General features: G+C 50.0%; 6 protein-coding genes across 8 annotated transcripts; 4 read left to right on the forward strand and 2 right to left on the reverse strand.

Annotated features, from left to right (window-relative positions):
• Nucleotides 1–680: 680 nt before the first annotated feature.
• Nucleotides 681–2,055, forward strand: FITM1 (fat storage inducing transmembrane protein 1; the record flags this gene model as incomplete). The annotated part of the gene is made up of 2 exons (XM_080707271.1): nucleotides 681–1,082; nucleotides 1,443–2,055. Exons 1-2 carry the CDS (start codon nucleotides 823–825, stop codon nucleotides 2,053–2,055), a joined length of 873 nt encoding a protein of 290 aa, XP_080563397.1. The 5' UTR covers nucleotides 681–822.
• A 4,027-nt stretch (nucleotides 2,056–6,082) lies between these two features.
• On the forward strand, nucleotides 6,083–8,575 carry PSME1 (proteasome activator subunit 1; the record flags this gene model as incomplete). 2 transcript variants are annotated; one of them, XM_080707747.1, is made up of 11 exons in its annotated part: nucleotides 6,083–6,121; nucleotides 6,789–6,821; nucleotides 6,976–7,038; nucleotides 7,129–7,239; nucleotides 7,322–7,367; nucleotides 7,454–7,551; nucleotides 7,768–7,836; nucleotides 7,925–7,992; nucleotides 8,105–8,159; nucleotides 8,234–8,320; nucleotides 8,495–8,575. In XM_080707747.1, 11 exons carry the CDS (start codon nucleotides 6,083–6,085, stop codon nucleotides 8,573–8,575), a joined length of 750 nt encoding a protein of 249 aa, XP_080563873.1. The 2 variants fall into 2 exon arrangements, with proteins under 2 accessions (XP_080563873.1, XP_080563874.1); XM_080707748.1 differs by having other exon boundaries at nucleotides 7,964–7,992.
• Nucleotides 8,576–8,764: 189 nt separating this feature from the next.
• EMC9 (ER membrane protein complex subunit 9) lies at nucleotides 8,765–12,063 on the reverse strand (the record flags this gene model as incomplete). Of its 2 annotated transcripts, XM_080707878.1 has the most annotated exons (5): nucleotides 11,833–12,063; nucleotides 11,642–11,718; nucleotides 9,286–9,355; nucleotides 9,102–9,196; nucleotides 8,765–8,945 (listed from the first exon to the last, which is right to left on the reverse strand). In XM_080707878.1, exons 1-5 carry the CDS (start codon nucleotides 12,028–12,030, stop codon nucleotides 8,765–8,767), a joined length of 621 nt encoding a protein of 206 aa, XP_080564004.1. In that variant the 5' UTR covers nucleotides 12,031–12,063. The 2 variants fall into 2 exon arrangements, with proteins under 2 accessions (XP_080564004.1, XP_080564005.1); XM_080707879.1 differs by lacking the exons at nucleotides 9,102–9,196; nucleotides 9,286–9,355.
• A 4,730-nt stretch (nucleotides 12,064–16,793) lies between these two features.
• On the reverse strand, nucleotides 16,794–22,155 carry PSME2 (proteasome activator subunit 2; the record flags this gene model as incomplete). The annotated part of the gene is made up of 11 exons (XM_080708076.1): nucleotides 16,794–16,874; nucleotides 16,957–17,043; nucleotides 17,676–17,730; nucleotides 17,891–17,958; nucleotides 18,087–18,155; nucleotides 19,938–20,035; nucleotides 20,121–20,151; nucleotides 20,255–20,341; nucleotides 21,276–21,338; nucleotides 21,774–21,806; nucleotides 22,108–22,155. The coding sequence occupies 11 exons, from the start codon at nucleotides 22,153–22,155 to the stop codon at nucleotides 16,794–16,796; spliced, it is 720 nt and encodes a 239-aa protein (XP_080564202.1).
• Nucleotides 22,156–23,220: 1,065 nt separating this feature from the next.
• RNF31 (ring finger protein 31) lies at nucleotides 23,221–40,542 on the forward strand (the record flags this gene model as incomplete). The annotated part of the gene is made up of 21 exons (XM_080706840.1): nucleotides 23,221–23,409; nucleotides 23,507–23,653; nucleotides 23,805–23,960; nucleotides 24,189–24,248; nucleotides 24,349–24,424; nucleotides 26,337–26,514; nucleotides 27,677–28,031; nucleotides 28,180–28,470; nucleotides 28,748–28,996; nucleotides 29,096–29,281; nucleotides 29,398–29,604; nucleotides 34,499–34,672; nucleotides 34,754–34,852; nucleotides 34,941–35,030; nucleotides 37,040–37,154; nucleotides 37,260–37,378; nucleotides 37,628–37,741; nucleotides 37,891–37,948; nucleotides 39,810–39,906; nucleotides 40,206–40,374; nucleotides 40,489–40,542. The coding sequence occupies 21 exons, from the start codon at nucleotides 23,221–23,223 to the stop codon at nucleotides 40,540–40,542; spliced, it is 3,183 nt and encodes a 1,060-aa protein (XP_080562966.1).
• Nucleotides 40,543–42,494: 1,952 nt separating this feature from the next.
• IRF9 (interferon regulatory factor 9) lies at nucleotides 42,495–48,617 on the forward strand (the record flags this gene model as incomplete). The annotated part of the gene is made up of 7 exons (XM_080707397.1): nucleotides 42,495–42,674; nucleotides 43,231–43,414; nucleotides 43,667–43,797; nucleotides 43,886–43,975; nucleotides 45,453–45,843; nucleotides 48,284–48,399; nucleotides 48,543–48,617. The coding sequence occupies 7 exons, from the start codon at nucleotides 42,495–42,497 to the stop codon at nucleotides 48,615–48,617; spliced, it is 1,167 nt and encodes a 388-aa protein (XP_080563523.1).
• Nucleotides 48,618–53,390: the final 4,773 nt, after the last annotated feature.

Raw genomic sequence — 53,390 nt, forward strand, 5'->3', positions numbered from 1 at the left:
TAGAAACAGGGTCTCACTAAGTTGCTGAGAGCCTCACTAAGTAGCTGAGGCTGGCTTCGAACCTGTGCGATCCTCCTGTCTCAGCCTCCCAAGCGCAGGGATTACAAGGGTGCACCACCACGCCCGGCTCAAGGTTTGGTTATTTTTAACTTCATGATCTCTGATTTCCCCATGGAACAAAAACGTGGTGGAGTTGGGGAGAAGGTATAGGGACTTAGGCTGAGCAAATCAAGGCTGAGCAGGGTATGTGGCACTTGCCTATAATCCTAGTACTTGGAAAGCTGAGCTAGGAGAATCACAGGTCTGAGCCCAACCTCAGCAACTTAGTGAAGACTCTCAGCAACTTAACCAGACGCTGCTTCAAAATGAAAAATAAAAATGGCCTGAGGTCGTAGCTTGAAGCAAGAATGCCCTGAATTCAACCCCTAGCGTGAATAAATAAATAAAATAAAAATATAAACAGATTTAGGCAGGCCGATCAAGCAGGCTGTGTACAAGGACAGCCCTGAACAGTACGCCTGGTCCTGAGACATGAACTAGAACGGAGATGGAGCTGAGGACACAGGACTAAGGGGAAAGGACACAGGCTGCTGTCAGGACACAGTCCTGCACACCCAAGGCCAGGACCCTGCTGAGTCGCCAGCCCTCCACCCTGGCCCCTTACTGTCCCCTGCCCCCTCCCCCGCCCGCCAGCTGCCAGCAGGGCTCTGCCCTGTGTCTTCCACACCTGTCACTGCCTGTCCTTGCCCCGGGGAAGGGGGGCCCATCAGCCCCTCCTCAGCTGCCCAGCAGAGCAGGCAGTTAGTGGGGAGGGGAGGGAACATGGAACGGGGGCCAGTGGTGGGGGCAGGGCCGGGGGCCCGAGTCCGGGTCCTGCTGGGCTGCCTGGCCAAGGTGCTGCTCTGGGTGGCCTCCGCCTTGCTGTACTTTGGAAGTGAACAGGCCGCCCGCCTCCTGGGCAGCCCCTGCTTACGGCGCCTCTACCATGCTTGGTTGGCCGCAGTGGTCATCTTTGGGCCCCTTTTGCAGTTCCACGTCAACTCTCGGACTATCTTCGCCAGCCACGGCAACTTCTTCAACATGTGAGTCTGCTCAGGGCCGTGGGAGCCCGCTCCCTGTGCTCTGGGATCCCCCCTTCTGTTCTCCAAGCTTCTTCTTCCTGTCAGTCCGAACACTAAAAATAGGCTAGGAGGTCAAAGAGAAGGTCAGGGGGAGGGGGAGGGGAGGAGAGCCAGGGGAAGTCAGGAGTAGGGCTGTAGAGGTGTGGACCCTAGGATGCCCCACAGTCCCCAGAGGAGATGGCAGGAGTGGGGTGGGGGAGCAGGAGTAAAGACCGTGGAGAAGAGACCAGCGATGATGTGTAGGATTGGGGACGGAGCCGCCAGAAGCCATGAGAGGGCAAGCAAGAAGCCCCAATAGCCTTCCCTCTTCTCTGCCCACAGCAAGTTCGTGAACTCGGCGTGGGGCTGGACATGCACCTTCCTGGGGGGCTTTGTGTTGCTGGTGGTGTTCCTGGCTACGCGGCGCGTGGCGGTGACGGCCAGGCACCTGAGCAGACTGGTGGTGGGGGCCGCGGTGTGGCGGGGGGCCGGGCGGGCCTTCCTGCTCATCGAGGACCTGACGGGTTCCTGCTTCGAGCCTCTGCCCCAGGGCCTGCTGCTCCATGAGCTGCCCGACCGCCGCAGCTGCCTGGCGGCCGGCCACCAGTGGCGAGGCTACACCGTCTCCTCCCACACCTTCCTGCTCACCTTCTGCTGCCTGCTCATGGCCGAGGAGGCCGCAGTGTTCGCCAAGTACCTGGCCCACGGGCTGCCAGCTGGCGCCCCCCTGCGCCTCGTCTTCCTGCTCAACGTGCTGCTGCTGGGCCTCTGGAACTTCTTGCTGCTCTGCACGGTCATCTACTTCCACCAGTACACTCACAAGGTGGTGGGCGCCGCCGTAGGCACCTTTGCCTGGTACCTCACCTATGGCAGCTGGTATCATCAGCCCTGGTCACCAGGGAGTCCAGGCCATGGGCTTTTCCCACGGCCCCGCTCCAGCCGCAAGCATAACTGAAGGAAATAAAGCACGTCAGGCGTGCCTCTAGCTCTGCTCAGTCCTTGGGGTCCTGGCAAGGGTGGGAAGGGTAAGCAAGGGGGTCGTTGTCACTGGGGCTCCTCAGCCACTCCTCGCTGCCACCAGCCTCGCAAGTTCTTCCTTGTACATGACCTCCATCCTCCTGCTGTCCTTTCAGTTCCCCATCTTCAGACTTCCACCTATCTGGGGCTCTGATGCTAAGGAATGGGGCTGCTAAAGCGGATAACAGTGCCTTAGGTGTGGGCGTCCTCCTGCCTGAGCAGGGCTCCTCGCCAGTCACTGCGTTTGTTTTCTGCCGTCACCATTGACTCTCCCCTCCACCTTCCTCAAGGGCCTCCACACAGGATCCTTCCTGCCTCTGTCTCCTCATCAGGGCATCTGTGTGTGCTCATGTAACAAATGTTTATTGAGCCAAGCATAGTTCCATGTTGTGTGAATAAGACGAACAAGGTTTCTGCTATTTGGGGGCTTATGAGCTAAGTGGAGGAGGCAGGTGATTAATACATAAATAATAAGAGCAAACACTTGGACCAGGCACTCTAAGTGTCTGTAAGTTCTTTGTACACGTTAATGCATTTAGTCCTCCCAACAACAGCACTATGAGCTAGGCTTAGTAGTAGGATGGTTTATTTGTTTATTTAATTTTTTTTTTTTTTTTTTTTTTTTTTTTTTTTTGGTGGTACTGGGGGTGGAACCCAGAGGCTTTCTACCTCCGGACTATACTTCCAGATCTTTTTTATATTTTATTTGGAAACAGGGTCTCACTAAGTTGCTGAGAGCCTCACTAAGTAACTGAGGCTGGCTTTGAACCCGTGCGATCCTCCTGTCTCAGCCTCCCAAGCGCGGGGATTACAAGCGTGCGCCACCACGCCCGGCAGGCTTGGTAGTATTCTAAAGTATTCTAAGTAGTATTCAGTTGCCAAAACTGAGGCACAGAGGTTAAGAAACTTGTTCATGCTGGGCATGGGGGGTGCGTGATTGTAATACCAGTACTTGGGAGGCTGAGACAGAAGGATTGCAGCTTCTCAGCCAGCCTCAGGTACTTACTGAGGCCCTACACAAGTTAAAAAAAAAAAAAAAAAAAAAAAGAAGAAGAAGGCTCTCAGCAATTTAGTGAGACCCTGTTTCCAAAATAAAATATAAAATAGGTCTGGGAGTATAGCCTGGAGGTAGGAAGCCTCTGGCTTCTACTCCCAGTACCACCAAAAAGAATTAAAAAATAGGGCTGGGGTAGGCATAGCTCAGAGATTGAATGCCCCCTGGGTTCAATCCCCAGTTCCAACAAAAAAGGAAGGAAGGAAGGAAGGAAGGAAGGAAGGAAGGAAGGAAGGAAACTTGTTCACAGTTAACAAATAGAGGAGTCAAGATTATAAACCATAGCCGGGTGTGGTGGCGCACGCTTGTAATCCCAGCATTTGGGAGGCTAAGACAGGAGGATCATGGTTCACGGCCAGCTTCAGCTACTTAGTGAGGCCCTCTGCAATTCAGTGAGACCCGGTTTCAAAATAAATAATAAAAAACAGGGCAAGGGGTGTAGCTTGGAGGTCTAATGCCTCTGGGTTCCATCCCCAGACCCACCCAAAAAAAAAAAAAAAAGATTATAAACCAAAGATTAGTAAACAGCCCTCCTGTGGCCAGTTTTTGTATGACCTCCGAGTTATGAATAGCATTTATTTATTACACGGGATTTAACTCAGGGGCACTCTGTCACTGAGCTTCTTCCCCAACCCTTTTATTTTGAGACAGGGTCTAATTATGTTGCCCAGACTGGCCTTGAACTGAGATTAGAGGCATGTGCCAATGCACTAGCTGGTTTTTACATATTTTAGATGGTTTGAGGAGCTGGGCATGGTGGCACATGCTTGTAATCCTGGTACTTAGGAGGCTGAGATAAGAGGAATGAAAGTTCATGGCCAGCCTCAGCAACTTAGTGAGGCCCTCCACAACTTACTGAGAACTTATTTCAAAATAAAAGAATAAAATAAGCCAGGCATGGTGGCACAAGCCTGTAATCCCTGTACTTGGGAGGCTAAAACAGGAGAACCACTGGCTTAAGGACAGCCTTAGCAAGTAGTAAGACTCTCATCTACCTAGCAAGACCCTGTTTCCAAATAAGAAATGAGATCAGGCTGGAGGTGTAGCTCAAAGGTAGAATGCCTCTGGGTTTAATCCCCAGCACCACAATAAATAAATAAATAAATAAATAAATAAATTAATAACATAAATAGGCAGGCGTGGTACTCACGCTTGTAATCCTAGTGCTTGGGAGGCTGAGACAGGAGAATCAAATGTTTGCAGCCAGCCTCAGCTACTTAGTGAGGTTCTCTGCAACTTAGTGAGACCTTATTTCAAAATAATAAATAAAAATAGGGCTGGAAGAAGGCGTGGTGGCACATGCTTGTAATCCCAGCACTTGGGAGGCAGGAAGATCTTGCAGGTCCGAAGCCAGCCTTAGCTACTTGGTGAGGCTCTCAGACACTTAGTGAGACCCTGTTTCCAAATAAAGTATAAAATTGGTCTGGGAGTATAGCCCAGAGGTAGAAAAGCCCCTGGGTTCCACCCCCAGTACCACAAAAAAAGAAAAGAAAAGAAAGAAAATAGGGCTGGAGCTGGATGTGGTGGTGTGCACTTGTGATCCCAGTGTTTGGAAGGCTGAGACAGGAGGATCATGGTTCACAGACAGCCTCAGCTGAGGCCCTTTGCAATTTAGTGAGATCCTGTTTCAAAATAAAGAATAGTCGGGCATGGTGGCACAATCACCCAGCAATCAGGAAGCTGAAACAGGAGGATCGTGGTTTGCAGACAGCCTCAGATACTTAGTGAGGCCCTCCACAAGTTAGTGAGACCCTCTGCAACATAGTGAGACCCTGTTTCAAAAATAAAGAATAAAACATAGGGCTGGGGGTGAGGCTCAGAGGTAGAATGACCCTGTGTTCTATCCCCTGTACCAAAAGAAAGAAAAAGAAAGAAAGGAAGGAAGAAAGGAAAGGGCTGGGAGCCGGCCCACTCTTATAATCTCAGCATTCGGGAGGCTGAAACCAGAGGATACCTTTGGAGGACAGCCTCAGTTACTTAGTGAGGCCCTCTGCAACTTAATAAGACCCTGTTTCAAAATAAAGAATAAAAAATAGGGAAGGGGTGTAGCTTGGAGGTAGAATGCCCCTGGGTTTCATCCCCAGACCCACAAAAAAAAAAAAAAAAAAAAAAAAAAAAAGAGGGCTGAGGTGTAGCTCAGAGGTAGAATGCCCCTGGGTTCCATCCCCAGTACCGCAAATTAAATAAGTAAATAAATAAATATAAAAATAACGGGCTAATATCAAAGAGAGAAATGCTATGAAGGAATAAACAGACTATTATAATGGAGACTTGGAGGGAGGTACTTTATAAAGGATGATGGAAGATGTTCTCTCTGAAGAGATGACATCTGAGCTGAGAGCTGAATGCTGACACCCAGGAGAAGGGTGTTTCAGGCAAAGGGTTTCTCAAGGACAAAGTCCCGGGAGCAGGCATGAATCCCAAGCCCCTGAGACACAAATGGAAAGCCCAAGGATTTGCAGGCACAGTGAATGAGAGGGAAAGCCGCAGGACATGCCAGGTGCCGGGCAGGGCTCGAAGGAAGGGCCTTTGAATTTTACCTAAGGGAGGCGAGAGCCCGCTGCCTCGGGGGAGCAGGCGGCAGAGGACCGGGTCGGCGGGGGCTGAGCAAGGCTTGGAGGGGGTGGTGCTGGCTTTGGGGGTCGCAGAGCCAGGCGACCGCTCTGACAAGGCTAGGGAAGAGAGGCCGGGTCTCGGTCTATCTCAGAAAAGACGGAAGAGCCCCAGGTACGCCCGTCACGGCCGGGGCGGGCCGGCAGGCGGGGCCGGGGCGGCGCGGGGCTGCAGGGGGGCCGGCGCCCCGCCCCGCCGGCCCCCGCCCCCTGCCCGGGGAGGCCGCGGCCGCACCGCTTTCGCTTTCCCTTCCCCAGCCCACTCCCGCTCCTCGCGGGCCCAGGCCCCTCGCCCCGCCATGGCCACGCTCAGCGTCCAGCCCGACGCCCAAGCCAAGGTGAGCGCGGCGGGTTCCCCGGGGCCCGCCACGGGGGCGTGGCTCGAGGGGCTGGGGGCTCCGCGGACCCGCCCCGGGCCCCCGGCCCGAGTGGGGGTCTGGCCGCCGAGCCTCGGCGTCCCGTGCACCTGCGCCCCCGGGCGGGGCGAGGCGAGGCGAAGCGGGGCGAGGCGAGGCGAGGGGCCGGGCTGCAGCCGCGGGAGGTGAAGCGGAGAGCCGGCGTGCCGGGGAGTCCGCTGGCCCGAGCCCCGGCCACACAGACCGGTGCCGGAGCTGCCCTCGCCAGCCACTCGGGCCTTTCCCTAGGAAGGGCCCCAGAGGCCACTCCACGGGACACTCGTCCCCGCCCACTCGCAGAGGCCTCAGTTAACACCCCTCTCCCAGCCCAGAGACCCCAGAGATGTTCTCTTATGAACCACTCATGAACACCCCCAGATCAGTCCCACGGGGATCCATCCCACCCTCCCCAGATCCAGGTCTGCACATTCACTCCTTCACCACGGGAGTACACCCTTACAGGGACCCATCTCGCCTTCCTTCAGGTGTGGCCCTAGAGAGATCCACTCCACCCTTCCCTGGGTCAGGCCCTACAGAGCCCTAAGGGAACCGTCCCCAAAGGCACAGGGCCTCAAAGCCATGTTTCTGAAGGGTTGCCTGTGCCCCACAGGTGGATGTGTTTCGTAAAGACCTGTGTACCAAGGTAAGACTTGCCCCATCCGCACCCCCACCCCTACCCGACTCCTACCTGTTCAGCCCTCCCTTGCTGGGCAGCGTCAGCCCTGCCTCACTGCCCTGGGGGGGGGGGGGCATCCGATTCTGACCCCCATCCTCTTCCACCTTCACTTTACACACAGGCAGAGAACCTGCTCGGGAGCTATTTTCCCAAGAAGATTTCTGAGTTGGATGCATTTTTAAAGGTAAAGGGTAGGGAGCTAGAGTCCGGGGAGCCACGAGGCCAGATGAGAGGGGCACCCCTCATCCCCAGCCCTTTTCCCACCCTACACCAGGAGCCAGCTCTCAACGAAGCCGACTTGAGCAATCTGAAGGCCCCACTGGACATCCCAGTGCCTGATCCAGCCAAGGACAAAGAGAAGGAGGAGAGGAAGAAACAGCAAGAGGCAAGCCAGGCGACCTGGGAGGAGGGAGTGCTCGGGGAGATCAGCCTCAGTCCTGTCCCCATGAGCTCTTCTCTCCTTGCAGAAGGAAGACAAGGATGAAAAGAAAAAAGGGGAAGATGAAGACAAAGGTACTTGAAACTCAAGGTAGAAGCCGCAGGAGCTCCTTCCTAAGGATTCCTTTTCACTCATAACTGACCCATTTCCCACTCTCTAGGTCCTCCCTGCGGCCCAGTGAACTGCAATGAGAAGATCGTGGTCCTCCTGCAGCGCCTGAAGCCCGAGATCAAGGATGTCATTGAGCAGCTCAACCTGGCGAGTCCTATTTCCTCCAGGCTTCCTGTCTTACCCTTTGTCCTCTTGTCCCTGCCAGTTAGGGCAAGGGACCTTCCAGGTCTTAGCAGGAGTCCAGGCCCTGGGGCTCAAGATGGACTTGGCATCCCTCTATCTAACATGGGCAGGGGAACCAGGGAAGATAGGAATCTGGGAGTTGGTTGGGGGCTGATTGGCTTTGATGCCATTCTTTCCCAGGTTACTACCTGGTTGCAGCTACAGATACCTCGGATCGAGGATGGGAATAATTTTGGAGTGGCTGTCCAGGTAATGGCATTGACCCCCACTCTGCTAACCTCCAGTGTAGCCTATGCTCCCTTCCACCGTCCCCCGACACCCTGCTTTCTGTCCCCAGGAGAAAGTGTTTGAGCTGATGACCAGCCTACACACCAAGCTGGAAGGCTTCCACACTCAAATCTCTAAGTGAGTGACCGATCACCTGCACCCCACACACACACTCTGCCTTTGTTTTGGGATGGAGAACTGGGCACCCCGCTTCTGCTCCAGTCCATAACACTGCTTCTCCTTCTCACAGGTATTTCTCTGAGCGCGGTGATGCAGTAGCCAAAGCAGCCAAGCAGCCCCATGTGGTAGGTGATGCCCAGGTCAGGGTCCCTGGGGGAAGGACACATTTTGAGTCAGGCCTGACCCAGAGTTTCCACAGGGTGATTATCGGCAGCTGGTGCATGAGCTGGATGAGGCAGAGTACCGGGACATCCGGCTGATGGTCATGGAGATCCGCAATGCTTATGTGAGAAGAGGGCTGGGCAGGGGCGGGCAGAGGCATCTTTCCCAGGCCACCCACTCCCTGGCCCTGCAGGCTGTGGGTGAAGGATGACAAAGCTCGGCCTCTCCACAAGGCTAGAATTGGGGCACAGGATCACTGGGGCCTGTGGCTGACCTCCGCTCCTCCCCGGCCCTATAGGCTGTGTTATATGACATCATCCTGAAGAACTTTGAGAAGCTCAAGAAGCCCCGTGGAGAGACAAAGGGGATGATCTACTGAGAGCCTCTCTCGATCTGTGACGAATATAGCGGACCTTCCTGCTTTGGACCAGGGACTCCAGACTTCGCCCTACCTTCTTACTGTTGAGGTTTCTCCCTCACTTTGCCTCCCAGGCACAATAAATATAGTTCATACCGTTGTCCACTAGCCCAAGTCTCTTTATTGGCTCCTGACCCCCCTGGCCTTAGCTCAGGCATTTCCATTGGTGGGACCAACCCACTGGGCGATCTGGGTGTTGAGCTGCTGGTTGGTCCAATCCTGCCGGATGTCATCAAGGTGGCAGTCAAAATCCACAAGGTGCTGGTGGGCCCGGCCCTCCAGGAGTGCTCCCACCATCCGCCGCGATTCTTCCCAGTCTCTCCACATCACTCTGAAACGGAAAGCTCCATGGAAGTCAGTGGGCAGTGGGGCTAGACAGAGACTTTACAGTCGGGTCTGGAGAAGGAGCCCTGGTGCAGGAGCTAGGGCAGAGAAGGCCCAGGAGCCTTGGGCTGCTGAGCAGAGGTAGAGGGAGTGGGACACTCACAAGTTCTTGTCCTTTGGGACCCAGCGGAGACCTTGGTTCTCCAGGACGATGACTGGAGGCACACGAGGCTGAGGCACCAATTTCTGATTATCCAACTGGGTGGGCAAAGAATGGCAGGTGGGAGTCTTAGGGACCCCTCTCCCTACTTTCTGTCCACCTCCTCACCTTGAAGCCCAAGCCTTACCATAATAAGTACTGCGTCGGGGAAGAATTCTGCAATTCGCCCAGCAATTTTCAAGGCCAGGGGCCCAGGGCTGTGTAGAGGGAAGATCAGAGGAGTGAGGAGCCTACTGTGGGCAGACCCCATCCATCCGAGCTGGGCCTCCCAGGTCTCATAGCTGTGGGCACAGTTGTGGCCTTTCTCTGTAGCTGGCCTGGGGGAGTTGGGCCTGCTTCATGCTTGGTGCACGATTGATGATGCTTGAGTGCTGTGGGAAACAGGTGCTCAGACACTGCTGGTGAGACTGGAAATCAAAAGTGGTCTTTTTGAAGGGTAATCTGGCATAACTATCCAAACTGAAACTATACTATATTTATGCTAACAAAAATTTCCATTTCTAAAGAATTGTTTTGTGTGTGGTACTGGTAGTAGAACCCGGGGGCTTTTCTACCTCTGGGCTATACTCCCAGACCTATTTTATACTTTATTTGGAAACAGGGTTTCACCAACTTGCTGAGGCTGGCTACAAGCCTGTGGGATCCTCAGGGCGTAGTAGCACATGCTTGTAATCCCAGCGCTTGGGAGGCTGAGACAGGAGAATTGCAGGTTCTAGGACAGCCTCAGCTAGTAGTAAAATTCTCATCTACCTTGCGAGACACTATTTCCAAATAAATAAAATACAGCTGGGGGTTTAGCTTGAAAATAAAAGCCTCTGAGTTAATTCCCCAGTACCACAAAAATTAAAAAAAAATTTACTCAGCTGGGCGTGGTGTTGCACACCTGTAATCCCAGTATTTGGGAAGCTGAATCCCAAAGCCAGCCTCAGCAATTTAGCAGACCCTATTTCCATATAAAGAATAAAAGAGGGTGGAGACAGAAGGATAACAGGTTCAAGGCCAGCCTCAGCAATTTAGCAAAACCCTCAGCAACTTAGCAAGACCCTGTTTCAAAACAAAAATTAAGCCTGGTGTGATGGCACATGCTTGTAATCCCAGTACTTGGGAGGCTGAGACAAGAGGATCACAGGCTTGAGGACAGCCTCAGCAAGTAGTGAGACTCTCATCAAACTAGTGAGACCCTGTTTCAAAATAAAAATAAAATAGGCTTTGGGATACAGCTAAGAGGTAGAACGTCCCTGGGTTCAAACACCGGTGCCAAAAAAAGAAAAAAAAATTAAAAAGGCTGTGATGTAGCTCAAAGGTTGAACGTCTTGGGTTCAAGTTCCAGTGCCGCAAAAAAGGGTTAACTCTAATAATAGAACAGTCTCCATAATAAAAAACTGGAGACGGTGGGCATGATGGGCACGACTGTAATTCCACTACTTGGGAGGCAGAGACAGGAGGATCGCAGGTTTGTGGCCGGCCTCAGCTACTTAATGAGGCCCTGTTTCAAAATAAAAAAATAGGACAGGGGTATAGCTCAGGGGTAGAATGCCCCTGAGTTCCATTCCCAGTACCAGAAAAAAGATTGGTGACAACTTCATTGTTTTCAATGTTCTGTGTGTGTGTGTGTGTGTGTGTGTGTGTGTGTGTGTTACTGGGGGTGGAACCTCCAGGCTATACTCCCAGACGTTTGTTTTTTTTTGGTGGTGCTGGGGTTCCTGGAAGCCCTTCTACCTCCGGGCTACACTCCCAGACCTATTTTTACACTTTTTATTTGGAAACAGGGTCTCCTAAGCCAACACGCGTGGCTGGCTTCGAACCTGTGCGATCCTCCTGTCTCTGCTTCCCAAGCGCGGGGATTACAAGCGTGCGCCACCACGCCCGGCCTCTCCCAGACGTTTTTTATACTTTATTTGGAAGCAGGGTCTCACTAAGTTGCTGAGAGCCTCACTAAGTAGCTGAGGCTGGCTTCGAACCCGTGCGATCCTCCTGTCTCAGCCTCCCAAGCGCAGGGGATTACAAGCGTGCGCCACCACGCCCGGCTGTTTTCAATGTTTAATGAAATGCATATGTAAAGCTGTATGGTATGAATATATACTATACAATACTATAATGTAAGGTAGATCTTTGTATGGAGACAGTAAGATGTCAAATATTTATTGGGGGAAAAACAAATTCCAAAGCATTATTTCTAACTTGATCTATACACGTCTGGTTGAAGTTCCTCTGTGTTCTTGCAGCACCTCAGTTAAAACAAGACCAGCCCGTTCCTGTTGAAACAGTTGTCCTTCCCATCCCCACCGCAGCTCCTCCAGGGCAGGGCACTGCCCTGTCATCTTTATATCTCCTCACTCCACAACCAGCACAGTGCCTGGCAGACAGATACTGCTCCTAATTGTTTAGTGAAGAAAAGATGGAAGGGATGACCTTGGTTCATTTGTACCCCTCCCCGAGCCCACCGTAACGGTTTGCCTTCTGCCTCTGGCTACCCCACTCACCTCTGGTCGTCCAGGGCTGCATTGGCATGGTAGTACCCAGCCACCACCAGGCCCGCCTGTGCGCCCCACACATCCACCTGCCGTGGGAAAGGGCCGTCAGTAACTACCCGGTGCCGCTGGCTCTGTGGGTACCTGTGCTAAGGGTATTAGGGGCTTCTCGGTGGGGGAGGGCGTGTGTCCAGCGGCGGCACCTGGTTGAGGGCGACCTCCAGCATGACGGACAAGGCCAGGTGGCTGTGGAAGAGGGGCACACAGTCGGCGAGGCAGAGGCATTCCCCTGGCCGCGGCGCTGGCGCCAGCAATAGCCCGTTGACCGCAGCGTGCGGGTAACGCGCGGCGTGCAGGCACATCTTCACGTAGGCCCGGGCCGAGATCTCCACCTCTCCCATGGCGCCGAGCGGGGCTGCCGGGGCGCAGAGAGCCGGGTTGGTGCGAGTTCCCCGCCCGGCGCAAGCGAGCTTGGCTTTCCCGGCGCCCCCAGCTCAGGTTGGACGGTGACGCGGACAGGGAGGAAGGCAGCCCCCGGCTCCCGGAGACCTCAGCCCCGAGCCCGCCCCCGGCGCGGCCCAGAGTCTCCCGACCGCCTCCCCGGACTCCGAGCCCCGCCTCCCCGGACTCCGAGCCCCGCCTCCCCGGACTCCGAGCCCCGCCTCCCCGGACTCCGAGCCCCGCCTCCCCGGCGGCCGCGAGCCCCGCCCCACCCGCCCCGCCCCGGGCCTGCCCAGGCCGGGCTCCCGGAGTCCCGCCCACGCGCTGCTCTGATAGGTCTGGAGGTTCTCTTTTTGTCTAATCAGCGGCCGCGTTCAAGTCTTGCCCCGCCCTAGTTTCAATCAAACTGGAAGAACAGGAATGAAAGAAAATCACGTGGTTTACAGCAAACTACAGTACTGAGGCTCTGGGTCACAGATTGGCTTCGCGGGTTACCTGTTATGCCCGCCCTTATTCCCCACCCCTACAGAGCCAGTGGGTGGAGGGCCCACCTGCTGTCCGTAGACTATGGGGAGCGCTGGGTCTTTGTAGATGGGGCCCGAGCCCACCGCCTTGCTCTGTTGCAGAATGAGTGGCTCTACTTACACTCTAGACCAGTTTTAACTAATGAGCTGTGTTACTGTTGTACTCTAGCCAGTGAGAAACTGTCCAGAGCCAATTATGCCCACAGAGCCACACTTGATTACAGGTTCGAACCTGGACCCAAGCACCTCTGGCTCAGCAGAAATGGCATGGGCCCCGTCTCCAGTTAGCAACATCATTATATAGCTTAATGATACAAGGTCACTTTGTTTTACCACCCTTAGTTATTCGCCACTTTATACCTAAAAGCAACCATAACATGGGAATGGGGTCCTGCATCCGTGGTATGTTTTTCCAGATGATGAGGATTGAAATAGGGTGTGTGTGTGTGTGTCTGTGTGTGTGTGTCTGTGTGTGAGTGGGCTGCTGCTATCATCTCATCTCTCCCAAGGACAGCAGGGGCTTCTCGCCTGAGCTGTTATTTGTTACTTAAATAGAGGAGATGAGGGGAAGCAGGCTTGGGTGCTGTGTTTTAGACTAAGCTACAATATCCCAGACATTTTGGAATTTATAACTTCTATGTTTAACTTGTCTGACACTGCATAGATGTTTAGGGGTTTGCAGGGGCTCACAGAAGAGGGTCTCTTGTCTATGGAATGTTTGTTTAGACACAAGGCTCTGGGCTGGCACTTCCTTACTCCCATCCAGTGCTGTTCTTTTAAACTGTTGAGGAAGACAGGCTTTAGGATAGAGTCAGCATTATTCAGGACTGGGCTAAATTCTATTGACGTACAATCTCTAAAGGTAGGCTAGTTCATTGGTCCCATCTTAACACATCTATATTATTAATTCAGACTAAAACCTAAGCCTTGATTAAAGGCATATCATAACATTTCTTCACTTTAGATTAACGTATACGACAATTTTAGGATAACAAGGGTCTGGGTCAGGCGATTCCTTATCTGAGGTATGCAGCCCTGGCACAGGAGACTGATTGTTCTTTAGTGGCCACAAACTATTTTGCAACCTGTGCCTGGGTTTAAATCTCAAGGGGAGCACATGAATTTAAGACTGGAATAAAACTTATAGAATCAAACTTATTACAATGTAGTTTCTAAAAACTGCACGAAATTATTAATTTTCCTAATGATTATATTTCATAGTAGTAAAGCTTAAACTAAGTCTTAATATCTAACTTAAAACAAAGCACTTAGAGCAAGGCACAACATTACCTTCCCAACTACAGGTTTCTGGTCCTTGGTTTCCGTGTGTGTGTGTGTGTGTGTGTAGAGTAGTACTGAACACTGGTGCGTGTGTGTGTGTGTGTGTGTGTGTGTAGAGTAGTACTGAACACTGGTGTGTGTGTGTGTGTAGAGTAGTACTGAACACGTGTGTGTGTGTGTGTGTGTGTAGAGTAGTACTGAACACTGGTGTGTGTGTGTGTGTGTGTGTGTGTAGAGTAGTACTGAACACTGGTGTGTGTGTGTGTGTGTGTGTGTGTGTGTGTGTGTGTAGAGTAGTACTGAACACTGGTGGGTGGGTGTGGGTGTGGGTGTGTAGGGTACTGGAGAATAAACCCAGGGGCCTTCTACCTCTGGGCTATACCCCCAGCCTTTTTTATTTTCAAACAGTGCTTCACTAGGTTGCTAAGAAGCTCGCAAATCCTCGAACCTGCAATCTTCGTGTCTCAGCCTCAGCCTCTTAAAAACTGGGATTGCAGGGGTGCGCCAGTAGGCCTGGCTTAGATTTCTGTAATGTATTATCTGCTGCCCATGGTCCTTTAAGGATGAAAGAGATGTGCATGGGTACAGACTACCAAACTGTTAAGTATTATGGAGCACATTCTTACCCCATATTTTAAAATGGGACAAGGCCCTGGATTAAAAAACAATCCTAGCCAGGTTTAGTGGCATGCACATGTTATCCCAGTACTTGGGAAGCGGAGACAGGAGAATACCAAATTCAAGGTCAGCCTTGGATATTTAGCAACTGTTTTAAACTAAACACTAAAATAGAACTGGGGGTGTAGCTCACAGGTGAAGCCTGAGTTCAATCCCCAGTACCACAGAGAGACAGGGAGAGAGAGAGCTGCTCGCGAGTGAGCCAGGTGTGATTACACACCTGTAATCCCAGTACTTGGGAGGCTGGGACAGATGGACTGCAGGTTGGAGGTTCACTTCAGTAATTTACTAAGAACCTCTGCAACTTGGCAAAACTTTGTTTACTTATTTATTTTGGTGGTACTAGGGACTAAACCCAGGGGCATTCTTCCTCCAAACCACACCCCAGCCATATTTTTTATTTTATTTTTTGGGGGTACTGGGGATGGAACTCAGGCACATTCTACCTCTGAGCTACAACCCCAGGCCTATTTTTTATTCTTTCTGTGTGTGTGTGTGTGTGTGTGTGTGTGTGTGTGTGTGTGTGTGTGATACTGGAGGTAGAACTCAGGGATACTGTACCTTTGAACTATACCCCCAGCCCCTTTTTTTTAGTCTTTTTTATTTTTTTAAACAGGGTCTCACTGAGTTGTGAAGGGCCTTGCTAAGTAGCTGAGGCTGTCCGTGAACTACGATCCTTCTGTCTCAGCCTCCAAAATGCTGGGATTCCAAGCAAGTGCCACTGCACCCGGCTGCTATATTTTATTTTGAAACAAGGTGTCACTAGGTTGATGAGTCTCAGTCTACTTACTGAGGCTGTCCTTGAACCTACAATGCTCCTGTCTCAACCTCCCAAGTACTGGGATGACGGATGTGATGTACCCAACTAAGACTCTTGTTTCAAAAATTTAAAAAAGAGGGCAGCTGGGGATGTTGCTGTGGAGAGAGAATGCCCCTGGGCTCAATCCCCAGTACCACAGAAAGAGGGAGTAAAAAAGAACAATCCAATGGAGCTCTAGCAAATACCATTGTGGAGGAATCCTTATCTTTATCGCTTCTCTGAGCTGAATTCTAGAAAGCAGATATAAAAACTCCAATTGGCTGAATGAAGGGGCAAAAGAAAAACAACAGACTCAGAAGTGAGGTTTAAGGCCGGGCGTGGTGGCGCATGCTTGTAATCCCAGCATTCGGGAGGCTGAGACTAGATCGCGGTTCACGGACAGTTTCAGCTACTTAGTGAGGCCCTCCGCAACTCAGTGAGACCCTGTCTCAAAAATAAAGAATAAAAAATAGAAAAATAGGGGGTAGAGCTTGGAGGTCGAATGCCCTTGGGCTCCATCTCCAGACCCGCAAAAAGAAAAAAAAAAAAGAAGTGAGGTGTAGTGGCATATACCAGTGATCTCAGTACTTAGGAACCTGAGACGAGATCACAGGTTTGAGACCAGCATAGTAATTTAGCAAGACCCTTATTGAGACCTGGCTAATAAAGTGGGTTAAGGGTGTGGCTCAGACGTAGAACACTCCTAGGTTAAGTCCTAGTACCAAAAAAAAAAAAAAAAAAAAAGCTTATAAATCACCCTTCCCATAAGGTTCTGTGGGAAAGTTCCTTTTCCTGTCTGAAGGGCTTTCCCCCTGCCTTCCCTTAAGAAGAAGTCGATGAAGATTATTCCTTATTTCATTTCTTTTTTTTTTTTTTTTTTTTTGCGGGTCTGGGGATGGAACCCAGGGGCATTTGACCTCCGAGCTACAGCCCCTGCCCTATTTTTTATTCTTTATTTTGAAACCGGGTCTCACTGAGTTGCAGAGGCCTCACTAAGTAGCTGAGGCTGTCCGCGAACCACGATCCTCCAGATCCAGCCTCCCGAATGCTGGGATTACAAGCGTGCGCCACCACGCCCGGCTCTTATTTCATTTCTGAATCTCAGAAACAGAGCTTTCTCCTGTCTATCCAAAGCCTGATTATTCCTTATAAGGTAATGTCACCATTACCATGAAGAACTCATAAAACCACCGGATTATAATAACCTTGCGACATTTCCAAATGTAGGTTATCTGCATGGCTGACACAGCATGTAACAATTTCCACCCTGTTCTTTTCTTAGGAACAGGATGGCCATCTAATCAGTCTATCTTTCTGGAACCTTTTCCCATTCCCACCACCATTCACCTTTAGCCCTCAATAATGCGCTTTGAATCAATGGCACACACCAGAGGTAATCCACCCAAAGTATAGGTTATTTATTTTCCTTCTAGTCTTGGGCTCAGTACATAGATGGCTTCTCTTCACCCTTTGGGTTTACAATTTTCTCCAGGTTGCTGCTGATGATATGATAAAGCTCAGCCTAGAGGCGGGCCAGAAGAGTAGAAGTTAGGTTTTTGGCCTTCTGCCCCATCCCCACCCCCAAGACCTTATTCCACACTCACATAGAAGGCCCTCAGGTCCAGCACCATGGCCCTGAGCTCTCTATAGGCTGCCTCATCTCGCTCATGCACCAAGGCCCGGTAATCCATCTGGGATGTGGGAGGCAAAGCTGAGTCAGCCCCAAGGAGGGCTAGATTAGTAGTTTGATTTCCTCATAAAGGGAATAGGTAACTTGAAGATAAGCCCTTTCTCAGCACCAAAAAATGGGATACCACAGGACAAAGCAGAGGAAAGTGTCAAAGTTGTCGAAGTCCAAGTCAGTTTTTCTAGGCAATGCTTTTAATTCTTTTTTTTTAAATATATATTTTCTTTTTAAAAACTCTTTCTTTTTTTTTTTTTTTTTGTAGTACTGGGGATGGAACCCGGGGCATTCTACCTCTGAGGTACACCCCCAGCACTATTATTATTCCTTATTTTTTGAAACAGGGTCTCACTGAGTTGCCAAGGGCCTCACTAAGCAGCTGAGGCTGTCCGCCAACAGTGATCCTCCTGTCTCAGTGTCCCAAATGCTGGGATTACAAGCGTGCACTGCCACACCTGCCTAAACACTCATTTTTTTTGTTTTGTTGTTGTTACTTTTTTCTTATAGGCAATGATTTTAGCTTAATATTCTCCACACTGAGAAAGCCATGAAGAAGACAAGGAGGACCTATTCCCACATTCCCCTTACCCCCCCCCCCCAGCCAGCCTCAGCTAAAAGGTTGGTGGACGATGCACTCACAACATGGGTCTCCTTGGAGGCTTTGGCCACAGCATCCCCTCGTTCTGAGAAGTACCTGCCAGAAGCAAGAGGACATCACTGAAATCTGTGTTCTGTGAGATATTCAAATCCACACACCCTTTCCAAAGTCTCCCCTCACCCTGATGATACAGCCTGGCTTTAGAAGCCCAAAGAAATGCCCCCAAGGCCTCCAGGCAGGTTTCCAGCTGCCTTACTTGGAAATGGTTGTCTGGAAGGCTTCCACTTTGGTCTTGACTGCATTCACCCTCTCCAGCACCTTCTCCTATGGTGACATGCAGGCAAAGAAAACACTTCATATCCTCCCTCCTTCACCATCTCCGTCTTCTTCCTGGCTCATGTCTAGCTCTTATCTTACTTCCAAGACTCCCCCTACTTTCACCCTTTCCTTACCTGGATTGCCACCCCAAAATCATTTCCATCCTCAATCTTGGGGATCAGGTGCTGGATCCACGTGATCACCTATGTTGAAGGGAGGAATCATTTAACAAACCTACTGGGTTTTCTTTTATGCTACTCTCTAATTATAGCTATATTTATTTGAGTACCTATTGTCAGGCACTAACTATGCTATAAATCATTTATCTCACTTAATCACAGCAACCTTTCAAGGTGTATATATTCTGTGTGTGTGTGGGGCACTGGAGATTGAACCTGGGCGTGCTTTACCACTGAGATACACCCCAGCCCTTCTTTCTTTCTTTCTTTCTTTCTTTCTTTCTTTCTTTCTTTCTTTCTTTCTTTCTTTTTTGGTGGTACTCTACTTCTGAGCTATAAGTTGCAGAGGGCCTCACAAGGTTGCTGAGGCTGGTCGTGAGCCTATGATCCTCCTGTCTCAGCCTCCCAAAGTACTGGGATTTCAGCTCACACCACCATGCCCAGCTCCTTTTCAGTTTTTATTCTGAGTCAAGATCTCACGAAGTTGACCAGGCTCCCCCTGCCTCAGCTTCCCAAGTAGCTGGGATTACAGGCTTGTTCTACCACAACCAAAGTATATATTCTTATTGTACCCATTTTTTTTTTTTTTTTGGTGGTACTGGGGTTCCTGGAAACCCTACCTCTGGGCTACACCCCCAAACCTATTTTATATTATTTTTATTTGGAAACAGGGTCTCTTAAGCCAGCGAGGCTGACTTCGAACCTGCACGATCCTCCTGTCTCAGCCTCCCAAGCGCGGGGATTACACATGTTGGCCACCACGCCTGGCTTATTGTACCCATTTAACTGAGGTATATATTCTTTTTTTTTTTTGTGGTACTGGGGTTCCTGGAAGCCCTTCTACCTCCGGGCTACACTCCCAGACCCATTTTTACATTTTTTATTTGGAAACAGGGTCTCCTAAGCCAGCGCACGCGGCTGGCTTCAAACCTGCGCGATCCTCCTGTCTCTGCCTCCCAAGCGCGGGGATTACAAGTGTGCGCCACCACGCCCGGCATGAGGTATATATTCTTATGGTACCCTGAGTTATAGAAGGACTTAAGGTTATCATCTAGATTAGAGAATTAGGATTTGAACCCAGTTTCCCACCAAGGCCCATGCTTTTATTTTTATTTTACTTTTTGGTACATATGGCTAAACTCAGGGGTATTCTACCTCTGTGCTAAACCTCCAGCCCTTTTTATTTATTTATTTTATTTCAAAACAGGATCTCATCAAGTTGCTTAGGCTGGCCTCAAACCTGAAATCCTCCTGTCTCACCCTCTCAAGTACTGGGATTATAGGTATGGACCACCATACCCAGTTAAAGCCCGTAATTTTTTTTCCAGTACTGGAGATTGAACCCAGGAAATTCTACCTCCAAGCTACACCTCCAGCCCTATTTTTATTCTTTATTTGAAACAGACTCTCACTAAGTTGCGGAGGGCCTCACTAAGTAGTTGAGACTGGCTGGGAACCCGCGGTCCTCCTGTCTCAGCCTCCCAAGTACTGGGATTACAAGCGTGCACCACCACGCCCGGCAAGCCCATGCTTTTAGACCAACTCACTCTATGATATCACCTCCACAGTGGACCTGGTACAGCAATAGGTTCTGAGGTTGTATGGGTGGATATAGTATAGTCTCTGATTTTGAGATTTCCATTGTAATACCAGAGGTCTAGCAAATGATGATAAAGGGGAAAGGGGATCTAAACCCAAGGCACAGGAAGAAGTAGGACTCTGAGCTAAGAACTTGCATCTCTGAAAGAGACCGGGGCCTGGCCTTGCTTATTTTCTCTTCCCACTTCCCTCAGTTCCCAGGCTTACCAGAATGCATTTCTCTTTGAGAGTCCAGACTTCTGGCTTAACCAGAGCAAGCAGGGCCAGGACCTTCTCATTCCCGGGGAGAAAGCCGCACTTAGGGACTGTGAGAAAGAGGAGATTTGGGCCCTTTCTCATCCACAAGTCAAAGGGCCATTTCCCTTCCCTAGTCACCCTTTCCTCCATTACCTTCTTTCTTCTCCTGCTTATCTGTTTCCATCTAAGGCAAGGAAAGAGAAAGTCGCTTTAGAAAAGTCATGGAGATCAAAGGGCTACCATATCATTGGGTTTATAGTTTGAGCCCTGCACCCTCAATACCTCACCTCATCATCCTTGGGTGGGGGGTCTGGGATGGGGATGTCCAGTTGTGCCCGGAGGGAAGTCAGGTCGGCTACGTTGAAGGAATCCTCCTGCACAGAGCTCACTGTCAGCAGCTGCCCAGCCTTGTCCCCTCACCCTGAGTCATGGCTCTCCCTCCACACATTCCATCTGCCCTTTGTCTCCCAACCTTGGCTCAGGACTCAAACCATCCTATCATTCTCTTTCTTTCTTTCTTTCTTTCTTCCTTTGTGTGTGGAATTGGGGATTGAACCCTGTGGTGCTCTACTTCTGAGCTACATCCCCAGCCCTTTTTTACTCTTTTTGTTTCTGAAACAGGGTCTCACTAGGTTGCTGAGGCAAGCCTCAAACCCATAATCTTCCAGTCTCAGCCTCCTAAGTACTTGGATTACAGGTATGCATCACCATACCTGGCCTTTTTTAATGGGGCGGGGGTACTAGGGATTGAACCAAGGCGTGCTCTACCTCTGAGCTATACACCCAACCCTATTTTACTTTTTATTTATTTATGTGTGTGTGTGTGTGTGTGTGTGTGTGTGTGTGTGTGTGGTACTGGGGGTGGAACCAGGAGCTTTTTCTACCTCCAGGCTATACTCCCAGACCTGTTTTATACTTTATTTGGAAACGGTCTAAGTTGCTGAGAGCCTCACTAAGTAGCTGAGGCTGACTTTGAACCTGTGAGATCCTCCTGTCTCAGCCTCCCAAGTGCTGAGATTACAAGCATACACCACCATGCACAGCTATTTTACTTTTTATTTTGAAACAGGGCCTCCTCACTAAGTTGCTGAGACTGGCTGAAAACCTGCAATCCTCCCGTCTCAGCCTCCCAAGTACTAGTATTACAGGTGTGTGCTGCCATGCCCAACCATTCTACCATCTCAGTACACCATTCGCAACATTTTTCTCTGTGCTGAGCCCAGATGTTAGCTAGAGAGAGCAGAGGGAAAGGGGAGAAGAGAGGGAGAGAGGCTATAGGGTGGGGCAAAAAGGGCCCACACTACTCACTTGCAAGAGTTGACTCAGGTATATGATTTTCTGTGGCAAGAATCTGTAGAGGAATTCTTCAGCCTGTGGGTTACATCGCAAGGGTGGGGAATCATGGAAGACACTTAATGATATGTGTGAGAAGTGAGACTGGACAGGCCCTAGGACATCATTAAGTCCAAGACACATAAGTGAGGAAACTGAAGCCCTGGAAATGAAAAGACCTGCCCAAGCTGGTACCTGGCAAAGCCAAGTTTAGGGCTGTGATATTCTGCTTTGGTGGCTGTCTTTCCCTCCCCATCCAAGACAGGAGGGAAGTAGCAGAAGGGGAAAGAGTCTTAAGAGGGGTCAGATAAAAGATGGAAATCAGTCATTAGGAACTCATCTTGGGTGAGTGTTTGGTAGGGGAAGTAGAGACCAAGTCTAGGATGGGTTTGAGGATCACTCTAGGAGGTTATGACCCTCAAGTATATTGCTGTAAGTTTCTGGGTTACATCGCTTGAGTTCAGACAGACTTACCTCCTGGAAAAGGTTTTGTCTGAAGACATCCACCTGCACAGACAGCAATACCCGGATGTTGGTTAAGGGTGTCAGTTGTCAAGAGTATGATATCAACAGCAACGGGGTGCACTCCAACTGTCTCAGGCCTTTCCCACAAGCCAGTTTCCCCCAGAAGCCCCTGCTCAAAGCGAAGACTGGGTCAAGTGCAGAAATGTGGGAATCCCCGGCAGAAGTGAAAGGCAACAGAAAGACCGGAGGAGTTCTCTGGCACGGCCTTGGTCCCCTGGCGCACCCAGCGTGGCCTCCATTAAAGGGCTCCCCGTCCCCTTTAGGGTCTCCGGCTCCTGGTTACCTGTTTGCGAGCCTCCCCGCTCAGGCGCACCGCACAAGGCTTGGCCATGCTGCTCCACTTGCAAAATCTCTGGTCTCCGGCTAGCCGCCCGGCTTTCGCTTTCACTCCCCAGGTCCAGGCCCGCCCCCCTAAGCCCCGCCCCTTTTCTGCTTTGCCCCCTCCCCCTGGAGGGCCGCAAGCCTAGGTACTCCCCCAGCCATTCCCAGCCAGTTGCCACTAGAAGGGGCGGCGCTGGGTGGGTCGCCAGCCCAAGGGCTGTCCGAGGGAGGGACTTGAGAGTGGGACCCTGTCGACTGGAAACGGGGCTGTGCTTCGGAGAGGGGCGGGGTTATGGCAAAGACGGGGTGGGGGGGCGAGTCCAGGCTTGGAGTGAAAGGGGGATCCATAGGCTGAGCTCCTCCAACAGGCTCGAATGTGAGAAGAGCCCGAAGAGGGATCCGAGCGAGGGGGAGGGATAGTAAGAGGGAAGGCCTGGGGCGGAGAAGTGATAGCAAGATGCGCTGCAGAGCAGGCGTGCGGGCTTCCCCAGGGAGGACGCCTTGCCTGGAGGACAGACAGAGGGGCGGGACTCCCTGGAGCCGGGCTAGGGCAGGTTAGAGTCCGGCCCTGGCCAGGATGGGACCTCCGCGGTGGGGACTCGAGCGGTCGAGATAGAGGAAGGAAGGCTTTGAAAGAAATAGTTTAACCCCACGCTTCGGTCTACCCGGAAGGGGCGGAGCCGGCCTGGAGGAAGGCGGGGAAAGGCTTGTGAATTGGCGAAAGCTGCTGGAGACGCTGAGGGAGGAGCCAGGGATTGTTGGTTCCTCATTGGCTGGAACCTGGCCTTTCGTCTTGGACACGCCCCCTGCCTTCCTGTCCTCCCATTTCTTAACCTTAAGCCCCTCCCCTTCCTCTGACGCGTCGCAGTCCCGCCCTCTTTCCCACTACTTCCTGTTCCCGGCTAAGCCTGGCTCTGGGCCGGGGGCTGGAGGCTGACCGTGGCCTGAGTGGCCCCTGGCGGCTGCCAGGCCGCCAAGCCCGAGGTCAGGCGTCCCGGAGAGGTGGCTCTCGGGCCGTGCAGAGCCTTTGCCGGGTCCTGGCGGGCTGCGAGGCTGGGCTGACTCCTGTCGCGGGATGACGGGGGAGGAGGAGCGAGCCTTCCTGGCGGCCCGCGAGGAGCTGGTGAGCGCCCTGAGAAGGGATTCTGGGCAGACGTTTTCCCTGGAGCAACTTCAGCCACTGTTGGCTACCTCGCTGCCGCCGGCCGCCCGCTACCTGCAGTTGGATGCCGCACGCCTGATCCGCTGTAACGCCCACGGGGAGGTGAGGCCAGGCCCGTCCAACCCAGCTCGGAAAGGGGACTTACTTGGGTTCTGAGGTCGGGGCTGGGCTCACAGTTTTCCTCTCCGACTGCTCCTAGCCCCATAACTACCTCAACACTCTGTCCACGGCCTTGAACATCCTGGAGAAATATGGCCGCAACCTCCTCAGCCCTCAGCGACCCCGGTACTGGCGCGGAGTCAAGTTTAATAACCCGGTCTTTCGTAGCACGGTGGATGCCGTGCAGGTGAGACCTTTGGGCTTTACGAGAAAAGGGAACTAGATCTGGGTTGAGGTTTGGCTAGAAAGGGCCTAAAGCCATGATGGATGGAGGGGGGGAGTGGTCCAGTCCTATTGCCAACAGGACCTGTGAGCCTGTGGTTCCAAATGTGTGGCAGGGGGGCCGGGATGTACTGCGATTGTATGGCTATACAGAAGAGCGACTAGATGGATTGAGCTTCCCCGAAGGGCAGGAGGAGCCAGATGAGCAACAGGTTGCTACAGTCACACTGGAAGTGCTGCTGCTTCGGACGGAGCTCAGTTTGCTGCTGCAGGTGAGATATTTCTCTAGTCCTAAGTACCAGGCTGGGGAATCTCACCTAACTTAGGTAGTTTGAGGTCCTCCATGCTGCTGAACCATGGGCCTAGTCTGAGAACTCCCCACAGCAGTCTGAGAGCTCCAGGTACTGTTCCTGTATCACTCCCTGTGACCGTTAGGGAACCAGGACTGAGAGCCTTGTTCCAGGGCTCTAGGTGAGAACTCTTTTTCATCTCATTTGCAGAGTACTCACCCACAACCGAAGGCACTGAAGCAACTGCTCCAAGACAACATAGGAGATGATGTAAGGAGGGCAGGAAGGGTGCTGTTGAACAACGGGAACAGGGGTTGTAGGACTCTTGTGCCCCCAAACCTTTGCCCATTCCTATCTATTTCTTCCTCAGATGCTGCAACTTTCAGAGTTTGACCCCCTACTGAGAGAGATTGCTCCTGGCTGCCTTACCACACCCTCTGTCCCAGGTATTATTGGTCCCAAGTGTGGGGCAGTAGTAGAATAAACCAAATAAAATTTGGAATCCCTCCCCAATCCATATTCTTTGTTATCTTTGTTGTTGCTGTTTTATTTAGAGATTAAAATTATTTATAAGCCGGGCGTGGTGGCACACGCTTGTAATCCCAGCATTTGGGATGCTGAGACCAGACGATAGCAGTTCGCAGACAACCTCAGCTACTTAGGCTCTCCGCAACTTAGTGAGACCCTGTTTCAAAATAAAGAATAAAAAGTAGGGCAGGGTGTGTAGCTCAGAGGTCAAATGCCCTTGGGTTACATCCCCAGACCTGCCCCCCCCAAAAAAAAATACACACACACACACACACACACACACACATATACACATATATAATATATATATTATATAGTATATAATATATTTACTTAGTCTGGTGTGATGGCACATGCCTGTATTCCCAGTACTTGGGAGGCTAAGACAGGAGAATATCAAATTTGAGGCTAGTGGTAGCAGCTTGAGACCCTGTTTCAAAATAAAGAACCGGAGCTGGGCTTGGTGGCATATACTTGTAATCACAGTACTTGGAAGGCTGAGATAGGAGGATCACAGGTTTGTGACCAGCCTCAACTACTTAATGAGGCCCTCCCAAACTTAGTAAAACCTTATTTCAAAATAAAGGATCATGTCGGGCATGGTGGCACATGCTTGGAATCCCTGCGCTTGGGAGGCAGAGACAGGAGGATTGCGCAGGTTCAAAGCCAGCCTCTCTGGCTTAAGAGACCCTGTTTCCACATAAGAAAGTATAAAATAGGTCTGGGAGTGTAGCCTGGAGGTAGAAGGGCTTCCAGGAACCCCAGTACCACAAAATAAATAAAGGATAAAAAAAAATAGGGCTGGAGTGTAGCTTGGAGGTAGATGCCCCTAGGTTCAATCCCCAGTACTGTGAAAAGAAAGAAAGATAGGTAGGTAGGTAGGTAGGTAGATACATAGATAGATAGAACCGGTCATGGTGGTAAAAAAAAGAAAGAAAGAAAGAATCGGGCATGGTGGCACATACTTGTAATCTCAGTACTTGGAAGGCTGAGACAGGAGGATTGTGGGTTCACAGCCAGCCACAGCTACTTAGTGAGATCCTGTTTCAAAATAATGAAAAACAGGGTTGGGGGTGTAGTTTGGAGGTAGAATGCCCCTGGGTTCCATCTCCAGTACCACATTAAAACAAAACAAAACAAAAACAGCTATTCAGCTTCAGTTATTGTAGGTTCAAAGCCTTGGCAACTTAGTGAGATTTTCAGCAACCTAGTAAGAACCTGTTTCCAAATAAGGATCGGGTTCAGAATTGTAGGTTCAAAGCCAGCAATTCAGATTCAGCGATCACAGATTCAAAGCCTTGGCAATTTAGTGAAGCTCTCAGTTATGTAGACCCTGTTTCCAAAAAAAGAAATAAAATCAGGCTGTGGGTATAAACTTTTTTTTTTTTTTGTACTGGGGATTAAACCCAGGGCCTTCTAACTCTAAGTTTATGCTACCTCCTAGCTATAACCTGAACCCTTTTTAATTTTTAACTTTTTGGTACTAGTCTTTTTATTTTTGAAACAGGGTCTCACTGAATTGCGAAGGGCCTCTCTAGATAGCTGAGGCTGTCTGTGAACCACAATCCTCCGGTCTCAGCCTCCAAAATGCTGGGATTACAAGCGTGCGCCACCACGTCCAGCTCTCTCCATCCCTTTTTATATTTTATTTTGAAATGGGCTATCACTGGGTTCCTCAGAGCCTTGCTGTGTTGCTGAGGCTATCCTTAAATTGTTTTCCTTCTGCATCAGCCTCCCCAGTACTGGGATTGTAGGTGTGCCCCAACACACCCAACTACACCTGGCCTTTTTAATAAAACTGTTTTTTATTTTTTTGCTCTTGTTTTCCAGGCTCCACTCCTAGTCCTTGCTTTCTCTGTGGTTCTGCTCCAGGCACACTGCACTGTCCAGATTGTAAGCAGACGTTGTGCCCAACCTGTGACCACCTGTACCATGGACACCCATCCCGAGCTCATCACCTCCGCCAGACCCTGTCTGCGGCCCTCCAGGCTACCCACATGAGCCCCAGGTGAATGGCTTTCTGTCCTTGGTGGGATTAAAATTAAGAGAACTTAAGGTCATTTAAGTATTGAATATCATGTTCCAGGTTCTGTGTTAAAGTATGTTTAGTAAGAACCAGGAATGATGGCGCATGCTTGCAATCCCAGCATTCGGGAGGCTGAGACCTGAGGATTTTGGTTCACAGCCAGCCTCAGCTACTTAATGAGGCCCCCCTATAACTTATTTTGAGACCCTGTTTCAAAATAAAGAATAAAAAATAGGGCAGGGGGTGTAGATCGGAGGTCCAATGCCTCTGGGTTCCATCCCCAGACCTGCGGGAAAATAAAAAGACTGTTTAAATAGAGGACTAGCATCAAGTCACAGCCCTTGAGATTACAGACATACATACATCAAGCGACAGTGGGAATGAGATAGGCTATTGTGCCAGGCGTGGTGGGGCACGCCTGTAAACCCAGCATTTGGGAGGCTGAGACAGGAGGGTGGTGGTTCACAGACAGCCTCGGCTCTTAGTAAGGCCCTTTGCAACTCAGCAAGATCCTGTTTCAAATTACAGAATAAAGCCGGGCGTGGTGGCGCACGCTTGTAATCCCCGCGCTTGGGAGGCTGAGACAGGAGGATCGCACGGGTTCGAAGCCAGCCTCAGCTACTTAGTGAGGCTCTCAGCCACTTAGTGAGACCCTGTTTCCAAATAAAATATAAAATAGGTCTGGGAATATAGCCCAGAGGTAGAAAGCCTCTGGGTTCCACCCCCAGTACCACCACCAAAACAAAAACAAAATACAGAATAAAAAATAGAGCTGAGGGTGCAGCTCGGAGGTAGAATGCCTCGGTTTCAATCCCCAGTACCACAATAAAAAAAGAAAAAGGCTATTGTGATATGCAGATAGGTAGTAGGTGGACCCAATCTGATCTAAAATATCAGCTCAATCAGTTGGCATTATTTTAATCATGGGTTAGGCCCTATGTTAGGGATATCTACCTGGAAGGAATGAGCTAAAAGCTGTCATATAAATGTTGAACAAGCTATGGGTGTGGGAGTGTTCAGACAGAACAGCATGTGCAAAGGCCAGAGCCAGTTGTCATTACGTAGGAAATGGGAGATGCATAGGGGTGAGGGACTGAATCACCAGGTTCCAACTCCACAGGTCATGTCTGCTTTTCTCTTCCAGTTTATCTGCCTCAGCCCAACCACGGCCCCACTCAGCCTCTCTGCTGGCCCTAGGAGATAGCTCTCTTTCTTCCCCTGATCCTGCAAGTGCCTGTCTTCCCTGGCAGTGTGCTGCTTGTTCCATGTTAAATGAGCCTTTGGCAGTACTCTGTGTGGCCTGCGATCGGCCCAGAGGCTGTAAGGTGTTGGGGAATGAGGATCCCCAAGGAACTGGGGGCCTAGAACCTGAGCTTGCACGGGGTCAGTGGGCCTGCCAGAGCTGTACCTTTGAGAATGAGGCAGCAGCTGTACTCTGTGCCATATGCGAGCGACCGCGGCTGGCCCAGCCTCCCAGCTTGGTGGTGGAGTCCCTCCAGGTAACCTTTTCCTGGTCTTTCCAGCTCTTTATTTGCACCTGTCACCTCAGGTCGTTCTCTGTTTCCCCATTCCCTGTTTCCTTCAACTCTAGTTCTGTCATTAATCTCAGCCACTCAGTCAATGGGATAATTTTCTCTACCTTCCCAGCAGGGGGATACTTTGCTCTCCTCTGCCCAGACTCAAGTCTGGGACTGTATTCACTGTACCTTCTGCAACTCGGGCCCTGGCTGGGTATGTGCTATGTGTAACCGGACCAACAGCCCCATTCCAGTACAGCATGCCCCCCAGCCCCATGCCAGCTCTTTGGAAAAGGGACTCCCAAAGCCTGGGCCCCCACGACGTCTCAGTGCCCCCCTGCTCAGTTCCTGTGGAAGCCCTGAGAAACAGCGCCAAGACAAGATGCGAGAGGAAGGTCTCCGGCTAGTGATCATGATCCGGGTAAGGACTGTGCCTGGAATGGGGTGGGGCTGGGCTGGTGGGGGAAGGAAGATGCTGTAGCTTATTTAATAGAAGTTTTTATAAAACTTGTCATTGTTGGTAACTTCCTTTTATTGAACCCTTCTCAAGTGACAGTTAACTGTGCTATGCATTCACTAGTCGGTCACTTGATCAGTATATCAGAGCTTAGCCACTGTCAGCATCTTAGATCAGGCTGAGGGTGGGTGGAGGGTGCCCCTCCTGAGGGGCCTTTGCTCTGGATGTGACTATTTCTTAGGAAGGAGAAGCCGCAGGTGCATGTCCAGAGGAGATCTTCTCAGCTCTTCAGTACTCAGGCACCGAGGTGCCCCTGCAGTGGTTGCGCTCAGAGCTGCCCTATGTGCTAGAGATGGTGGCTGAGCTGGCTGGACAGAAGGACCCAGAGCTGGGTGCCTTTTCCTGCCAGGAAGCCCGGAAAGCCTGGCTGGATCGTCATGGCAACCTTGATGAAGCTGTGGAGGAGTGTGTGAGGACCCGGAGGAGGAAGGTATCAGCTGTGCTGAAGGTGGGATGAGGTTGGACTCTCAGAGTCTCTCACTGCTTCCTTGCTTTCCCCCTGTACCTGTTGTCTTCTCCCAATTTGTAGGTGCAGGAGCTTCGGTCCCTGGGCTTTGGGCCTGAAGAAGGGTCTCTTCAGGCATTGTTCCAGCATGGGGGTGATGTGGCACGGGCCCTGACTGAGCTACAGCGCCAGCGCCTGGAACCCTTTCACCAGCGCCTCTGGGACAGCGGCCCTGAGCCCACTCCGTCCTGGGATGGACCAGATAAGCAGGTGCTGGGCGGAGGCAAGACGCCCGAGGGCCCACCTAGAGGGGCAAGAGGAAAGACAGTAGGAGGATCCCTGGGGTTTTAACATTTTCTCCTCCCTCCACCTGAATCACATTGCAGAGCCTGGTCAGGCGACTCCTGGCGGTTCACGCACTCCCCAGCTGGGGCCGGGCAGAGTTAGCGCTGTCGCTGCTGCAGGAGACACCCAGAAACTATGAGCTGTTGGATGTGGTGGAAGCTGTGAGGCATAGCCAGGACCGGGCTTTCCTGCGCCGCTTGCTTGCCCAGGAATGTGCCGTGTGTGGTTGGGCCCTGCCCCGCAACCGGGTAAGCCACTCCCCACTATATCTGGTCTTAGAATTATTTTGTTTCCCACCTTGCCCCTGTCTGGCCCTGTCTTCTTCTCTTCTATTGCCCAGTACTCCTGAAGGCTTCTGAGAAAGGGGGTGGGCAGGGGCAGGCTACCTTCTTCCTTGTAAAAAATGTTTTATTATGCCGGGCGTGGTGGCGCACACATTCGGGAGGCAGAGACCAGAGGATCGCGGTTCGCGGACAGCCTCAGCTACATAGCGAAGCTCTTTGCAAATCAGTGAGAGCCTGTTTCAAAAAATAAAAAGACTAGCCGGGTGTGGTGGCGCACGCTTGTAATCCCCGCGCTTGGGAGGCGGAGACAGGAGGATCACACGGGTTCGAAGCCAGCCGCACTGGCTTAAGAGACCCTGTTTCCAAATTTTTTTTAAAAAGTATGAAAATAGGTCTGGGAGTGTACCCCAGAGGTAGTAGGGTTTCCAGGAACCCCAGTACCACCAAAAAATTAAAAAAAATAAAATAAAAAATAAAAAGACTAAAAGATAGGCCTGGGGATGTAGCTCAGAGGTAGAATGCCCCTGGGTTCCATCCCTACTACCACAAAAAAGAAAAAAAAATGTTTTATTATGGGAACTTTCAAATATTGTATTGTTAGCTTTCCATTCCTATAATAAGTCTGAGGTAATCAACTTATAAAAAGAAAAGTTTATAGCTGGGCGTGGTGGCGCACGCTTGTAATCCCCGCGCTTGGGAGACAGAGACAGGAGGATCGCACAAGTTCAAAGCCAGACGTGCTGGCTTAGGAGACCCTGTTTTCAAAAATAAAAAAGTATAAAATAGGTCTGGGAGTGTAGCCCGGAGGTAGAAGGGCTTCCAGGAACCCCAGTACCACAAAAAAAAAAAAAAAGAAAGAAAGAAAAAAGAAAAGTTTATTATAGCTCACAGTTTTAGAAGCTTCAGTTCATGATCAGTTGACCTATTAATTTGGGCCTATGGTGGTACATCATGGTGGTAGTGTGTGGTGGAGAAAAACCACTTACCTAGCTAGGTGTAGTGGTGCACGCTTGTAATTCTAGCATTTGGGAAGCTAAAACAAGGAGAATCGCAGTTTGCAGACAGCCTCAGCTACTTAGGCCCTTTGCAACTCAGTGAGACCCTGTTTCAAAATAAAGAATAAGCCGGGCGTGGTGGCGCACCCTTGTAATTCCCGCGCTTGGGAGGCAGAGACAGGAGGATCGTGCAGGTTCGAAGCCAGCCGCGCGCGCTGGCTTAGGAGACCCTGTTTCCAAATATAAAAAAAATATAAAAAGAGGTCTGGGAGTGTAGCCCGGAGGAAGAAGGGCTTCCAGGAACCCCAGTACCACCAAAAAAAAAAAAAAAATAATAATAATAATAATAATAATAATAATAAAGAATAAAAAATAGAGCTGGGGGTGTAGCTCGGAGGTAGAATGCCCCTGGGTTTTATCCCCAGTTCCGCAAAAAAAAAAAAAAAAAAAAGAAAAAAAAGAAAGAAAAACCACTTACCTCATGCCCAGAATGCTGAAGAGAAGTCCCACAACCCTCTTCAAGGCCACCCTTGTAATGATTTGAAGATCTCCCATTAAACCCCAATTCCTGAAGGCTCTACCATCTTCAAATAGCACCACCCTGAGGAGCAAGCCTTTATCACATGAACCTTTGCAGGGACCCTAAAGATCAAAACATAATCCCAGTATTTGGGAGGCTGAGACAGGAAGATGGCAGGTTCCAGACCAATGTTTTGTTTTGTTTTGTTTTGGTGGTACTGGGGTTCCTGGAAGCCCTTCTACCTCTTGGCTATGCTCCCAGACCTATTTTTATACTTTTTTTTTTTTTTTTGGCGGGTCTGGGGATGGAACCCAGAGGCATTTGACTTCCAAGCTACATCCCCTGCTCTATTTTTTATTCTTTATTTTGAAACGGGGTCTCACTAAGTTGCAGAGGGCCTCACTAAGTAGCAGAGGCTGTCCGCGAACCGCGATCCTCCAGTCTCAGCCTCCCGAATGCTGGGATTACAAGCGTGCGCCACCATGCCCGGCTTACTTTTTTTTTTTTGAAACAGGGTCTCTTAAGCCAGCGGGGCTGGCTTCGAACCTGTGTGATCCTTCTGTCTCCGCCTCCCAAGCGCGGGGATTATAAGCGTGCGCCACCACACCCAACTAGACCAATGTTTTTGAAATACATGTGTGTGAGCTGGGTGTTGGTGGCACACACTTGTAATCTCAGCATTTGGGAGGCTGAGACAGGAGGATCATGGTCCGTGACCAGCCTCAGCTACTTAGTGAGGCCCTTTGCAATTCAATGAGACCCTGTTTCAAAATAAAGAAAAAAATAGGACTGGGGTTGTAGCTCAGATGTAGAATGCCCTGAGGTTCCATCCCTAGTACCACAAAAAAAAAGAAGAAGAAGAAGAAGAAGTGTATATATGTGTGTGTTTGCTTGTCTAGGAATATAGTTCGTAAGTAGAATGCTAGATTTAATCTCCGGTACTATACATGTTCAAAAAAAATTCAGGCCAGGCGTGGTGGCGCATGCTTGTAATCCCCGTGCTTGGGAGGCAGAGACAGGAGGATCGCGCAGGTTCGAAGCCAGCTGCGCGCGCTGGCTTAGGAGACCCTGTTTCCAAATAAAAATATAAAAATAGGTCTGGGAGTGTAGCCCGGAGGTAGAAGGGCTTCCAGGAACCCCAGTACCACCAAAAAAAGAATAATAATAAAATAAAATAAATTCAAAGCTGGGCATGGTGGTATATGCCTGTAATCCCACTACTTGGAAGGCTGAGACAGGAGAATCCCAGTTTCGCAGCCAGCCGCGGCAACTTAGTGAGGCGCTCCACAATTTAGTGAAACCCTCTTTGAAAATAAAATAATAAAATAAGGCTAAGGGTTTATCTCAAAGGTAGATTGCCTAGTACCACCACCAAAAAAAAAAAAAAAAAAAGGCAAATAATAGCAAGCTGGGTGTGGTGGTACATGGTTTTAATCCCAGTACTTGGGAAGCTGAAATAGGATCACAGGTTTGTAGCCAGCCTCAGCTACTTAGGCCCTCCACAACTTAGTGAGACTCTGTTTCAAAATAAAGGATAAAAAGTGGGCTGGCAGTTTAGCTCCTTCTTCAATCCCCAGTACAACAAAAAAATATTTTTTACTTTGAGACAGGGTCTTGCTAAATTGCCCAGGCTTGACTCGAATTTGCAATCCTTCTATCTCAGCCTCCTGATTATCTTGGGATTATAGGCACATGGCACCTCACCTCATCTGGCTTTAATTTTTGCTGAGGGTGCTGGGCTTGTGGCGCACACTTGTAATCCCAGTATATGGGAGGCTGAGACAAGAGGCTCACAGTTCACGGACACCTTCAGCTCCTTAGTGAGGCCCTTTGCAATTCAGTGAGACCCTGTTTCAAAATAAAGAGTCTCATTAAGTTGCCGAGGTTAACTTTGAACCTGCTATCCCTGTCTCAGCTTCCCAAGTATCGGGATTATAGGTATGCGCCACTATGCCTGGCCCAGTAATTCTTTAATATCACCAAAATATCCAGTTGGTTGGAACAGTCCCTTATATCTCCTGAGTTCCTACTTAATCTAGGTAGAAGCAGCAGATCTTTGGGCAGATACAGTGCGGTTTAGTTTGTCTAGCTCTCATATATTTTGTTTTGTTTTTACAAGAAGTTCCAGTAGTATATAGAATCCTATGGATTCTTCATCTACCTTCTCCTAGTGGTGAAATTTTATATAATTATAGTGTAATACCAAGACCAAGAAAGAAGGCAGGCATGATGGCACACACTTGTAACCCCACTGACTTGGGAGGCTGAGGCAGGGGATCACAAATTCAAGGCCACTCTGGGTAAGTTCACAAGATCCTATCTCAAAATAAACCAAAAGGACTGTGGTAGAAGATAGAGTGACCCTGGGTTTAGTCCCTAGCACCACAAAAACAAAGAAGAAATATACAATATTCACTGTACTACAGATCTTGTTGTTTAAAAGGATGTGTGTGTAGTTCTACACAAGTTTATCTCATACATAAATTCATATAACCACCACTATAATCAAGATGCAGATTGTTAAGTGGCCACAAAGGAGCCAATTTATGGGACCCCTAGAGTCGTGAGCATCCTCAGTCTCCTGGTAGCCATCTCAATAGTGTTGTCATTTCAAGGATGTGATTTGTATACGTGCTTTTAATTATTCCAATATAAATGCCTTTAGAAGCCGGGCATGGTGGCACACACTTGTAATCCCAGCATTTGGGAGATATGAGGACCAGTTTGTGGACAGCCTCAGCTACTACTTGGTGAGGCCCTGTGCAACTCAGTGAGACCCGGTTTCAAAAATGAATAAAAAATAGGGCAGGGGTGTAGCTTGGAGGTCGAATGCCCCTGGGTTCCATCCCCAGACCCGGAAAAAAAAAAATGCCTTTAGAGAAATTCTTGCATTTACTTTATTTGTTTGTTTATTCATTCAGTTATTTTTGTGGTTCTGGGGATTGAGCCCAAGGGCATTCTGCCTCTGAGCTACCCCCCAGCCCTTTTTTTAAAATATTCTTTGTCTTGAAATAAGGTCTCACTTGGTTGGTTGCTAAGAGTCTCACTGAGTTACTGAGGCTGGTCTCAAACCTGCGATCCTCCTGTCTCAGCCTCCCAAGTACTGGGATTACAAGTGTATACCACCATATCCAGCACATTTACTTTAGATCTCAACATCTTTTGTTTTCCTCCACCCAGCTATCTTCAGACCTTTGGATTGTTGGGTTGCCTGCCTGCCACTTGCAGTTTGCTACCCTTGCCCATTTCATTAGACCATGCTTTCTTGGCAGACATCTGGCTCCTGCCCCTTCCCCGGGCTGGAGGCTGTGTCTTCTGACCTCTTCCCTTCCCCTCTGTCTAGATGCAGGCCCTGATTTCCTGCGAGTGCACCATCTGTCCCGAGTGCTTCCACCAACACTTCACCATTGCTTTGAAGGAAAAGCACATCACAGACATGGTGTGCCCTGCCTGTGGCCGCCCTGACCTCACGGACGACACACAGTTACTCAGCTACTTCTCCACCCTTGACATCCAGGTACTGGAGCCCTGGGGCTCAGATGTCCTAGATTTTGAACAGGAACCCTACCAACTCACTGCCTGTGCATTCTGTCCCCAGCTCCGAGACAGCCTAGAGCCAGATGCTTATGCACTGTTCCATAAGAAACTGACCGAGGCTGTGCTGATGCGGGACCCCAAGTTCTTGTGGTGTGCGCAGGTGAGTGGACTGACCAGAAAAGCTGGCCGTGGGTGGGCATGGGTGATACCAGGTCAGTCCTCTGATGGCTCTGTGCTCTTGCACTCAGTGCTCCTTCGGCTTCATATATGAGCGTGAGCAGTTGGAGGCGACATGTCCACAGTGTAACCAGACCTTCTGTGTGCGCTGCAAGCGCCAGGTGAGTCACATTCAGCCTTTTACAGATACCTTGCTGAGCTGCTGCCAGGCACTATGTTAGACTCAGGGAATGAATTGAAAGGCAGCAGAGATGTGTTCTGAGCTCAAAGAGGAAGAGAACAGGCACATGTAGAAAGGGCAAAAGGGAAGGGAAGGAGAGAGGGAGAAAGAAGAAAAGGAAGAAGGAAGGGAAGGAGGAAGGAAGAAAATTAAAAGGAGGAGGAAAAAATTATACATAGGCACATGTTTTATGGAGAAAACCAGTAGGAATCTGAGATACAGATTAGGAACATGAGCCAGGTGTGCTGGCACATGCCCCTAATTCCAGTACTTGGAAGGCTGAGACAGGATTGCAGGTTCGAGGACAGCCGTGGCAAGTAATGAGACTTTCATTACTTGAGACCTTGTTTCCAAATAAGAAATAAAATTGGGCTGGGGATGTAACACTAAGGTAGAATGCCTCTGGATTCCATCCCCAGAACCACAAAGAAAAATAAAATAGAGCTGGGGGTAGCCAGGTGTGATGGCACACGCTTGCAATCCCCGTGCTTGGGAGGCAGAGACAGGAGGATTGTGCAGGTTCGAAGCCAGCCATGCTGGCTTAAGAGACCCTCTTTCCAAAAAAAAAAAAAGTATAAAATAGGTCTGGGAGTGTAGCTCGGAAGTAGAAGGGTTTCCAGGAACCCCAGTACCACCAAATTAAATAAATAAATAAATAAATAATAAAATAGGGCCAGGTGTGGTGGCACACACTCATAATCCCAGCATTTGGGAGGCTGAGACAGGAGGATCACAGTTTGTAGACAGCCTCAGCTACTTAGACCCTTCACAACTCAGTGAGACCCTGTTTCAAAAGTAACGAATAAGAGCCGGGCATGGTGGCGCACGCTTGTAATCCCTGTGCTTGGGAGGCTGAGACAGGAGGATCATGCAGGTTTGAAGCCAGCCTCAGGTACTTAGTGAGGCTCTCAGCAACTTAGTGAGACCCTGTTTCCAAATAAAATATAAAATGGGTCTGGGAGTATAGCTTGGAGGTAGAAAGCCTCTGGGTTCCACCCCCAGTACCACAAAAAAAAAAAAAAAAAAAGTTTAAACAAAAATATTGAATAAATAGTCAGGCATGGTGGTGCACGCTTGTAATCCCAGCATTCAGGAGGCTGAGACCAGAGGATTGCGGTTTGCGGACAGCCTCAGCTACTTAGTGAGGTCCTCTACAATTCAGTGAGACCCAGTTTCAAAATAAAGAATAAAAACTAGGGCAGGGGGTGTAGCTCGGAAGTAGAATGCTTCTGGGTTCCATCCCCAGACCCACACACACACAAAAAAAAAAAGAATTAAAAAAATAGGGCCAGGGGTACAGCTTGGAGCTTGGAGATAGAATGCCCCTGGATTCCATCCTCAGTACCGCAAAAAAATAAAATAGGGCTGGGGTGTAGCTTAGAGTTAGAATGGCCCTTGGTTCAATCCAGAGTACTGCCATAACATACACATATACATTTGTATATTATATTATCATATATTATACATATAAATAAATTAAAATAAAATAGGGCTAGGGGTGTGGCTCAAAGGTAGAATGCCAGTGGCTTATAATCCCAGTACGTGGGAGGCTGAGACAAGATGATCACAGGTTGCGGCCAGCCTCAGCTACTTAGTGAGGCCCTCTGCAACTTAATGAGACCCTGTTTCAAAATAAAGAATAAAAAACAGGGCTGGGGGTGTAGCTCGGAGGTAGAATGCCCCTGGGTTCAACCATCAGTAGCACAGAAAAAGAAGATAAAAGGGACAGAGTTGAGGTAGGTTTGCATGATGAAAACAAGACTTGGGAGTGAGATGAGGTAGTACTAGGAAATGGAAACAAGAGAGCCCCTCAGTTTTAGGATGTGAGCAAATGGTGGACAGCATCAGTATCTGCTACGTTGAGGACCACTGGAATTGAGTGGAGGGGCCAGGAAGAAGGGGTAGGGATGGGATAGAGCATCCGTGCTCAGCCTGCTTTCCTTCTGGCAGTGGGAGGAGCAGCACCGAGGACGGAGCTGCGAGGATTTTCAGAACTGGAAACGCACCAATGATCCAGAATACCAGGCCCAGGGCCTGGCGATGTATCTTCAGGAAAATGGCATTGGTAAGGCCAGTGGCGTTGACACTGTGAGTCCATCATTAGCGGCACCTGTCTTGAGGGCCCGGGGCTGCCGTGGCAGCTCCAGCCCTGACCGCGTGTCCCTTACAGACTGCCCCAAGTGCAAGTTCTCGTACGCACTGGCCCGAGGAGGCTGCATGCACTTTCACTGCACCCAGTGCCGCCACCAGTTCTGCAGTGGCTGCTACAACACCTTCTACGCCAAAAATGTGAGCCCAGAGTGGGGAGGGGCTTTCATTGGGTTCAAGGGAGGAGGCCATTAAGGAGCAGGCAGGGGAGAGAAGAGGCAGTCAGTAAGATGTAAAGCACCTCTGTTTCTTCCCTCCCCTCGGCTTGTTCCGGACGCTCAAATGTCTCTATCCCCATCCCCACCCCTGTGCCCCTTACAAAGGGATCCCCGAGAGCCCAGGACCCCCAACAGTCTCCAACTTCCTCTCTCCCGTCTGGGTTTCCACCAGAAATGTCCGGACCCTAACTGCAGGGTGAAAAAGTCCCTGCATGGCCACCACCCTCGAGACTGCCTCTTTTACCTTCGGGATTGGACTGCTGTTCGGCTCCAGAAACTGCTGCAGGTCAGAGATGGCCAGCCCAGCTGGGTTTAATGTTGCCCAGGAAAAGGAGGCAAGGTCTAGGGTGGGCAAGAATGTAAAGCATCTCTGCTAGGAACTGCAACAGTGGCTGGCATCAGGGGGTATAACACCCACCTTCTCTGTTCCCTCAGGACAATAATATCATGTTCAATACAGAGCCTCCAGCTGGGGCCCGCACAGCCCCCGGAGGTGAGTACCAGGAAACGTCTCCGAGAAAGGGAGATGTGGTGCTGGGCTCCCACAGGTGGCTGGCAGAGGAGCGGTTGGGTCTGGGATCACTTGTGCACCCTTAGCAAGTTTATTTACCTTCTCAGGTCTTATTTCTTCCACTATAAAATGAAAATACTAATAACCACTGTGTGGCTAAGGTTATTTTACATAAGACATCATTAGCCGAATGTGGTGGCACACACTTGTAATCCCAGCATTGGGAGGCTAAGACAGGAGGATCATGGTTTGAGGACAGCCTCAGCTACTTAGGCCCTTTGCAACTCAGTGAGACCCTGTTTCAAAAATAAAGAATAAGCTGGGAGTGTTGGCGCACGCTTGTAATCCCAGCACTTGAGAGGTTGAGACAGGAGGATCGCACAGGTTCAAAGCCAGCCTCAGCTACTTAGGCTCTCAGCAACTTAATGAGATTCTGTTTCCAAATAAAATAGAAAATAGGTCTGGGAGTATAGTCTGGAGATAGAAAAGCCCTGGGTTCCACTCCCAGTAAAATACACACACACACACACACACACACACACACACACACCAAAAAATAAAAAAATAAAGAATAAAAATAAGGCTAGGATTGTATCTCAGAGGTAGAATACCCCTGGGTACCATCCCCAGTACCACCAAAAAAAAAAAAAAAAAAAGCCGGGCGTGGTGGCGCACGCTTGTAATCCCCGCGCTTGGGAGGCTGAGACGGGAGGATCGCACAGGTTCGAAGCCAGCCTCAGCTACTTGGTGAGGCTCTCAGTAACTTAGTGAGACCCTGTTTCCAAATAAAATAGAAAATAGGTCTGGGAGTATAGCCCAGAGGTAGAAAGCCTCTGGGTTCCACCCCCAGTACCACCAAAAAAAAAAAAAAAAAAAAAAAAAAATCATTAAAGCACCTGGTCTTTAGTGCTAAGTGTTTTCTTATATTCTCAAATGATTATTATTCATTAAGTAACTCCATCAGTGAGTGAGTGAGTGAGTGTGTGTGTGTGTGGGGGGTGGTACTGGGAATTGAACCTGGGGGTATACTACCTCCACGCCACCCTCCCAGCCCTTTTTACTTTTTTTGTGTGTGTGGGTGGGTCTAGAAATGGAACCCAGGGGCATTTGACCTCTGAGCTATACCCCTGTCCTATTTATTTTGAAACGGTTTCTCTAAGTTGGCAGAGGGCCTCACTAAGTAGCTGGTACTGTCCACGAACTGCGATCCTCCGATCTCAGCTTCCCAAATGCTGGGATTACAAGCGTGCGCCACCATGCCCAGCTCCCTTTTTACTTTTTGTTTTGAAACAGGCAGGGTCTCCCTGGGTTGCTGCTCATCTCACTACTTGCTGAGGCTATATCCTCAAACCTCTCATCTCAGCCTCCAAAGTACTAGGATTACAGGCATGTGCCACCATGTCCAGCTTATCAGTATCTAATGATACCTGCTAGTTGTAGGGTACTGCATTAGGTTCCAGGAGGGCAACAGATAGGTATTATATAAGGTTCTAACCTACCCTAGTTAAAGGAAAGACCTTCACAAGCTTACGTTAACCAGTATTTTAGAGCTAAATAATAACCAAGAAGGCTGTCTCCAAGGAGTATGTGATTATGGACCAAAGCCAGCTTGGATAAAAGTAGGGAGATTAAGGTCTTTGCCTTAGTTAGTCTGCTGCTGATGGCATACCAGTTACCCCTCCCCTGGTAGAGCGGGGAATCACCAGTTACCCCTTTCCCCCAGAAGACTTTGTGCTCAGACTCTTCTCTGGAGGCTACCTCCCGATGCTGCATAGATATTCCAATTCTCCGGGGGCTTGTGTTTGGCGGCATCTTAACAAAGGGTTCTTTTCCTTACCCTTAGGTGGCTGCCGAGTGATGGAGCAGAAAGAGGTTCCTGATGGGTTCAAGGATGAAGCCTGTGGCAAGGAAACTCCACCTGGCTATGCCGGTCTCTGCCAGTAAGTGTCAGGCAGGGCATGGGGTGGAGCATGGTGTTGGGATGGGGAGAGGAGTGGTGAGGATATGTCTGGGCAGTAAAATGGGATCTCTGGGAGCAGTGCCTCCTGCAAAAAGTGGGAGGGAGAGGGATCTCTGGGTAAGGGCACGGGAGGGTGGTGGAGGCAGCATGCATGGGTTGGTGCTGCTAACAAGTACAACAGGCAGTCTCGTCTGTCTGCGGATGCCAGTGCGTAGCAAGTGTGATGCACACTCATATTAGCCAACAGAAGGCAAACCGTCTGCTCTCTCATCTTGCCAGGGCACACTACAAAGAGTATCTTGTGAGCCTCATCAACGCCCACTCGTTAGACCCAGCAACCTTATACAAGGTGGAGGAGTTGGAAACGGCCACCGAGCGCTACCTGCACGTGCACCCCCAGCCTGTGGCTGGAGAGGATCTTCCTGCTTACCAAGCCCGCTTGTTACAGGTAAAGCCTTCACGCAGCCTTTTACCCCTGACACCACCCTCCAGAAATCACCGGTCCTGTCCTGTTTCTGAGCTCGGGGCCTCCATTATCATTATCCTTGTTCTCTCTTTACAGAAGCTGATGGAAGAGGTACCCTTGGGACAGAGTATCCCCCGCAGGAGGAAGTAGCTGAAGGCAAGGATCCTAGCCTGGGTCCCAAGGCCCAGCTCCCTCAGGAACAGCTCCAGCACCAATAAAGAGGCATCTTACCGCCCAGGCTTCTTGGTGGTCCTTCTTCCTGGCCCCATTATCTAGGGGAACCAGGGGAAAGGGGGTGGAGAGAATTTTGCTGAGGGGGCCCCCCTGCAGTCTATCATCTGACCTGCCCTGGACACAGGGCCAGGAAGAAACTGACACCATAGATAGGCAAGGGAGCCCTCCCATCCAGCCTCCTGGCCTGGTCTTCCCTCTGCCTCCCTTCTTGTTTTCATCCAATTTGGCTGGTATCTGAGGTCACCCAATGTGCATCAGGCTGGCACTGTACAGAAACACAGATGCACAGGTGTACACTGCGATCCAGGTGTACACTGCAGGCCAGACTCAAGGAAACTGGCTTCCTGGGGAAGCAGCAACATCGCAGGGAAGGCCAGATACAAGTAAGGATTCTCTGAGGGAGGGGAAGGAGCCTGGCAGGTGGTTTGGGGGCCTCCTCTGCTCTCTGGAATTCTGACAGTGAGATTCTCTGCGGGCTGCTTCCCCTGGTGGCAACCGGTTACATTGCAACTCAGATCACGTGATTTCTGGGAACAGGCCCTCCCTGAAGGAAACTGAAACTTAGGGTGGGAACTGTAGAAAGGGGTGGAGAGATCAGAAGCTGCCTAACCGGAGCTCAGCTGAGGCCCTCTGCTCCCTGGGGCAGCCTGGACAGTATCTCAGGTAAGAGCAGCCAAGAATAGGGGTCGGCCTGGGATTGAGCTGGAAGGACCAGCTGTGTGGAGGTCAAGGTTGCGTTCCTCTGCTAGGCGCAGGGATAGAAGGCCTGGGAGTCAGGAAGTAGATTTGGCCTGCTGGTGAGAGACTGATGAGGGTTAGTGCCCAGTCCCTGTAGGCAAGGGGCAGGGAGGGGCCACCAGCCGCCCATAGAGGAAGGCTCTAGGTCCAGCCTCAGTTGGCCTTGTTTGTTTTCTTGTGGCCTTGCCTACTTCTGCTGCATCACTCCCCTGCCTCCACCTCCTGGTCTTCAGCCCCTACCCACCCCTGGGGCAAAGAGGGAATCCATAGTTGTGGGAGTGACAGGTACAGAGTACTGGTGGGCTTCTCAGAAGCAGATATTGCCTCTGCAAAGTCGGGAATGCAGACAGCCTCAGACCAGGAGCAGAACACCAAAGAAATTCTTTCTTACCTCTTTGGAAAATTTTTAAGGCCAAGGCTCGGGTTCCGTCCAGGGTGTTATTACATTTTCTTTCTTTTTTTTTTGTACTGGTTGAACCTAGAGGCATTCTACCTCCAAGCTATACCCCCAGCCTGATTTTATTTCTTATTTGGAAACAGGATCTCACTAAGTTGCTGAAAGCTTACTAAATTGCCAAGCTGGCTTGAATCTGCAGTCCTCTTCTCAGCCTCCCAAGTACTAGGATTGCAAGCAAGCACCACCATGCTCAGCTTACTTTTTATTTAATTAATTTGTTTATTTACTAATGTGTGTGTGTGTGTGTGTGTGTGTGTGTGTGTGTGTGCATGTGTGTTACTGTGGATTGAACCCAGAGGCCTTCTACCTCTGAGCTACACCCCCAACCTATTTTATTTTTATGTTGAAGTGGTCTCGCTAGGTTGATGAGTTATTACTTGGCTGGCCTCAAACCTGCAATCCTCCTGTGTTAGGCTCCTGAGGCCTGGGATTACAAGCGTATGCCTCCACGCCTGGCTAGAATTTTTTTTTTTTAAGTAATTGCTAATAAAGGCAGAAACAAAGTAATTCTTACCTCAGAGAATGTTGAGATGTGCCTAGAGCCAGAAGATTTGTGTCCCAGATAGGGTGTCCGGGAGCTGTTGCCAGAAGCTGCCCCCAGTAGTCTTAGCAGATTTTCTCTCCCAGTGTGTTAGTTTAGTCCTGATGCTCTTTGCTCCTCTTATCTCTCAGGATGGCAACAGGCAGGGTACGTAGTACCCGAAAGCTCCGAAACTGGGTAATTGAGCAAGTGGAGAGCGGGCAGTTCCCCGGAGTGTGCTGGGATGATTCTGAAAAGACCATGTTCCGGATTCCCTGGAAGCATGCAGGCAAGCAAGACTTCCGGGAGGACCAGGATGCTGCCTTCTTCAAGGTGAAAGGCTTGGAAACCATCCCCTTCAAGTAAGGGATGAGCATAAAATGGCTTGCTTACCCTCGATGCTTCTGTCTGCCGAGGCCTCAGCAAAAGGGCAAATTGGAGAGTAGAACCAGCTGTGTCACTTGCAGAAGCCATCTGAAATGAAAACTCGGGGCCCACCTTCAAAAATTACTAAGGATTTCGCCGGGCGTGGTGGCGCACGCTTGTAATCCCCGCGCTTGGGAGGCGGAGACAGGAGGATCTCGCAGGTTCGAAGCCAGCCGCGGGCGCTCTGGCTTAGGAGACCCTGTTTCCAAATAAAAATGTAAAAATAGGTCTGGGAGTGTAGCCCGGAGGTAGAAGGGCTTCCAGAAACCCCAGGACCACCAAAAAAAAAAAAAAAAAATTACTAAGGATTTCAAGATGGCAACAGCAGAACATAAACCCATTCCAAGTGTATCTGAGCTGAGAGCCTGGAGAGTGCTCAAGCCACATGCCTGTGAGGCCAGCTCTGTTGGAGGGACAGCTGGGTATATTACACCTTGCCTTTTTCCCTTCCTCTCTTAACTAGGCCTGGGCAGAATTTAAGGGAAAGAATAAGGAGGGGGACATGGGGGGCCCTGCTGTCTGGAAGACTCGCCTGCGCTGTGCCCTCAACAAGAGTCCTGAATTTGAGGAGGTTCCTGAGAGAGGCCGTATGGATGTCGCTGAGCCCTATAAGGTATACCGGCTGCTGCCAGCAGGAACCCTCCCTGGTGAGTGTCCCCTTGCGCAAAGGCTCCCTGAATCAGTAAATTAGGGAGGAAGGATGGAGATGATCCTCCTGGGAGGGTGGTGGGCCTCCCTCGCGCCCCTCAGAGTGCCACCCTGTCCCTGCCCTTGAGGAGCTACTGTCCAGGTTCCTTTCCCAGTCTTGCCCCTCTCTCCTTTCGCTGTTTCAGACCCATCCTCTACCTTCTTTTCCTGAGTAAGGCCCTAACCTTTCTTTACCCTCAACATTGCCACAGCCCAGCCTGAGACCAGAAAGTCACCATCAAAGCGACACCACAGTTCTGTGTCCTTAAAGAGAGAAGAAGATGAGAATACCATGAAGAGCCGCACACTCAGTCCCCCCTGCCACCAGGACCCCCTCAGTAATGTGAGAACTGGGGGTGGGGACAGAATGGGCCTGAGGGCAGGACAGCAAGGAGAGAGAGATGGGCTGATGATAGCCGCTGTGTCTACAGGAGGCAAGCTCGGATGGGGGAACAAGCCACTCGGACAGCGGGGGCAGTAGCAGCAGTCCTGAGCCACAGGAAGGTACCACCTCCTCTGCTGTCTTCCTGCCACACCCATTGGCCCTTGGGCTCCCCAGTCCACTCTGACTGACCAGTGCCTTTGCCTCCCTTCCAGGTGCAGAAGCCACTGAGGCTGCTAGGGAAGAGGATCCAGCATCCATGGAGCGTCTACTCCCCCTGGACTTGGGTACTTGGCACTTTGACTCTTTCTGCTCCCTTCCCTCAGTCTGCTTTCTCAGACCTCAGTGCATGTCTAGACAGCCAGGGTTGACAGCAAGCTGGGCCTGCCATACTTAGACACAGGCACCGGTCTCTAGGCAGTGAGAATCCCATGTGCTTAACCCAACTCTACAAAGCATTATTTCTTAAGAACACCAGCTTGCTGTTTCAAAAGAAAAAATAAGCAGGGCGTGGTGGCGCACGCTTATAATCCCAGCATTTGGGAGGCTGAGACAAGAGGATCCCGTTTGTTGACAGCCTCTGGTACTTAGTGAGGCCCTTTGCAACTCAGTGAGACCCTGTTCCAAAATAAAGACTAAAAAATAGGGCTGGGTGATCCGGGCGTGGTGGCGCATGCTTGTAATCCCAGCATTTAGGAGGCTGAGACTGGAGGATCGCAGTTCACGGACAGCCTCAGCTACTTAGTGAGGCCCTTCACAACTTAGTGAGACCCTGTTTCAAAATATAGAATAAAAAAACAGGGCAGGAGGTATAGCTCGGAGGTCAAATGCCCCTGGGTTCCATCTCTAGACCCACAAAAAAAAAAAAAAATAGGGCTGGGGTGTAGCTCGGAGGTAGAATGTCCCTGGATCTATCCCCAGTAGAGCTGGGGGGGGGGGACCAGCCTGCATACTCTGTTCCTGGACATCCATGTTGAGATGCTGATTTTTTTTTTCTCTTTTTTTTTTATGGTCCTGGGGATGGGACCCAGGGGCCTCTACCTCCGGGCTAAACTCCCAGACCTATTTTATACTTTATTTGGAAACAGGGTCTCACTAAATTGCTGAGAGCCTCACTAAGTAGCTGAGGCTGGCTTTGAACCTGTGCAATCCTCCTGTCTCAGCCTCCCAAGCATGAGGATTCCAAGCATGTGCCACCACGCTTGGAGAGACGCTGATTTCTTTACATTTTACAGAGGCCCAATCTCTGGGAACCTCTTGTAAACTGCAGGACCCTGGGCATTAAGCCCTGATACTGGTGAATCCAGATATTAGCTATTTGAGTGACAGGAAAACCTAACAGGAAGCCCCTGGTGGGTAAGAGCAGCAAGGGGAGTGAGGATGAGGAGAGGAGGACACTTTTTCTAACCTCAGGTGCGCTGCTGCCCCAGCCCCATAGCCCCGTAGCCTGCTTTGTCTTCCCCAGCCCTTGCTTGTTTTCCCTTTCTGCACCTCAGTTTTCTCACTGGCAAACTGAGGACATTGATCGCAAGCCTTGATTTCCAAATCAATTTTGTTGATTGATTTCCAAAGCCTTGTGCTGATCAGGCGTGCCCTGGGGAGAGGGACTGCAACAGCCTGCTCTCTTCTCCAGCACCTGGTGTAGCTGGGCTCTTCTGTCCCCAGACTACTCGCTGCTACTCACCTTCATCTACAGCGGGCACGTGGTGGGCACAGCCCAGGTGCACAGCCTGGACTGCCGCCTTGTAGCCGAGCCCTCAGGCTTCAGGAGCACCATGGAGCAGGTCGTGTTTCCCAAGCCTGACCCACCGGAGCCCACCCAGCGCCTGCTGAGCCAGATTGAGAAAGGCATCCTGGTGGCCAGCAACTCCCGAGGCCTCTTCGTACAGCGCCTTTGCCCCATCCCCATATCCTGGAATGCACCCCAGGACCCGCCTGGGCCAGGCCCGCATCTGCTGCCCAGCAACGAGTGTGTAGAGCTCTTCAGAACCACCTACTTCTGCAGAGGTGAGGCTGCTCCATGGGCACCCAAGCCCCCGCTCCCTGCCTCTTAGTGACCCGTGCACACGCGCGACTTGGGTCCTGCCAGAACCCTGTCCGCCAGCAGATTCTCATAGCCTGTGTATGGCACCAGGGCATTTGTGTGTTGCATATTTTATGTGGCCATATGCTCAGTCCTGGCAGCTCTCCTTCCCTAACTAAGGTCATGGAGGATAAGATTTAGGTGGAGCCTAGCAAGAGAGTCACATTTTGGAGGGTACTGTCACATCAAAGCACACTCTACACAAGTCAGCACAGAGTTTTTGTTGTTCATTTTTTTAATATACTTCAATTGGTGCATTATAGTTTCGCATCTTAATGTAAATCACAGTGACGTGCATGCATGCACACAGCACGTGGCGAGTCCCTGGCTCCCTCCCTGCCCCCTTCCTGCCCCCCACCTCCCCATACAAGGTGCGGAGATTGACATTGATATTTCCACATGTGTACACAAAGCCAATGGTAGTCATTCCTTCCTTGATTCTCAATCTCCCCACTCCCCTCCCTCTAAACCACTTCCCTGGCTCCCCTGAAGTTTCTCCTCCATTATCCGGAGTCCCTCTGCTATCCCAATTACTCTCTAGCTTCTGCATATTAGAGGAAACATGACCCTTCACTTTCTGTGATTGGCTAATTTCACTTAACATGTTCTCCAGGTCTATCCATTTATCTTGCAAATGACGTAATGTTGTTCTTTTTTACTGCTTAGTAGAATTCCATTGTGTGTGTATCCCACAGTTTTGTAATCCTTTCATCTGTTTTTGGACACCTAGGTTGGTGCCATAATTTGGTTATTGTGAATTGTGCTGCTATGAACATGGATATGCATATATTACTGTAGTTCTCTGGTTTTAGCCTCTTTGGAAAGATATCCAGGAGTGGTATAGTCAGATCATATGGTGGATCTATTCCCAATTTTATGAGGAATCTCCACACTGATTTCCATAGCAGTTGAAATAATTTGCAATCCCACCAGCAGTGTTGAAGAGTTCCAATTTCCCCACAACCTCACTAGCTTTTTTTTTTTTTTTTTTTTTTTTTGGTGGAACCCAGGGGATTTCTACCTGGAGCTATACTCCCAGACCTATTTTTATGCTTTATTTGGAAACAGGGTCTCACTAAGTTGCTGAGAGTCTCACTAAGGAGCTGAGGCTGGCTTCGAACCTGTGTGATCCTCCTGCCTCAGCCTCCCAAGCGCTGGGATTACAAGTGTGCGCCGCCACACCCGGTCCTTCACTAGCATTTATTGTTGACATTTTTTTCTTTCTCTTTTTTTTTTTTTCAGCACTGGGGATTGAACCCAGGGGCATTTTACCTCCAAGCTGCACCCTCAGCTCTATTTTTTATTCGTGTGTGAGTGTGTGTGTGTGTGTGTGTGTGTGTGTGTGTGTGTGTGTTACTGAGGGTAGAACCCGGGTTGTTTTTTTTTTCCTACCTCCAGACTATACTTACAGACCTATTTTTATTCTTTATTTGGAAACAGGGCCTCACTAGGTTGCTGAGAGCCTCACTAAGTAGCTGAGGCTGGCTTCGAACCTCTGCGATCCTCCTGTCTCAGCCTCCCGAGCACGGGGATTACAAGCGTGCGCCACCACACCCGGTTCTTATTCTTACTTTTGAAGCAAGGCCTCACTAAGTAGCTGAGGCTGTCCATGAACTGTAATCCTCCTGTCTTAGCCTCCCAAGTACTGGGGTTACAAGCAAGTGTGCGCCACCACATCTGGCTTTTGTTTGACTTCCTGGTGATTGCCATTCTGATTGGGGTTAGATGGAATCTTGGTGTAGTTTTGGTTTGTGTCTCCCTTCCCCCTGATTGCTAATGATGGTGAACATTTTTATGGGTTTCTGTATGTTGGAGTGTTGGACCTATACCCTCTAGTAGTTTCTCTGGCCTAATTTCCAGCTGTTTGTTCCATCAGAGGTTTTGACCTCATGGCCGTCTCCTGCACACATACATCGTGTGGGAGCCAGTGCACCTTACATGCCCTGGCCCCACTGTACCCACTGCCACACTCTGGGCACTCCCTAAAGTTGGCCCTCTCTCCCAGCCATCTTAGAATTCCAGGTCCAGCCTCCACTCAACCCTAAGTCTGACTTTAGCAGTGGGGCTAGGCGATTAGGGGGATACACACACAGTATGGCTGTTCCAAGGCTGTGGATGACCTAGTGCTAGAAGGGTGAGCAAGCAGCAAAGGTTTTAACAGCCAAGGCTGCTGCCTGTGAGGACACTAAGCGCTTCCAGCGGAGCGCTGAGGAAGGGGCTCCCTTTCCTATTTGCACATGGGTTAGCAGCAGCTTAGTTCCCAGTATTTCTCCTGGCTGTACTGCCCCTTTGGCGTGGGTTCTTTGATACTCCCTCCTTGCTTGTGGTCCCCTTTTCTCCAACTCATGACCCTTTCTCTTTTAGACTTGGACAGGTATTTCCAGGGCCTGGGTCCCCCACCCAAGTTCCAAGTAACACTGCACTTCTGGGAGGAGAGCCCTGGCCCCAGCCATACCGCACAGAATCTTATCACAGTGCAAGTGAGTTCAGAACAGGGGCTGAGTAGCCTGTGATGGGGAGGAGGGGAGCGGTTTTCCAGAGGAAGGGCGTCTCCCAGGGGAGGGAGCTCTTGGGGTAGTGTCTGCCCTGCTGTGTTCACTGAGTCTCCTCTCTTGCCGCACAGATGGAGCAGGCCTTTGCCCGACACTTACTGGAGAAGACTCAAGACGAGCAGGCGGCCACTCTGCTCCTGGTGTAGAGCCTGGGGGACCCACCGGCCACCTCCCCTCGCCATTCTTCTGTCTCCTTTGAAATAGATCCATTCTTCACACTGTTGCTCTGCCTCCCTTTGTGGTGACTGTGATAGCTGCCTGTGAGTGATGTCTGAACTCCTTACATACCTTGGCCAGGGGAATTTTTTGAAGCTGGGCCCGGTGTCACAGGCCAGTGATCTTAGTAGTTGGGAGGTTGAGACAAGAAGGATCTAGGTTCGAGAACAGCCTCAGCAACACAGCAAAACCCTATCTCAAAATAAAAAATAAAGACTCCTGCCGGGCGTGGTGGCGCACGCTTGTAATCCCAGCATTAGGGAGGCTGAGACCTGGAGGATCGCGGTTCGCGGACAGCCTCAGCTACTTAGTGAGGCCCTCTGCAACTCAGTGAGACCCGGTTTCAAAATAAAGAATAAAAAATAGGGCAGGGGGTGTAGCTTGGAGGTCAAATGCCCCTGGGTTCCACCCCCAGACCCGCAAAAAATAAATAAATAAATAAATAAAGACTCATGTGTGGTGGTGCACAATTGTAATCCAAGCACTTGAAAGGCTGAGACAGGAGGATCTCAGGTTTGCAGTCAGCTTCATCAACTTCAGCCCTCTGCAACTTAGCAAGACCCTATTTCAAAATTTAAAAATGGGGCGGGGGTGTGTAATCCAGAGGTAGAATGCCCCTGGGTTCAATCCCCAGTACCACAATAAATGAATGAATGAATTAATTAATTGTGGTATTAGTACCACAGTAAAATAAATAAAGCCAAATATGGTGTTGCATGCTTGTAATCCCAGTACTTAGGAGGCTGAGACAGGAAGGTTTAGAGGTTCAAGGCCAGTCTTAGCAAATTGGTGAGGCCCTCCACAATTTAGTGAGACCCTGTTTCAAAATAAAGAATAAAAGCTGGGCGTGGTGGTGCACGCTTGTAATCCCCACGCTTGGGAGGCGGAGACAGGATCACGCAGGTTCGAAGCCAGCCTCGCCGGCTTAAGAGACCCTGTTTCCAAATAAAAATATAAAAAATAGTTGTCTGGGAGTCTAACCCGGAGTTGGAAGGGTTTTCAGGAACCCCAGTACCACCAAAAAAATAAATAAATAATAAAAAAGGGCTGAGGGTGTAGCTCAGAGGTAGAATGCCCCTGGATTCACTCTCCAGTACCACCAATATTAAATGCCGGGCGTGGTGGCACACACCTGTAATCCCAGTATTTGGGAGGTTAAAACAGGAGGATCACAGGTTTAAGGTCAATCTCAGCAATTCAATGAGATTGTCAGCAATTTAGTGAGACTCTATTTCAAAATAAAAATAAAATAGGAATGGAGTATAACTTAGAGGTACTCCTGAGTTTACTTCCCAGTACCACAAAATACATGCACATGTGCATACCAGGCATGGTAACACACGCTTGTAATCCCAGTACTTGGGATGCTGAGACAGGAGGATCGGCTTAGTGAGGTTCTCAGCAACTTAGACCCTGAATCCAAATATAATACTAAGCTGGCTGCCAGGCATGGTGGCTCATGCTTGTAATCCCAGCAGTTGGGAGGCTGAGACCGGAGGATTGCGGTTTGTGGACAGCTTCAGCTACTTAGCGAGGCCCTTTGCAACTCAGTCAGACTCTGTCAAAATAAAGAAAAAAGCTGGGCTTGGTGGTGCACGCTTGTAATCCCAGCACTTGGGAGGCTGAGACAGGAGGATCGCACAGGTTCAAAGCCAGCCTCAGGTACTTAGTGAGACCCTCTTTCCAAATAAAGTATAAAATAGGTCTGGGAGTATAGCCCGGAGGTAGAAAAGCCCCTGGGTTCCACCCCCAGTACCATACACACAAAAATAAATAAAGAATAAAGAAACATGTTTCCTCTAATATACCCAAACTAGGAAACACAGAGGATACCAGTGGGACTCCAGATAATGGAGGGGAAATATCAGCAAAGTTTGAATGGAAAGATAGGAGAGGAGGAAGGCTAATCTTGATTAATGAGGGTCTACATCTGAACATGTGTAAAATTATGAATATGACATGGTTACCCTGGACAATCATTGGTGGGAGGGGGGAAGGGAAAACGGGGGTGGGGGGAGAGGGCACCAAATATAGTTTAAATGTATACCATTTATGTTCAATAAAAAATTTGTTTAAAAAAGTTTAAAAAAATTTAAAAAAAAGAATAAAGAAGCCGGGCATGGTAGCCCATGCTTGTAATCCCCGCGCTTGGGAGGCTGAGACAGAAGGATCGCACAGGTTCAAAGCCAGCCTCAGCTACTTACTGAGGCTCTCAGCAACTTAGTGAGACCCTGTTTCCAAATAAAATAAAATAAAAGGTCTGGGAGTATAGCCCGAAGGTAGAAAGCCCCTGGGTTCCACCCCCAGTACCATACACACACAAAAAAAATAAAGAATAAAAAATAGGCTTGGAGGTCGAATGCCCCTAGGTTCCATCCCCAGACCCCCCCAAAACAACAACAACAACAAAACTAAGCCGGGCATGGGGGCGTGGTGGTGCACACTTGGAATCCCAGCATTTGGGAGGCTGAGACAGGAGGTTCATGGACAACCTCAGCTACTTAGTGAGACCCAGTTTCAAAATAAGGAAAAAAAAAAAATAGGGCAGGGGGTGTAACTCGGAGGTAGAATGCCCCTGGGTTCTAACCCCAGACCTGCCTAAATAAATAAATAATAAACAAGGAGCTAAGGTTGACCTGAAACTATGGTCTAGAAGCTGTGGGGCCTAAGTGGGGTGGGAGGAATCAGAGGGAGGAATTACTGAACCTGTACTTGCCTATATGGGGATCTTTGGGCCCTGGTGCTTCTTTCCCCAACACAGTGTCCTGTTACCCAACAGAAGAACAGTCCCAAACTCGTTCCACTGAGCCCCTTTAAAGACAACCTGGCCTAAAATGCCATGTTACCAGTACCCTGTTGGCTGATACTTGAGGCCTCCAACTGGCTGAGACTATTCTCCCTTTATCCTGTGTTCATTTTGCCACCAAACTGGAAGCTCTTCCCTGACAAGGCTGCTTATATCACCTGCTTTCTTTATGCTCACTCCCACTAGGCCAGTTCCAACCCAGGTCACTGCTCCCCTGATACCACAGCCTCCAGCTTCCCCTTCCCGCACACAACACCAGGTCGGCTTCCCAGACTCCTCCCTGTTACATGACTCGTAGAAACACAGCGGCTCAGCTCCATGGTCACATCTAGATCTGACCCTCTTAGGACCTTCCCGCCATCTCACTTGAGCAGCCTTGGTTCTGCCTTTGAGCCTCTGCCTCCTGGAACCTCCTTTCTTAAGTTTGTCTCCTGAACAGGCATCTGCACAAGCAGAGAAAGGCACTGTGCAAAGCCTTTTGTGCCCTCAATTTGCTGAATCCCTCTTGGAATTCCTTCTATCCTCACACTCCAGGTCCAGTCCATCAGCAAATCTATTCTTTTTTTTTCTTTTTTCTTTTCTTTGCGGGTCTGGGGATGGAACCCAGGGACATTCGATCTCCAAGCTACACCCCCTGCCCTGTTTTTTATTCTTTATTTTGAAACAGGGTCTCACTGAGTTGCAGAGAGCCTCACTAAGTGGTAGCTGAGGCTGTCCGCAAACCGCGATCCTCCAGTCTCTGCCTCCCAAATGCTGGGGTTACAAGCATGAGCCACCACGCCTGGCTAACAAATCTGTTCTTATTTCTGCAAAATGGGTCCCGAATCTGACCCCTCCTACTTTCCCCACTACCATTTTTGAACAAAGCACCATCTCTTCAGTTTCCCTTTGTTCTTCCTTGTCTCCTATTTCCATTCTTGTCTGTTTTCAGGCTGTTCTCAACACCGTAGTGATCCTCTTTGGCACATAAGTCTGATCACATCACTCCTCTGCTCAAAACCTCCCAACAGCTCTCAGCTCCCTCAGGGTGAAAGCCCAAATTCTTGCAATAACCCAGGGTTATTCTACTTCCAAGCTATACCCCCAGGCCTTCTTAGGTTTTATTTTTTTAAACAGAGTCTTGGCGCTAGATAGGGTGGTGCATTGCCTATAATCCTGGTACTTGGGAAACTGAGACAAGAAGATCACAGGTTGGAGGACAGCCTCAGCAAGTAGTGAAACTCTCACCAACCTAGCAAGACCCTGTTTCAAAATAAAGAATAAGAGTCGAAAGCCAGGCGTGGAGGCGCAAGGTTGTAATCCCACCATTCGGGAGGCTGAGACCAGAGGATCGCGGTTCTCGGACAGCCTCAGCTACTTAGGCCCTTGCAACTCAGTGAGACCCTGTTTCAAAAATAAAGAATAAAAAATAGGGTTAGGGGGTGTAGCTTGAAGGTAGAATGCCTCTGGGTTCCATCCCCAGTACCACAAAAAAAAAAAAAAAGAATAAAATAGGGCTGGGGGTATGGCTCAGAGATAGAATACCCCTGGGCTCAATCCCTAGTACCACATTGAAAAATGAAAAAAAAAAAAAAAAAAAAAAGAGGCCGTTCGTGGTGGTGCACGCTTGTAATCCCCGCGCCTGGGAGGCGGAGACCAGAGGATCGCGCAGGTCCAAAGCCTGGCTCGCGGGCTTAAGAGACCCTGTTTCCAAATTAAAAAAAAAAAAGTATAAAATAGGTCTGGGAGTGTAGCCTGGAGGTAGAAGGGTTTCCAAGAACCCCAGTACCACCAAAAGAAGAAAGAAAGAAAGAGAAAGAAAGAAAGAAAGAAGGAAAGAGAAAAGAAAAGAAAAGAAACAGGTCTCCCTAGATTTTTAAGAGTCTAAATTGCAGCCGGGCGTGGTGGCGCACACTTG

This window comes from Muscardinus avellanarius (genome assembly GCF_963383645.1).
Source record: "Muscardinus avellanarius genome assembly, chromosome: 12".
Lineage (NCBI taxonomy): Eukaryota > Metazoa > Chordata > Mammalia > Rodentia > Gliridae > Muscardinus > Muscardinus avellanarius.